The 72,089-nt window shown below is 44.2% G+C and overlaps 1 protein-coding gene across 1 annotated transcript; it reads right to left on the bottom strand.

The window, feature by feature from the left end:
* Positions 1–32,781: 32,781 nt before the first annotated feature.
* On the bottom strand, positions 32,782–34,348 carry LOC137810144 (Leucine-rich repeat (LRR) family protein). The gene has a single exon (XM_068611293.2). The coding sequence runs from the start codon at positions 34,265–34,267 to the stop codon at positions 33,029–33,031; it is 1,239 nt and encodes a 412-aa protein (XP_068467394.1). The 5' UTR covers positions 34,268–34,348; the 3' UTR covers positions 32,782–33,028.
* Positions 34,349–72,089: the final 37,741 nt, after the last annotated feature.

Genomic DNA, 72,089 nt, shown 5'->3' with positions numbered 1-72,089 from the left:
ATTTTCGCCTCCAGCTGAATAGCCTCCTGACCCTTGACGTTTAGTCGCTTGGTGAGGTCCTTCTTCAACTGGTGGAGACAGCTTAGTTCCTGGCTCAAGGCAGTTTCCCAACGAGCAAAGGTTTGAGCCTGGCAAACGAGTTCTTCCTTTGTCTTGGCTTCCATCTCTTCTCACACCTCGGCCTCCAGTTCTTCTTGGGCCTCTAGCCTCGCTCAGCTTGCGAAGGCAAAGGAGTCGACGAGGAAGTCCCCAAGACTCTGCCCCATGCGCTCCTCCAGTGGGTTCTCATCCAAGATTTCCGTCCTCTCTTGGAACCTCTTAAGGGCGTGTTTGAGGGTGGAGGGGAGCTCAGGAGCAGGGGGCGCACGAGCACCCTCGGGAGCGCTCTCCCCACCACCTTCAATGGCAAGCGGTTCGTGGGGAGAGGAAGTGATGGCAAATTCATGAAGCTCTTCTTAGAATCATGTGAAAAATGGTGCGAAAGCCATGGATGTGTATGTGCAAGATCCTCCTAGGAGCTATGGTGATCTTGAAGGTGCATGATATGTATGGAAGTAGGGAGGTTCGGCCAACCCTATGGTAAGTGAGGAAGATGAAGATTAGTGCCTAGAAACTAGGTAGAAGCAAAGCTTGGCACAATGTTGGCAGCATAACTTTACTCACAATAATCTTGAAAAATACAAGAGATGGCCTTCCCTTTTATAGGCTAATGGGCCGTGTAAGCTAAGCTAATTAGACATGAAATGGGAGCAAAATGAAATGCAAATGACAAGGCACTTGGCACATGGCCGGTCATGTGTGCTAAGGTTCTAGAATGTGCACAAGTCTAGGGTAAATCACATATGAGACAACTTTGTGCTTTCTAACACTACCCTAATTACTAAGCCACCTTTAATGGGCCTCCATGTAACATGTATAAGGCCTTCTCTCTTCCATCTGTGGCTGCATCCATTTGGGCGTGAATGTGCTTAGCCATTGACCTTGTAATAGGGCCTAGACGGTCTAGGCCTCCTCCTAGACGCTCCATTTGTAGCCTTCCCTCATCATGTCCTAGACGCTCCCTTCTTGAGTGTAGACGCTCATCACGGTCTAGCCTTGGGTCTTGGCTTCCATGGTGAGGTGTGCTTGGCCCTCCTCCATCATCCCCTCCCCCTTGGAAAGGATTTGTCCTCAAATCCAGCTCGTCATCGTCATTGGTACCTACAAATGGAGAAAGATCAATTACATTAAAAGTGTCATGTACTCCATATTCAAGAGGTAGGTCCAATTTATATGCATTGTTATTGACTCGCTTGAGGACTTGAAAGGGGCCATCACCTCGGGGACTTAGTTTGGACTTCCTTTGAGTTGGAAATCTATCTTTGCGAAGGTGAAGCCATACTAAGTCTCCTTCCTCAAAAATTATTTCTTTCTTCCCTTTATTGTTGTATTTTGTGTACTTCTCATTTTGTTGTTGTATTTGGAGTTTAATCTTCTCATGCATTTTCTTCACAAAGTCGGCTTTGATTACTCCTTCCTTATGCACAAATTCTTGTGGATTAGGAAGAGGCAACAAATCCATAGGTGTGAGAGGATTAAAACCATATACTACTTCAAAAGGAGAAGCATTAGTAGTCTTGTGAACTACTCGATTGTAAGTGTACCGCCCAGGTGGTCGGAAGTGATGACGTGGCAGCTAGCTATTATATAGGCGTGATGAACGGGGCACCTGGCTGGCAGAAGGGAAGGAAGTCGGGGGGCTCGTGTAGTCGCCAATTATTAAGTTGGCGTGCTCCGATCTCTAGCATACCTAAACCGGCGGTCACCAGGTTTGAGATGAAGTCGCCGGATGCGAACCCAGACGACCAAGTGATTAGAGATCGCCGAAAGAAGGACATCGCCGAAGGATCAGGGAAGCTTTTTCTAAGCTTTCGAAGCAGAGGATAAAGTCGTCAGATAGTCATTCCCTAGCTAGCCAGAGGTTGAGGTCGGGGAACAGCTTACCCGAACATGCACGATGAAGCAAGTGAAGTAGATCATGATGGCGGCCGGCGAGACCACAGGGAAGGTGTGTATGATGACATGACTATGGCGCAGATGGTGGAGATCATGCGTGCGCTGCAGGCGAATGTGGAAGCCTCGCGCATAGAGCAGGCAAAGATGCATGAGGACCTAGTCGCCTCTCGGGCCAGGAATGAAGAGCTCAACAAAGTGACTGAGGAATTGTGCCAAGCTCTTCAGGAGCAGAGAGGGCGCCTAGTCGCTGAAGAGGTCGCTCCGTCGTCGCCACCTCGCATTTTTCCCATGCCATTTGCTCAGGCGATCACAGACACGCCTATCCCTGCGAGTGTGGTACCCGTGAAGGCTACTTTCACCGGTGTGGAGGATCCTGAGGCGCATCTCACCACGTTCCACACGCAGATGATGCTGTCAGGAGGCTCGGATGTTGTGTATTGCAAGATGTTTGTGAGCACGCTCCAGGGAACAGCGCTGGAATGGTTTGTGAGCCTGCCTACAGGTCACATAACCAATTTCCAGCAGTTTTCGAAGCTTTTCGTCGAGCAGTACATAGTGAACAAGGCGTCACCTAGGGTGTCTTATGATCTGTTCGACATAAGGCAGTACCAGGGAGAGTCCCTCAGGGACTACTTGAATCGCTTTGGAGCGCAGATGGTCCGCTCGCCAGCCAAGGACGAAGAGATGCTGGTATACGCCTTCAAAAAGGGCGTGCTGCCGGGACCTTTCTGCGAGGCACTGATCAGGGCTCACCCCGCCATGTTTGTTGAGGTTAGGCGACTTGCGGTGGCCCACATCGCCGATGAGAGTGAGGTCGCCGAGAAGAGGGGGAGCGTGGCCCCCGCTAGGCCACGTGCCCAGACCAGGATCCAGCCACAGAGGGTGCTGGAGACAGCGGCGGCTAAGAGGGATCAAAGGACCCGCCATCCTTATGATCCAAGGAAAAACAAGGGCAGGGGCCCAGGGCGCCCTAGGGAGTACAATCGCCCACCAAAGCATAAGTTTGTCATGGGGTTGGCGGACCTGATCGCCATCCCCAATATAGCAGCCAGGCTCAAGGCACCCGAGAAAGTGGGTGACAAGGTGTTGGGACCAAAGCCAGACGCCTGGTGCGAATTTTACCAGGGTTTTGGTCACACCGTGGATTCATGTTTGGCATTGGGATGCCAGCTCGACGACCTGGTCAAGAGCGGGTTTCTAAATGATTACCTGCTGGACAGAAGGACGGGGGGGCGTCGAGCTCCCAGCCGGCGGGTGGTGACGCTCAGCAGCACGAAATGCCCACTCACGAAGAGATCCACACCATCGCGGGAGGTTTCTCGGGTGGTGGATGCACCGCGTCACAGAGGAAGAAGTATGCGAGGTCTGTGATGACAGTGGACATGTTCGAGGACCACTCGCCAGATGTGGACATCACGTTCACAAGGGAAGATCTCAGGGACGTTGTGCCTCATGACAACGATCCAATAGTCATCTCGCTTGTTACGGCGGGAAGGAAGGTCCACAGGGTTCTGGTGGACCAAGGAAGCTCGGCAGATGTGATGTTCTGGCCGACTTTCACACAGCTGCAGTTGCCCCTTGACCAGCTGAGGCCCTATGGAGGGTGCTTGTATGGTTTCGCTGGCGATCAGGTGGAGGTCAGTGGGTACATAGAGTTAAGAACTACATTCACGGATGAGGCGGGCTCGAGGACGGAGAAAATCAAGTACCTCGTCGTGAATGCTCCCTCAGCATATAACATTCTGTTGGGAAGACCAACGCTCAACAGAATAGGAGCTGTGCCTTCAACCAGGCACATGAAGGTGAAGTTGCCATCGATGGAAGGGGTGGTGATCACCATCAAATCTGACCAGAAGGAGGCGAAGAAATGCTATGAGAATAGCCTCAAGAATAAGAGGTCAGTGAGTTACATCACAATGACGCCGCCTCCCGGTGATCGCCAGGGAAGCTAGACCCAAACCCGTCGAGGAGTGGCTCGAAAGGGAGATTGGGGGAAAGGTATTCAAGTTGGGAAGATCCTTGGAGGCTGAGCTCCAAGACCAGATCGCCAAGGTGATAGAGCGGCATCTGGATGCTTTTGCATGGTCTGCTTCAGACATGCCGGGAATCGACCCCGACTTCTTGTGCCACCATCTAGCAATGGACAACCAGGTCAGACCAGTGCGACAGAGAAGAAGGAAGTTCAACGAGGAGAGAAGGCAGGCGATCAGGGATGAAACACAGAAGCTCCTCGCCGCAGGCCATATCAGGGAAGTCCAGTACCCTGAGTGGCTGGCCAATGTCGTACTGGTGAAGAAAAGCAATGGGAAGTGGCGCATGTGCGTCGATTTCACTGACCTAAACAAGGCTTGCCCAAAGGATTCGTATCCTTTGCCAAGCATAGACGCCCTGGTTGACAGTGTTGCAGGGTGCAAGTTGCTGAGCTTCCTGGACGCTTTCTCGGGGTACAACCAGATAAAGATGCATCCCATGGATGAAGAGAAGACCGCCTTTATGACCGAGAGATCGTGCTACTGCTACAAGGTGATGCCCTTTGGGCTGAAGAACGCGGGGGCCACGTACCAAAGGTTGATGGATAGGGTACTTGCACCAATGCTGGGGAGGAATGTGCAAGCGTACGTGGATGATATGGTTGTGACCTCGCCGAAGAAGAGCAAGCACGTTGCGGACTTGGAGGAGTTGTTCACCACAATCGCCAAGTTCAGGTTAAAGCTGAACCCCGAGAAGTGCATTTTTGGCGTGGAGGCAGGGAAGTTCTTGGGATTTCTCTTAACCGAAAGGGGAATAGAGGCCAATCCTGATAAGTGTGCTGCCATCTTGGCGATGAGGAGCCCGGCTACCGTGAAGGAGGTGCAGCAACTTACAGGTCGAATGGCCGCCCTGTCTCGTTTCGTATCGGCTAGCGGAGACAAAGGCCACCCATACTTTCAGTGTTTAAGGCGAAACAACAAGTTTGCCTGGACGAAGGAGTGTGAAGAGGCCTTCGTCAAGCTTAAAGAGTACCTGGCGAGCCCGCCGGTTTTGTGCAAACCATTGGTGGGAACCCCTCTCAGGTTGTACTTTGTTGTGACTGAGAGGGCGGTGAGTGCGGTGCTCGCCCAAGACCAAGACCAGGCTCAAAAGCCTATTTACTTCGTCAGCAAGGAGCTGCAGGGCCCGGAGGTGAGATATCAGGCCTTGGAGAAAGCGGCGATGGCTGTGGTATTTTCGGCGAGGAGGTTGCGCCACTATTTCCACAGTTTTACCATACTGGTGATGACCGACTTGCCCATCCAGAAAGTCCTGAAGAAGCCTGATGTAGTTGGGAGGATGGTGAAGTGGGCGGTGGAGCTGTCGGAGTTCGATATCAAGTACGAGCCTCGAGGTCCGATCAAGGGGCATATTTTCGCTGATTTTGTGGTCGAGCTCTCGTCAGAAGCAGCGCGAGTTAAGGGGGATGATTTCCGTTGGGTGCTCTCGGTGGACGGATCGTCGAACTAGCAGGGTAGCGGTACTGGAGTCATCCTGGAAGGGCCCAACGGTGTGCTGATTGAGCAGTCCCTGAGGTTTGCCTTCAAAGCCAGCAACAATCAAGCAGAATATGAGGCCCTGATCGCCGGAATCTTACTGGCCAAGGAGATGGGAGCTAGGGTGCTGATGGCTAAGAGTGACTCGCTGTTGGTCACGAGACAAGTAACAGGCGAGTTCCAGGCCAAGGATCCACAAATGGCGGCTTACCTGGAGTATGTGCAGGAGTTGAAGAGTTCCTTTGTCTCCTTTGAAGTGGTGCATGTGCCCAAAGAGCAGAATGCTCGAGCTGACTTGCTAGCTAAGCTCGCCAGTTCAGGCAAGGGGGGTAGGCAGAGGACGGTGATCCAAGAAACTTTGAAGACGCCTAGAGCATTTGCGGCAGACCACCTGGTTCTTCAAATAAGCAAATCGACGGAGAAAGTAGCGAGGAGTCACGGGTCTTTGACTCAGGAAACCTTGAGATCGCCAAGAATAAGAGCATGTCGGGGGGAGAAGGTGAACATGATGTAGGTCTGCGCTACCCATGAGCCAGACACTTGGATAACACAGTACAAGCGATGCCTGGCAGATGGCCTTCTCCCGCTGGATCCGACGGAGGCCAGGAAGATAAAGAAGAACTCCAGCAAGTTCACAATGATTGATGGCGAGTTGTATAGGTTTGGGTTTACACACCCACTCCTGGAATGTGTGCAAGGAGAGAAATGTACAAGAATTATGGCCGAGCTCCATGAAGGGATATGCGGAAGTCACGTCGGGGGTCGAGCTCTGGCCGCAAGAACCCTCCGTGCAGGTTACTACTGGCCAACAATGAGGGAAGACTGCAAGAAGTATGCACAGTGTTGCAAGCAATGTCAGCAGCACGTCGATTGGCACAAAGCGCCTCCCGAAGAGTTAAAGTCGATTTACAGCCCTTGGCCGTTTCATACGTGGGGAATCGACATTCTGGGACCTTTCCCATTGGCGATCAGGAAGATTAAGTACTTGGTGGTGGCAATTGAATATTTCACCAAGTGGATCGAAGCAGAACCAGTGGCCCAGATCACCGCGCACAAGATCGAGAGTTTTGTGTGGAAGAACATCGTGTGCCGGTTTGGTGTGCCTAAGCGCCTGGTGTCAGACAACGGGACTCAGTTTGCAAGTCACCTGCTGAAGAAGTTGTGCGAAGAGGTGGGAATTAACAGGTATTTGCATCCGTCGAGCACCCTCAGACAAATGGCCAAGTAGAGTCCGCCAATCGGGTATTGCTAAGAGGCTTGAAGAGAAGGCTAGAGAAAGCCAAGGGATCGTGGGCTGAGGAGGTACCCCGTATAGTTTGGGCGTACCACACCACCGAGCAGTCAGGAACCCATGAGACCCCGTTTAGCTTGGTCTATGGATGCGACGCAATGATTCCAGTAGAAATCCAGGAGAGCTCGCCGAGATTCCAGAACTTTGTAGCGGAAGACTCGAATGAGGAAAGAAGGTTGAATCTGGATTTGCTGGATGAAGTCAGGGAGGAGGCGAGAGTAAAAGCCGAGGCAGTGAAAAGAAGGATTGAACGAGGGTATAACTCGAAGGTGATGCCAAGGCAGTTTAAAGAAGGCGACCTGGTGATGAGGAAGGCCCACCAGTACGAGATGGAGAACAAGTTGTCACCTAAGTGGACGGGACCGTTCAGAATAACCGAGGCGCTCGGGAACGGCGCCTACCGCTTAGAAACATTGGAAGGAGGGGCGATTCCTCGCACTTGGAACACCACGCACCTCAAGTTATATTACAGTTGAAGCTTTGTAAGTAAAAACAAACACGAAGAGTTTGCAAGCTTTCTGTTAAAACAGTATGAAGGGGGCACTCTTTTTTCCCTAAGGAGGGTTTTTAATGAGGCCACCCAATAAAGAAGAGTTTTCGAAGTTTAAAGTGTTTTAGATTGCATGCTTATTGTTACGAAAGTTTTAGAAAAAAGACCTTGTCACTCGTATGTGATTTAAGGCAAGTTTGAAGATATGCTGCATGCTTTCTAAAAAGTTTTTAAGTCCCCATCGCTTTTCGGCAATTGGCGACATCAGTTAAAGTTAAAAGTCCTCATCGTCTTTCGGCGATGGGAGGCACCAGCAACGTTTAAAAGACCTCAACGCTCTCGCGCGTCCTGAGGCGAGAAAGATATTAAAAGACCTCCTCGCCGTCGAGCGAGTGCAGGCGAGAAAGAGATAAAGTCCTCAGTGCATCCAGGGGGGAGGAGATGTACTGATGGAGGAGGGCTAAGCACATCTAGCCATGGGAGCCAAAGCCCACACCATGAAGAGAGTCTAGACCAAGGAGAGCGTCTAGCTCCAAGGAATGAGCGTCTAGACCGTGAAGAAGGGAAACGTCTACCCATGGAGCGTCTAGGTGTGGCACTAGACCGTCTAGGTCCTCTCACAAGATCAATGGCTAAGCATGTACAAGCACAAGTGGGTGAAGCCACGGATGGAAGAGAGAAAGCCTTGTATATGTTGCATCAAGGCCCAATAGGGGTACTTAGTAGATAGGGTAGTGTAGAAAGCACATTTGAAAGAAACCTTCTAGAACTTGGCTAGGTGTGACCGGTCATGGCACATGGTCTAGCTTTGCATTTCATTTGGTTTACATTTCATTATGTTTTAGCTTAGGATTTACGTCCCAAATAGCCTTTAAATAGGGAGGCTATCTCATGTATTTTGCAAGTTTATTGTGAGTAAAGTTATGCTGCCAATTTGTGCTCAACTTTGCTTCTCCCTAGAATCCTAGGCTCTAAACTTCAATTCCTTCATCTTTTCCCTTGAGCTGGCCGAACCACTCAATACCCATACTTAACATGCACCTACAAGATCAACACCACTCTTAGGAGGATCTTGCTCACTCTCATTCATTGCTTCCGCCCCATACTCTACATTGATTCAAGAAGAACTTCATGAAAATGCCATCATTTGGTATCATGAGCTTTGGTTCTTCAAGATGAGTAGCTCCTTGTCTTTTCAATTTTAGTTCTTCTTTATTTCATATTGTCTTTTACTTTCCTTATTTGTCTTGCTGTTTTTTTACATTTTAATTTGTTCTTGGTGTGCTTTGTGGAAGATCCAACCGAAGCACTCTTGTTCATTTGATCTTGAACAAGTTCTTGTGCAATTTGTGATAGGATTCCATACACCTTTGTGTTGCTATTTTCTTTTAGGCTTTGAGTCTTTATTGCTTTCTTTATTTTTGGTTCATATTATGCTTTGAGTCTTTAATTTTCTGAATCTATACATGTTTTGTCAAGTCATGTTCATCCATATTGTCAACAATTCATAGTAGTCCTTTTATTTGGCTTAATTGTTTCTTGATTTTGGGTCTCTTTATTTGCTTGAATCTGCTGTTCTTTGCTCCTTTGGTGCCTTTTAATTTTTAGTTTGAGTTCATATTGTGTTTAGATCATACACAATTCTATTTCACAAATTTCCATTGTGTCTAAACTTTGGTATCTTGCTGTTTTTGTTTCCAGTTTTCAGATTCCCCTGTTTTCACCTTCTTTGTTTTGGCTGTTTTAACCCAGAAAAATATTTCCACCCATAGGAAATTTTGATTCTCTGGAAAATGCAAGTTTAAAGTGTTATAGAAAGGACAAAAAAAGAATTAGGTCAAAAGAAGCAACAGAAAAAAAATGATAAATCTTTTAAGATCAGAGTGCAAATCTGAAGCGCTCCAGCTGGCCTAACCGAACACCAATTTTGCAAAATTTATTAAAAACAAATGGTGCATCCTTTTTGAGTGAATCCAAAGCCAGATTTTAGATAAGATCCTGAATATCTTGCATAACAAATTTCAGAGCCAAATTCCAAAAATACAGATCAGCATAAATCGGGGAACAAACACGTTTTCTGGCCCACAACATTTTCCAGTGGTGCTGTTTTTTTTATTTGGTCATCTAATCTAGTGCTTTTCTTTAGGAATTCTTTTGTGTGCCAACCTTTAATTGAGTACCTTTATTTGTTTGCTTTACTTTCTTGACTCTCTTTCTAGTTGTCACAATCTAAATCCTTTTGGTGATACTGTTTTATTCAATTAAATTTATTTCTTGCTTTTGTTCTTTGACCTCTAATTTGGGTGCTGGAATTTAATTCTTCTTTGGTGCTTATGTGAATGGGAACTTGATTTGGTTAAGGTTTAGCCCTTTGCTAGGTGCTGGAAATTGGAGAATTAAAGGCCATCATTCTAAGGAGAAGACAAGGCCAAAGCCGAAACAAGCATTCTTGAGAAAACACTACAAACACTTGGAAGATCAACAAGCAAAGACAACAAGGAAGTGCACTAATCAAAAAAGGATCAACAAAGGGAGTTCTCTTATTTCCTTTGCAACTTGGTTTATTGTTAATTACCTTGTTAATTACGTTTTAGACGGTGAGTGTGTCTTCAAGGGCTCAAAGTGTCCAAGAAGCCTCACCTAGGGCCGAATAGTATAGCATTCTTGATTAGTAATTGTTACTTGTTTGTAATTGCTTTTCTTTTGCTTTCATAGCTACGTTTTGCATGTTTAATTTTGTTTAATTTGTGTGCTAAACCGACTAGCTTTGTTGCATAGTTAGCTTACATTGTTTTCTTGCATTTATTTCTCAACTTATTTGTGTTCTAAGTGTTTCACTAAGAGAAAGTCTTGTGTGAAGATATTGGAGGATAGTTTTTGGCAAGGAAAAGGCTTGGTACTTAAGTAGTCCTTTGTGACTCACCTCCCTTACCTGGAAAACTACCTTCTCTAACTTTCCTAAACTTTCTCAAAGTAAAACACCTATATACACAAAGTTTTAGCCATGTCTTCTTCTTCTCACTCTCCAAAGTCTATAGAAAGTGAAGTAAAATCTTTGAAAACTCTTTTAAAAGAAGTATCCCAAGCGGTACAATTAATCTCTTTTAGACAATTGGAAAATGAAAACAAAATCAATGAGTTGGCTAAAGCTCAAGAAGAGAAATCACAAAAATCACAAAAATAAAAAAAAACTCATGCATCCCATTCTCAAAGTATTGAGTCTCTAGGGGAAGGAAGCCGTAGAATCAATGATTATTACCAACCACCCCCTAGAAAAACTAGGCAAAGGGAACAAGAGGTGCCAAGGGAAACTAGAGTAGACCTACCTCATTTTCATGGCAAGGAAAATGTAGAAGTATATCTAGATTGGGAGATGAAGGTAGAGCACCTCTTTGCTTGCCATAGGGTAAGTGAGGAACGAAAAGTACCCTTAGCCACCCTTAGTTTCCAAGGGAACGCCATGTATTGGTGGACCTCTCTCGAAAGAGATAGACGTCTTCATAGGGAACCTTCCATTACATATTGGAATGACCTTAGGGGAGCCCTAAGACGTCGACATATACCTTCCTACTACCATAGGGAGTTGATGGACAAGCTCCAAAGACTCCAACAAAAGAACATGAGTGTGGAAGAGTATAGGCAAAAAATGGAGCTCTACATGATGAGAGCATCCATTAGAGAAGAGGAGGAAACCACCATAGCTAGGTTCCTTAGCGGCCTATCACTTGAGATAAGAGATAGAGTAGAGCTCTTACCTTATCAAGACTTGAATGATTTGGTTCAACTTTGCATTAAAGTTGAGCAACAAAACTTGCGCAAAAACTCAAGTCAAAAGGTGAGCCCCTATTCTAGCTTTTATCCCAAGAAAGAGTTTAGAAGGGAGGGTAGTACATCCAAGGAAAAACCAAAAGAGCCTACCAAGCCCTTCACCAAATAAACCTCAACCCCACCCATTCGAGCTAGAGATGTTAAGTGTTTTAAGTGCTATGGTAGGGGGCATGTGCAAGCACAATGTCCAAACCAAAGGACTTTGTTTCTTAAAGGTGTAGATGAGTACACTAGTGGCGAGGATGAGCCTAGTGAGAGAGAGGAAGGGGGAGAGGATGAGAGGGTAGCTCCACTAGAGGGAGAATTGCTTATGATTAGGAGAACCCTCAACAATCACCCTAGCACATCCATTGAAACACAAAGAGAGAACATATTTCATACAAGATGCAATGTTTTAGAAAACATATGCTCTCTCATTGTGGATAGTGGTTCTAGTTGTAATTGTTGTAGTGCTAGGATGGTTGAAAAGCTTAAGCTACAAGTGGTTCCCCACCCAAAACCTTACAAACTTCAATGGCTTAATGAAAATGGGGAACTACATGTAGACAAGCAAGTGGAAATCAAGTTTTCCATAGGGAACTACAAGGACAAAGTTTTATGTGATGTAGTGCCTATGGAAGCTTGTCATATTTTATTAGGGAGACCATGGCAATTTGATAAGAAAACCTTGCATGATGGTCTCACTAACGAAATTTCCTTCACCCATAAGTATAAAAAGTTTGTACTTAGTCCTTTACCACATTCTCAAGTGGTAAAAGACCAAATACAAATGAAGCAAAAGAGGGATGAGGAAAACAAAAAAAAAAAGAGCGCTAGAAAAAGAGAAAATCCTTAGGGATAGGAAGGCGTGGGAGAAGAGTGTTCCTTCTCACAAGGTTGGTCAACAAGCAAAGCCTCTTGAAAACGTCTTTGAAATTTGCTTCTTGTTGAACAACCAAGCCTTGTCTTGTGTAAAGGAGCACTTACATGCACTGCCACAAGTAGTGAACTTATGACTTTACCTCCTCAAATCGAAAATCTTTTGAGTGAATTTGAAGATCTATTCTCACAAGAAGGACCCATTGGGCTTCCTCCTCTAAGGGGAATAGAACATCAAATTGACTTTATCTCGGGGGCAAGCCTACCAAATAGGCCTGCTTATAGAACCAACCCCAAGGAAACTAAGGAGATAGAATCACAAGTTCAAGACTTGTTGGAGAAGGGTTGGGTTCAAAAGAGCCTAAGCCCTTGTGCTGTACCTGTCTTGTTGGTGCCAAAAAAAGATGGAAAATGGCGCATGTGTTGTGATTGTCGAGCAATCAACAACATCACCATCAAGTATAGGCATCCAATTCCAAGGCTTGATGATATGCTTGATGAATTGCATGGGTCAACTCTATTCTCCAAAATTGACCTTAAAAGTGGATATCACCAAATTCGAATCAAGGAGGGTGATGAGTGGAAAACCGCTTTTAAGACCAAATTTGGATTATACGAGTGGTTGGTGATGCCTTTTGGGCTTACTAATGCCCCAAGTACATTCATGAGGCTTATGAATCACACCTTGAGGGATTGTATAGGTAAATATGTAGTAGTTTACTTTGATGATATTTTAGTATATAGTAAAACCCTAGAAGACCATCTAAGTCACCTTAGGGAAGTTCTTCTAGTTCTTAGGAAAAGTAGTCTTTTTGCAAATAGGGATAAGTGTACCTTTTGTGTAGATAGTGTAGTCTTTTTAGGCTTCATAGTAAACAATAAGGGGGTGCATGTAGATCCCGAGAAAATCAAAGCCATCCGAGAGTGGCCAACTCCACAAAATGTAAGTGATGTAAGGAGTTTTCATGGGTTAGCTAGCTTCTATAGAAGGTTTGTGCCTAATTTTTCTAGCCTAGCATCTCCTTTGAATGAACTTGTTAAAAAAGATGTTGCATTTTGTTGGAATGAAAAGCATGAGCAAGCCTTTCAAAGGCTAAAAGCTCAACTCACCAATGCACCCATCCTATCTCTTCCAAATTTTTCCAAAACCTTTGAGATAGAATGTGATGCATCGGGGGTAGGCATAGGTGCGGTTTTGTTGCAAGGTGGACACCCCATTGCTTATTTTAGTGAAAAACTCCATGGTGCCACCCTCAACTACCCCACCTATGACAAAGAGCTCTATGCTCTTGTGCGAGCCCTAAAGACTTGGGAACACTACCTTGTGTCTAAAGAATTTGTCATACATAGTGATCACGAGTCTTTAAAATATTTAAAGGGCCAACACAAGCTCAACAAGAGACATGCTAAATGGATGGAATTTCTTGAACAATTTCCATATGGTAATCAAATACAAGAAAGGGAGCACCAATATAGTGGCCGATGCTCTTTCAAGACGGCATACACTCCTTTCAAAATTGGGTACCCAAATTCTTGGATTTGACCACATAAGAGAGCTTTACCAAGATGATCAAGAACTCTCATCCATCTATGCCCAATGTCTACATAGAGCGCAAGGAGGTTATTATGTGTCCGAGGGATATCTTTTTAAAGAGGGAAAACTTTGCATTCCCCAAGGAACACATAGGAAACTCCTTGTCAAAGAATCACATGAGGGGGGACTCATGGGCCACTTTGGAGTTGATAAAACTCTAGATCTTTTAAAAGCAAAATTTTGTTGGCCACACATGAGGAAAGATGTCCAACGACATTGTTCTAGATGCATCTCATGTTTAAAAGCAAAGTCTAGAACAATGCCGCATGGACTCTATACCCCTTTGCCGATTGCAAATGCTCCTTGGGAAGACATTAGCATGGATTTCATTTTAGGACTTCCTAGGACTGCAAGAGGCCATGACTCAATCTTTGTGGTAGTGGACCGTTTTAGCAAAATGTCCCATTTTATTCCATGCCACAAAGTAGATGATGCTCAAAATATTTCTAAACTCTTCTTTAGAGAAGTGGTGAGACTCCATGGTCTCCCTAGAAGTATAGTGTCGGATAGAGATCCCAAGTTTATCAGCCACTTTTGGAAAACTCTTTGGGGTAAACTTGGCACAAGACTACAATTTTCAACTTCTTGTCATCCTCAAACGGATGGACAAACCGAAGTAGTCAATAGATCTCTTGGAACTATGCTTAGGGCTATCATGAAGGGCAGCCACAAATCTTGGGATGAGTACCTTCCCCATATTGAGTTTGCTTACAATAGAGTAGTTCACAAGACTACTAATGCTTCTCCTTTTGAGGTAGTATATGGCTTTAATCCTCTCACACCCATGGATTTGATACCTCTTCCTAATCCACAAGATTTTGTGCATAAGGAAGGCGTAATCAAAGCTGATTTTGTAAAGAAAATGCATGAGAAGATTAAACTCCAAATACAACAACAAAATGAAAAGTACACAAAATACAACAATAAAGGGAAGAGAGAAATAATTTTTGAGGAAGGAGACTTAGTTTGGCTTCACCTTCGCAAAGATAGATTTCCAACTCAAAGGAAGTCCAAACTAAGTCCCCGAGGAGATGGACCTTTCCAAGTTCTCAAGCGAGTCAACAACAATGCATATAAATTGGACCTACCTCTTGAATATGGAGTACATGACACTTTTAATGTAATTGATCTTTCTCCATTTGTAGGTACCAATGACGATGACGAGCTGGATTTGAGGACAAATCCTTTCCAAGGGAGAGGGGATGATGGAGAAGGGCCAAGCACATCTAGCCATGGGAGCCAAAGCCCACACCATGAAGAGCGTCTAGACCAAGGAGAGCGTCTAGCTCCAAGGAATGAGCGTCTAGACCGTGAAGAAGGGAAGCGTCTACCCATGGAGCGTCTAGGTGTGGCACTAGACCGTCTAGGTCCTCTCACAAGATCAATGGCTAAGCATGTACAAGCACAAGTGGATGAAGCCACGGATGGAAGAGAGAAAGCCTTGTATATGTTGCATCAAGGCCCAATAGGGGTACTTAGTAGATAGGGTAGTGTAGAAAGCACATTTGAAAGAAACCTTCTAGAACTTGGCTAGGTGTGACCGGTCATGGCACATGGTCTAGCTTTGCATTTCATTTGGTTTACATTTCATTATGTTTTAGCTTAGGATTTACGTCCCAAATAGCCTATAAATAGGGAGGCTATCTCATGTATTTTGCAAGTTTATTGTGAGTAAAGTTATGCTGCCAATTTGTGCTCAACTTTGCTTCTCCCTAGAATCCTAGGCTCTAAACTTCAATTCCTTCATCTTTTCCCTTGAGCTGGCCGAACCACTCAATACCCATACTTAACATGCACCTACAAGATCAACACCACTCTTAGGAGGATCTTGCTCACTCTCATTCATTGCTTCCGCCCCATACTCTACATTGATTCAAGAAGAACTTCATGAAAATGCCATCATGTACACCCTGGGCAAGTTGAGGCACTAGATAAAGACCTTCTCGCCGTCGAGCGAGTTCAGGCACTAGATAAAGACCTTCTCGCCGTCGAGCGAGTTCAGGCAAGATAAAGACCTTCTCGCCGTCGAGCGAGTTCAGGCAAGATAAAATCCTTCTCGTCTTGAACGAGTTCAGGTACGGTGTGGAGGGTGGAAGAAGTTTAAAGGATGGCTAAGGTAGGTTCGAAGAGAACGCCTAGCTGTCCGGCTTATTGTTCTGAAACTCAAGGAGGTAAAGAAGGATCCGAAAGGCGCCTCTACCCCCCAGATGAGGGAACAATAGCCAAGTTACGAAGGCAAAAGGGGGCTTACATCGCCGGGACCCTCTGGCGATCAGAAGAAATTCAGGCGATGGCAAGTGTAAGGGCCCATTTTGATGGAGCAGATCAGGTGAACTATATCTTAAAATATCAGTTGGATTGAAACTTGCCGTTTAGTAAGTAGTTTCACGCTGAAGTTCGTTGTCTTAAGTTCACAAGTTATTAAAATTTCATCGTTGGAAAGTTGATAGTTCGCTCGAGTTTGAAGCAGTAAGTGAACGATTGAGCCCGCAGGATCGCTAAGTTAATTTCCTTAAGCGGTTTCTACTACGAAAAGCAGAGTAAACAGAGAGACCATATGCGGAAGCGGAAAAGTTTATAATAAGGGTGGTATCAGTTCGAAATGCATAAGAGGAAAAGAAAAGTTATTACAGGTAAAGTTTGTACAAAAGGAAACAAGCATGGGGTCCCAGTGAATAAGTAATGGAGGGAGACGACTAATCTTCAGAAGGAACGATCTTCCCATCCACCACTTCATTACATATTGATACCATGGAGAGGTCGAGCTCGGGGTACTGGCAGGCGACGTCGAACCCAGCGGCGAGGACTTGGGCGGAGCTTAGTTCGAGCTCTTCGTTTTGTTGTTTGAGCCCCTCGGTTTGCTGTTCCAGCTCGTCAGCTCGTTTCTTCAGTTCTTCAGTTTTCCCACGAGCTTGAACGAGGTCTTCAGCAACCTTTTTGCTTTCCTCCCGCGCCTGGGCCAGCTTTGCAACAGTTCTCTTGTTCTCCTCTCTAGCTTCGGCGAGCTTAGCCACGACATCATCCCTCTTCTTTTCGACCTTTCCAAGGAGAACTTCCCGATCAACCGACCTTTTTTCAAGGTTCTCTACCTTGGCTGCATCCGCTTTTATTGATGCCTCCAAGTCAGCCACCTTGAGCCGGTAGGGAACCAGCTTACTCTCCAGCTCGATCTTCTCTTGAGCTAGGAGGTGCAGTTTCTGGCGTAGATCGGAGGTCTCCTTGCGTGCAACCCTTAGCTCGGCACTCATGGCGTCCTCCACCCTTGAGTGGTCGATCTCCGCCATCATCAGGTTACAAGACAGCTTCTCCGCCTCGATTCTTATCAGGCGATTCTCCTCTTGGAGTGTAGAGATATCGTCCTGAAGTTTTTTGTTGGAACTCTCCACAGCTTTTGTTATGATTGAGGGGAGAAAGCACCAGTTTTTTGTTGGAACTCTACCATCATTTTGAGTTTAGCTGTGAAGGGCCCCCAGATTTCTTTGACCACGGGGGAAAGGCTTGCAGCTGCTGTCGGTGGAGGTGCTGAAGGAGACTGGTGCTGACTCTCACCGCCACCCTCTTGAATTGGTTGATGAGGTTGGGCTTCCTAGCGTGGTGGTGATGTGGGGGACTCAGTAATGAGTATTGGCGAGTTGTGAGCGCCTTCATCCCCACCTGGTGCAGCTTCAGCGATTGAGGCAGTTGAAGGAGGACCCTCTCCAGCAGATACGAATGGCGTGGAGGCGCTCGGAGGGTTCTCCATGAAGTTGGGCTCGTTGCCTTCAACCGCAAGAAGTGCAGCTGCCAAGGGTATTGCTTGGACTGGCGGTGTTGGAGCTGGGGGAGAGGGCGGTGTTGGTGTTGGGAGAGCAGGTGGTGAGGAAGGTGCCACCCTTCTCCTTTTGGTAATGAGGCCGTCATCAGTGGCCTCATCATCCTCATCCTCGTCTTCTTGAACCACTTGAGGAGTTTTCCTCTTTGGTTTCTTTAAGACGAGCTTCTTTCGTTGAGGGGCGGGCAGTGCCTCTGGAGGAGCTGGGCCTTGAGGGGCCGATCTGCCCTGGGCAGCGACGATCTCCACCACCGAGTTTGGCACGGTTTGAGAACCCGACGCCAATTTGTGGGTTCGGGCGAGCGCCCTCAGTTCAGCCAATTTGCCTCTGCCCAACATGAGATCTGCACAGTGCAAAAATATACAAGTAAGCGCGAAGGCAAAAGTAAAATATACGAGTACGGGTGCGAATGATACAAACAAATGGTGCAGGAAATAAAAACCAGGTCTAGTGCGCAACAAGCAGGACGCCCAATAATAGATAACAGAGATGCAGCACAAGACGAAAACCTAAATGTCGAGGTAAGTGCTAACCTATGTGAGCTTTGAGTTGGCCCTCGAGGAACTCGAAGGAGATTATTGCAGAGGTGGGAAAGGTGATGTTAGCGGCTGCCACACTTTTCCAAAAGAGGCATAGATCCTTGTCCAACTCGCCCATGTTGTCAGGACTTCTTGGCCTTCTGAAGCTTTCTTTGGAGTCCTTATTTCCCTTGTTTACCCAGTACAAGGGAAAGCCATCGAGCAGCGAAGGGTCTTGATCATTTTGGCGCAGTTGGACGAACTTTCCCTTCCAATCTTTGTAAGATTGCTGGAAGATAGAGAGGATCGATCTCCCAGCAATTCCGTTTAAGCTCACCCAGGGGCGGTCTCCAGGATTCTTAGCCTCGAACAAGAAAAGGAAAATGTCTACCGAGGCCGGTAGTCCCAAGTGCGCGCACATGATTTGAAATACCCGCACGAATGCCCAGCTGTTGGGATGGAGCTGGGCAGCAGCGATGTTGAGCTCGGTTAATAGTTCCCGTTCGAAACAGGTGAAGGGAAGCCTGAGTTTCACCTTCTTGAAGAGGGTAGTGTAAACGAAACAGAACAACTCGCCGTTGTTCCCCTTGTCATCCGCGCAGATTGGCACGTCAAGAGGGCAAGGCAGCACTGTTAGTTTGTTGTCATGCTCCTTGTGGAACGAGAGGTTGGGTTCGTCCCCTTTCTTCAACCGTAGCACCGCCAACGCAGAGTTCACTGAAGAGGTCTCCTTCAGTAAAGTTGGGGTGGCCCACGGGTAGAGTTTCTTGTAATCTGGTGTGGGAATGGAGGCTCCTCCGGCGACTAGTGGAGTTGCCTGAGCGAGGTTGGGACGAGAGGTTGCAGGCCTCTCAGCCTGGGAAGAAGGAGCACCAGATGCGCATCGTAGGTTATGCGCTTGGGATGGAGGGTTTCGTGATGAAGGAGGAGGATTCGCGGTGGTTTTTGTACGAGCCATCGCGGGAACTGCAAAGGAAAAAGAAAAAAGGATGAATAAGGGTTGTAGAGATCGACTCGATTGTGGACGCAGAATGAAGAACGAACGAACGAGAGTTCGTTGTGATGAATGTGATGGAAGACGAAGCCCTAAGTTACGAGAAGGAAGAAGAAGAGGAAAACAACCCACAGCGTATGCACTAGACAGATAATGGATGATGCGAATCGGTTAAAATGCAGCCAATATCAACAGAGGAAGTAAAAGAGGTACCTTTCGATGATCAGATGAGCGTTGAAGGGAGTTGGGGATTGAGAGAGTCGAAGAGCGTTGTGGGTTTGCAGAGAAAACTCAGAGCGTTTTGAGAAGGCAGAGAGATGATGAAACAGTAAAAATGAAAGGGTTTAAGGGTTTTTCAAACGTTTTTGGAAGCGCAAACGACAGCTAAAGATGACCGTTGATGAAGCCACGTGTCGAGCGATTGGAAAAAGGTGTTTGGTGGAGCGTCAGAGAAACAGAGGGTACGAGCGTTTGGAATTCTGTGCCAGCGCCACGCAGATCGGCAGTGACGTGACCTCTTAGTCTTTTCGCTGGACAAGTCTTCGCTTAAGACTGGGGGGCTTGTGTACCGCCCAGGTGGTCGGAAGTGATGACGTGGCAGCAAGCTATTATATAGGCGTGTTGAACGGGGCACCTGGCTGGCAGAAGGGAAGGAAGTCGGGGGGCTCGTGTAGTTGCCAGTTATTAAGTTGGCGTGCTCCGATCTCTAGCTACCTAAACCGGCGGTCACCAGGTTTGAGATGAAGTCGCCAGATGCAAACCCAGACGACCAAGTGATTAGAGATCGCCGAAAGAAGGACATCGCCGAAGGATCAGGGAAGCTTGTTCCAAGCTTTCGAAGCAGAGGATAAAGTCGTCAGATAGTCATTCCCTAGCTAGCCAGAGGTTGAGGTCAGGGAACAGCTTACCCGAACATGCACGATGAAGCAAGTGAAGTAGATCATGATGGCGGTCGGCGAGACCACAGGGAAGGTGTGTATGATGACACCCGTACTCGCCACACATAAGAGATCGCGCTCCAAGGCAGCTATACACCGAGTTACTCCTCGCGTGGATAACTTAGTCGAATAAAGCCTGAAGAGTAAAAGGTGACGCCCAAGTCAAGGATGCTCCAGATGGTGACACGTGTACAACTGGATGCAGCCACGTGTCCAGATGTGTAACTTTCAGGAGAGAGAAAGTGCACAGGTATATAAGAGATTCTAACGAACTTCTGAGGTACGCGCGTTTTAGAATACTTCTTTACGCTTGCGAGAACTTGAGTACGCTGAGAGAGAATTTTGCACGGTTCCTGAAGTTCTTAGTTTTCTCTTAGTATTTTGGTGGTTCAGTCGCTGACTTGGGCGTCGGAGCGTGATCGGCCGCAGCGGCGCCGTTCTGTCTTTTTGCAGGTTCTTGAGGTGAATCAAAGCGAAGGACGGAAGCTAACACGGCGCAAAGTCGATCCAGACTTGACGAGGCAAGGCTCTTGCGTCCCGGTCAACAGGCAGGATCAGTAAGCAAACTCAATGTGGGGAAGATACTCATCCCAAGATTTATGGTTGCCCTTTATGATAGCCCTAAGCATAGTCCCAAGAGATCGATTGACTCCTTCGGTTTTGATGTGATTCCAATAGTATAGAAGAGAAAGATTCTTGATCTTATTAGGAATCAACTTGAGTTGGACAATAGTTAGGCACTTTTCTTAGAATTGGATCAATGTTCTAAGTCAAGAACTCACCAAAACTAGCACCAAATCCAAAACTCATATGGAAGTTCCAATTATTATCAAATTGAACCAAAAAGAATGGAACAAAAGATAAGCAAACTGAAATTAGAAGTGCTGGAAATTAAACACACCGAACCAAATCAAACAAAGGAAGAAAAGCTTGCTGGAAAATGGAAATGACCGAACCAAAAAAGGCAAGAACAATCATACTAGACAAGGAAAATAAGGCACAAAGCTAGAGAAGAGAACACTTATGGAGATGGAAGATAAGGTAATTGATCACGCCACTTGGAGTATGGCTGCTCCAAGATTAGTGTGTTGCCGCCACTTGAGGACACCATGGATCCATCAAGATAAGACTAGAGAAGAAGGCTCAAAAGCTCTCCAATGCTCACTCAAAATTTGAGTATAGTTTCTTTACTCTCAATTCCAATCTCAATTTTACAAAGGGAGCACCTCTATTTATAGCCTAAGGTGCTGAAATGCAAGCTACACAAATTCAAAATTCCCTCCTAAAAAGTTTCTAGAACCGGCGCCAAATACAAAGTATGAGGAAGGTATGACCTCTTCCTTCACTTTGGCACCTCCTATTCTACTCCTACACCTATCTACTAACGCACCCCCCCCCTCCTAAAGCTCCTAACTAAAGCCTAAAAGATGTTATAACAATAGAGGTTTCTAATGTTTCCCTCTAAGCACCTTCAACCAAAGAAATTACAAAACGAGAAAATAATTGTCCCCTAGCTCCTAAAGCTTTGAACATGCTTCTTGTAAGCCTTTGAGGTGGGCTTTGACCTCCATGGGCATCCTCCATTTGCGCCTCTACCTCTTCTTGATCTTGTTGATTGGCCTCCATGTCCACTTGAGCTTGATCTCCATCAGGTTTGGCCATCCATTTGAGGATGACAAGATGTTGAAAATTGTAGTCTTGTTCCAAGTTTTCCCCAAAGAGTTTTCCAAAAATGGCTTATAAACTTGGGATCTCTATCGGATACTATACTTCTAGGGAGACCATGAAGTCTCACCACTTCTCTAAAGAAGAGTCTAGAAATATTTTGAGCATCATCTATCTTGTGGCAAGGAATAAAATGGGACATTTTGCTAAAATGGTCCACTACCACAAAAATAGAGTCATGGCCTCTTGCAGTCTTAGGAAGTCCTAAAATGAAATCCATGCTAATGTCTTCCCAAGGAGCATTTGCAATCGGCAAAGGGGTGTAGAGTCCATGAGGCATTGTTCTAGACTTTGCTTTTAAACATGATATGCATCTAGAACAATGTTTTTGGACATCTTTCCTCATGTGTGGCCAACAAAATTTTGCTTTTAAAAGGTCTAAGGTGTTGTCAACCCCAAAATGGCCCATGAGTCCCCCCTCATGTGATTCCTTGACAAGGAGTTTCCTATGTGTGCCTTGGGGAATGCAAAGTTTTCCCTCTTTAAAAAGATATCCCTCAGACACATAGTAACCTCCTTGCGCTCTATGTTGACATTGGGCATAGATGGATGAGAGTTCTTGATCTTCTTGATAAAGCTCTCTTATGTGATCAAATCCAAGAATTTGGGCACCCAATTTTGAAAAGAGTGTATGCCGCCTTGAAAGAGCATCGACCACAACATTGGTGCTTCCTTTCTTGTATTTGATTATGTACCGCCCAGGTAGTCGGAAGTGATGACGTGGCAGCAAGCTATAATATAGGCGTGTTGAACGGGACACCTGGCTGGCAGAAGGGAAGGAAGTCGGGGGGCTCGTGTAGTCGCCAGTCATTAAGTTGGCGTGCTCCGATCTCTAGCATACCTAAACCGGCGGTCACCAGGTTTGTGATGTAGTCGCCGGATGCGAACCCAGACGACCAAGTGATCAGATATCGCCGAAGGATCAGGAAAGCTTGTTCCAGGCTTTCGAAGGAGAGGATGAAGTCGTCAGATGGTCATTCCCTAGCTAGCCAGAGGTTGAGGTCGGGGAACGACTTACCCGGGCATGTACGATGAAGCAAGTGAAGTAGATCATGATGGTGGCGGGCGAGACCACAGGGAAGGTGTGTATGATGACACCCGTACTCGCCACGCATAAGAGATCATGCTCCAAGGCAGTTATATGCTGAGTTGCTTCCTGCATAAGTAACTTAGCCGAAAGCCTGAAGAGTAAGAGGTGACGCCCAAGTCAAGGATGCTCCAGATGGTGACACGTGTACAGTTGGATACGAGCCACGTGTCTAGATGTGTAACTGTCAGGAGAGAGAAAATGCACAGGTATATAAGGAATCCTAACGAACTTCTGAGGTACGCGCGTTTTAGAATACTTCTTTACGCTTGCGAGAACTTGAGTACGCTGAGAGAGAATTTTGCACGGTTCCTGAAGTTCTTAGTTTCTCTTAGTATTTTGGTGGTTCAGTCGCTGACTTGGGCGTCGGAGCGTGATCGGCCGCAGCGGCGCCGTTCTGTCTTTTGCAGGTTCTTGAGGTGAATCAAGGCGAAGGACGGAAGCTAACACGGCGCAAAGTCGATCCAGATTTGACGAGGCAAGGCTCTTGCGTCCCGGTCAACACGCAGGATCAGATTACATAAGGAAATTGTTCAAGAAATTCCATCCATTTAGCATGTCGTTTGTTGATCTTGTGTTGGCCTTTAAATATTTTAAAGACTCGTGATCACTGTGGATGACAAATTCTTTGGACACAAGATAGTGTTCCCAAGTCTTTAGGGCTCGCACAAGTGCATGGAGCTCTTTGTCATAGGTGGGATAGTTGAGGGTGGCACCATGGAGTTTTTCACTAAAATATGCAATGTGGTGTCCACCTTGCAACAATACCGCACCTATGCCTACCCCCGATGGATCACATTCTATCTCAAAAGTTTTGGAAAAATTTGGAAGAGATAGAATTGGTGCATTGGTGAGTTGAGCTTTTAGCCTTTGGAAGGCTTGCTCATGCTTTTCATTCCAACAAAATGCAACATCTTTTTTAACAAGTTCATTCAAAGGAGAAGCTAGACTAGAAAAATTAGGCACAAACCTTCTATAGAAGCTAGCTAACCCATGAAAACTCCTTACATCACTTACATTTTGTGGAGTGGGCCACTCTCGGATGGCTTTGATTTTCTCGGGGTCTACATGCACCCCCCTTTTGTTGACAATAAAACCTAAGAAAACTACACTATCTACACAAAAGGTACACTTATCCCTATTGGCAAAAAGGCTATTTTTCCTAAGCACTAGAAGAACTTCCCTAAGGTGACTTAGATGGTCTTCTAGGGTTTTACTATACACTAGGATATCATCAAAATAAACTACTACATATTTACCTATGCAATCTCTCAAGGTGTGATTCATAAGCCTCATGAATGTACTTGGGGCATTAGTGAACCCAAAGGGCATCACCAACCATTCATATAATCCAAATTTAGTCTTAAAAGCGGTTTTCCACTCATCATCCTCTTTTATTCGAATTTGGTGATATCCACTTTTAAGGTCAATTTTGGAGAATATTGTTGACCCATGTAATTCATCAAGCCTTGGGATTGGATGCCTATACTTGATGGTGATGTTGTTGATTGCTCGACAATCACAACACATGTGCCATTTTCCATCCTTTTTGGGCACCAACAAGAAGACAGGTACAGCATAAGGGCTTAGGCTCTGATACCAAATGATGGCAAATTCATGAAGCTCTTCTTAGAATCATGTGAAAAATGGTGCGGAAGCCATGGATGTGTATGTGCAAGATCCTCCTAGGAGCTATGGTGATCTTGAAGGTGCATGATATGTATGGAAGTAGGGAGGTTCGGCCAGCCCTATGGTAAGTGAGGAAGATGAAGATTAGAGCCTAGAAAGGTAGAAGCAAAGGTTGGCACAATGTTGGCAGCATAACTTTACTCACAATAATCTTGAAAAATACAAGAGATGGCCTTCCCTTTTATAGGCTAATGGGCCGTGAAAGCTAAGCTAATTACACATGAAATGGGAGCAAAATGAAATGCAAATGACAAGGCACATGGCACATGGCCGGTCATGTGTGCTAAGGTTCTAGAATGTGCACAAGTCTAGGGTAAATCACATATGAGACAACTTTGTGCTTTCTAACACTACCCTAATTACTAAGCCACCCCTCATGGGCCTCCATGTAACATGTATAAGGTCTTCTCTCTTCCATCCGTGGCTGCATCAGTTTGGGCGTGAATGTGCTTAGCCATTGAACTTGTAATAGGGCCTAGACGGTCTAGGCCTCCTCCTAGACGCTCCATGTGTAGCCTTCCCTCATCATGTCCTAGACGCTCCCTTCTTGAGTCTAGACGCTTAGCACGGTCTAGCCTTGGGTCTTGGCTTCCATGGTGAGGTGTGCTTGGCCCTCCTCCATCAGGAAGCACTAGGGGGTTGATCCCGGTACGATGAAGGAGGGGCTTCGGTGGATGAGTGCGAGGTCACCGCAGCAGTAACCCTTCACCTCTTGAAGACGATGCCTTCCCCGATATCTTTCTCGAGAGGGGTTGGTAGGGGCGAGGCTTGGGCGGTGGCGAGGGGGATCGCAGGATAGGAGCAGAAGGGATTGATGCCCCAACACCACTCGTTGCCCCTTGGCGGCGAACTAGGGCATCAACCAACCTAGCCCTCTTCTCTTCGTTTAGCACCATGCCTGCACCAAGGTCAGAATGCAAGGGGTCTATTCCGTCCGGTTGACCAGGACGTCTTCGTGCGCGACCTCAACCGTCAGCTAGGGACTCCTTCCCACTGGTTGCCTGTGAATTCCTGCAAAAAAGAGGACAAAGAGGCGCTCTAGCGGCCGTGTGCACTCCGACGCTCAAGTCAGCCAGCAAGAAACACCAAAAACTGTCCACCTACGTGTCTGAGCACCGCGTATGGCACTCTGAAGGTGGTAAAAGAACTGTGTATATGTGTGTGTTGTCTCTTTCAGGCAAAAATATTTCCCAGTCACTTGTACGTAACCTTGAAGCACGAGCAAGCAACTAGAGAGTTCTCTGGTAAATTTGCCCAAAAGTTCCAACCCTTTTTCCAACATTCTCTGCGCTATTTAAACTACCCAAGCATTTAAAGCGCCTTAAAGCGCTTTTAATCACAAACGTAACGCACTCATTAAAGCGCTTAATTAGAAAACGTAGCGCATTTAAGACGTTGAAACGCTCGGGAGCCATTATAGTACCTGAATGCTCGAAAGGGAAACTGTATTGAATAACCTTTAATTACCTGGCACCTGACTAAAGGGTGTTTCTATTCTGGCATGGCTGTCGTACACGTGGAGGGCCTCACGACGCCATGGCCCCATCCGGGGATGCTTCTGCCCATCTGGGGACGTTTCTACGTGTGAGTCCTCCTGCTGAGAGTGCTACTGCGCTAGTGGTGACTTTTTGGGTGCCAACTCATGCCCCCAAGTATCTAGTCACTTACTTTGAGAGCGTATCTGCCTTCCTTTTGTACTCTGCACCCGGTTGCCCTGGGCGTGACTTTCCTCTTAAGTCGTATCTGCCCTACGGGCGTCTCTGGGCGGCAGAAGCATTTCACGAGTCAGGCTGCCCTTCACTAGTACTATTACTATGGCCTTGAAGCCACCTTTTCTTTCTCTTTATCGCTGCCCCGTGCTATTGGGACCTGAGGCCTTCCCACAGCGTCGCTCCCTCCATGGTCTTTCCCACCCATGGGTATCGGGGGACCACACCGTGATTGCCTTACTTTAGCACTATTTGATCTAGCGACGCCCTGATTGGGCGACGCCTTCACCTAGGCGACGCCTTGCCTTGGCAACGCTTCTGCTTGGCTGTTTGAACTGGGGACGCCCTGGTGGGGCGACGCCTTCACTAGGCGACGCCTCCTCTTGGCATTTCTCCACCTCGGCGACGCCTTGCGTTGACTTTGACTCTTCAGCAGTTGACTTTGACCTTGACTTAGTCAACGCCCGGATACGGGACGGTACAGGGTCAACAAAGTAGTATAGGATGCACAAGTAAACATATAAGCATGGAAGGTCAGAATGGAAGGGGTCAGCAAAGCAGTATAGGATGCACGAGTAAACATATAAGCATGGAGGGTCAGAGTATGCAAGCATAAGTTTATACAGCAAAGTGAGAAGGAGGTGAGCGGGTAGCGATATAGCCCTTGAGATCAGAAGGGCTGAACTCGTGCTTGATCAATTGGGCAGTGTTGAACACCGTCCCCAGGCTTGCGAGGACTTGGCAGAGCTCGTGATCATGAGGAGTCAGTTCCTCAAGAGTCCTCGGCTTCTTGAACTCTAGTTTCTTCACCCAGTAGAGTGGGAATCCATCCAGAAGGGTGCGGTTGTAGTCGGTACAACATACCCTGAAGAACTTCCCTTTGAAACCCTTATACGATTGCTGAAACAAGGTGAGGAGAACTCTCCCTGCCACCCCGTTAAAGCTTACCCGAAGCTTTTTCCCTAGACTCTTTGCCTCAATAAAATAGAGGAAGATGTCCACAGAGGGGGTGTGCCCGAAGTGGTTGTAGAGGATCGCAAATGCCGTCATGAAGGCCAAGCAGTTGGGATGCAGTTGTGCAGGGGCCACGTTAATCTCCGTCAGTAGAGCCCGCTCAAACCCCGTGAGTGAAAAACGAAGCTTGATCCGCTTGAAGATGGTGGCGTAAAGAAAGAAGAAGGGTTTCCCATCGTTTGCGCGTTCATCAGCGCACACGGGTTCACCCACAACGCAGGGTTGGACGGATACATACGCATCGCACTCCTGCTCAAACACACGAAGCATATAAGCGACCTCATCCTCCCTATGTTTCATCACATCCTTACTGGAGGTGAGAGCAGATGTCTCAACGAAGAGGTTCTCAGAGGCCCAGGGGTAGAAGGCTCTATAGTCTACTTTGGGACGAGGGTTGGATGTTGTTTTCGTTCGAGCTATCTCGGAGAAAGCTAAAAAATAAGAAAAAGAAAGGAGAAAACAAAGTTTTAAAAGAGGATAATGGCGTAGCCCAGCAAAAAACCAGAAAAACCACACACTCGAGGAAAACCAAGAAAAACAGAGGAACGTGGAAAAAGCAGAGAAAGCATAAAATGCAAGGAATTTAAACAGGCCCAGGCAGTTATCAAAGTGTGGAATCAAAGAACGAGGACGGTCAATGGGTAAAAATCATACCTTTTGTTGGTGAGAGTTGAAAGCTCTGGTTTTTCGCAAGAGGGAGGTGAGAGCGTTTGGAGAAGAAGAAGATGAAGCGTGCAAGGTATTTATGAGAATAATGGAACAGTGATTGAAAGCGCGTGTTTTCGAAAACTTAACGTAAACTAAGAAGCACAAGCGGCGTTAAGTCCTGGTCGTTGATCAAGACACGTGTGCGTAGATTAGAATGGGCACAGAGAAGCGTCACTTTGGTGCACTGTTCACGTCCTATCACGTAGAGCCACGTAGGTCGCCTGGGGAGAGGACTTAGTCTCTTCGCTGAACAAGTTACAGCTCGAGACTGGGGGGCTTGTGTACTGACCAGTCCTCGGGCGTAGTTGACCGCTAGTAATGATGGGGCCACGTAAGTTGGGTCCCACGAGCGGCGTGGGCCAGTGTCTCGCGAGGCACGTGGGCCAAGGTGCCGAAGAGTGGTCAGAGACTGATCACCAGGATGTGGGCGATGAGAGATCGGACATCGGTGACTCGAACATGAGAGCTGGGCCACGAGAGGTGGACCCCAGACCACACACCAGTTACCAGTTAGGGAGAAGCCTAGATCACGAGGGGTCCATGCGTGTGGTGTGGATAACGCGTTCAGGCGTAACACGAGTAAAGAGCCACTGGAAGAGATACGATCTATGAGGGTCACGTTCCAGGGGCGAGCTGCATGCATGGCACGTGAACAGCTAGGGCATTCCCAGGATGGATGGCCCAGAGATTAGGTGCACAAGTTGGTACCCAAGTGGTCATCCCGTCAGAGGTTGCACTCCAATAAGGGAGCCTTATGCGCTAGATTGCCCTAAGAGTGGGTGATAACGATGCTAAGGCACACCCTCAGTAAACCTAATTAAGTTTAGTGGAAACAGAGGAAACCCTAGAGTATATAAAGGGTAGTATCAAACCTGATCCGGTCGGTCATCGGTAGTCGACGACGTCAGCAACAGATAACCACGTGGACCACTCGTAGGGTGACACGTGGATCAGGTGGCAGAGAAATCAGGGAGGAGATCACCAAGAACGGTGATCGGTGGTCAGTAACCGAGTGGCCACCGACAGATCAATTCCAAGATAAACACCTGGGGGGAGAACGCGAGAAGCAATAGAGCACCGATCAGTCATCGGGTGCATGGTCATCGGGGTTTCGTGTTACACGCAGTTAAACTGGGACTGAGATTCCCAGCGAGAGCGTTACGCATGGACCTCGCATGATCATATCTCAGAGAAAGAGGAGCTGCTCGCCGGTAGAATCGTGCATGAGAGTGGCCTGAGGGAGTTAGTAAACCGGTCAGTGATTGGTGACTTTCTTAACCCATTACGTGCATGACATCGTGAAGGGGAAATCGTTTATGCAGAGAGCAATGCTTGGTGAGTGTGCCTAGTCCAGCCACACCTGGCGTTCTCCTGGGAGTGTGCGATTCACCCAGATGGAAGAAACGCGCTAAGTTACTCCGCAATGGAATAACTTAGGCGCACAAAGAGATGCGCTAGAGCCCTTCAGGTAGTGGCACGTGTACGGTTAGATGTGAGTTGCATGCCTCCACGTGTCACCATCTGAGAGAGGCGCGACCAAGATAAAAGTGCACCCCGCGTCGTGAAAGGTACACACACCCACGTTTTTACTCATTGGGGTACGTTTTCGCACAATAGCGTAACAGAATTCTGACACACGCAGAGGATAGCGTAACAGAATTCTGTTAGGCACAGACACAGAGAGAGAGAAAAAAGAGAATCAGAGAGAGAGATTCAGTGAGATTTTTTGTTGGTGGTTCTGTGACCTAACTTGAGCGTCGGAGTGCAAACGGCCGCTAGAGGCGCCGTCTGTGTGTTTTGCAGGTTGCGTTTGAAGTTCCCGGAGAAGGTTCTAAGAGCATTCTTGCGGATAGCACAGTTGCATAGGCGGGGTAAGGAAGCGACAAAGCAATCCCTCCACGCTTGAGTTGGCGACAGGATCAAAACCTAATAAGGTACGCGATTTTGATACGCACAGTTTTACGCAGCTATACGCTAACACACAGATACACACATAGCTTTTTACAACTTACCTTTGGTGTTTCCTAGCCCTACACTAACTTGACCGTCAGAGTGCAAACAACCTCTAGGGCGCCCTTTGTCTCTGTGATTTCAGGTGTTTGATCGAAGAAGGCACGAACGAAAGTAGGGATAATTTGGCGTGTGATCATCGTAGGCACGCGAAGATAATCGAGTCAACCGGCAGGAACAGGTAGGAAGGTGACTATTGTGAAAAACTTGAAAAATGAAGGTTTACTATTTTTAATCTCTAATTTTTTAATGTTTTTCCTTTAAATATTTCATTAAAATTTGATTAGTCTTTGTTCCCGCCGGTTGACTGGGAACGTCTTCGTGCGTGGCTTCTACTCGCGAGCTAGGGCACCTTCGTCTTTAACTCGGATCTCCGCCTTCCTCCGCCGTGAGCACCTGAAAAGAAGTGAACAAAGGGGCGCCCTCGCGGCCGTTTGCACTCCGACGATCAAGTCAGCAAGCGAGAAACATCAAAAGAACACACCTCTGTATCGGAGCACCGTGAATGGATGCTCTGAAGGTGGTCGTATGATTGAGTAACTAATTTCTCTCTAATTGCCTGTGCGTACAGTGGGTCCGTGAGAAAGCAACTAGAGTGTGTGTGAAAAACTGAGTCTGATCCCTTTCTCAAACGTCTAAAGCCCCTTTTTAAACGCTTAAAGCATTTAAAGAGTCTTAAAGCGCATTGAAAGCGTTTAAAACATTTAAAGCGTTTAAAGCATTTAAGGCGTTTCAAGTGCTTTAAAGCGTTCAAAACGTAAACTGAGTAAAAACGTACCTTTGTAAACTTTCAGAGAAACTTATACATCTTGATGTTTCAGTGCTTACTGCCATGTGTCCTTCTGGCTTGATCGCTAGTCTATGTGGAGGGCCTTACAGCGTCGTAACCCAACTTAGGGATATTCCATCGTGTAAGTCCTCCTTCCTCGAAGTGCATCTGGCGCGAGGGGTGACTTTCTGGGTGCCAACTCATGCCCCCCAGCCTCTAGTCACTCGCCTTGAGAGTGTATCTACCTTGCTCTCGTACTACTGACATGGTTCGCCCCCGGGCGTGGCCCTCTCATGGGTCGTATCTGTCCCAGGGGTCTCCCAGAGGAGGCGTGGGTACTTCACGAGTCGGGTTACCCCCTACTGGTACTAGAACTACGGCCTTGAAGCCACCTCTCTCTTCTCTTCATTATTGTTCTGAGGTACCAGGGCCTCTTATGGTGTCGCCCCTCCACGGTCTTTCCCACCCGCGGGTATTGGGGGGTGACACCGTCGACGTCTAAACTTGGCGACGCCTCATCCTGGCGACGCCTCATCCTGGAGATGCTTCAACCTGGCGACGCCTCCACCAGACGACGCCTCATACTGGCGACGCTTCAACCTGGCGACGCCTCAAGCGGTCAACCCGTTGACTTTCCTTCTTGGGGCCCCCTTTGATGGGTCCCACCATATGTTTGACTTTGACCTTGACTTTGGCTTCGGTCAACACCCGGGGACGGGACGGTAAAGTCTTGGTTTTTGAAATTTTGATGCTATATTTGCTTAATGATATTTTTTCTTATTTGATCAATGATGGTTTTTGATTGTTCAAAGCTACCAAAAAATATTTGAGAAATGATTAAGAGGTTTCTTTGGCAGCTTAAAGGGCTAGAACATGGTTGGCGAAAATAATTAAATGATATTAAACAATTTTGCTTTTGTTCTTTCTTTGTTTCTCATTTGCCTCACTTGTAAAAAAAAAGGACATGTGTTTCCAAAAGAGTATGCAACTAAGCCTAATCACGAATTGAACTAAAGCTTTCATTTCTTATGCATTATGGATGAACATGGTTTTAGTGACAAGAATTTTCAAGTAGGAAATGATGTAATAGGTATAATGAATTGTTCATCTTTGCATAAATGGACTACCAAATTTGGGCTTATGGTTCACGGAGTGATCGTGTGGAGGATTACGTGCACTTTGATGAAAAATTCTTGTACTTCAAATTTTATTATAAATATACACAATAAATAAAATATGCTATATTTTTAAATAAATGTTCAATCTATAAAATTAAAAATTACATAAACAGTTTTTATTTTAAATACAGTTTTTTTCTAAATATATTAAAATAAAAAACAGAAACTTAAATAATTATTTATAAAAAATAAAAAAAATACTGAAATAATTATAATAAAAAATAAAAGAAACAGAAACTTAATAATTATAAAAAATAAAAATAAAAAATAGTTTTTATTTTAAAATCCAGTTTTTTTTAAAAATATAATAAATAAAATAAAAAAATGGTTCAGGGTCAGTTTTTCTGAAAGTTGGTAAGCTTTTCTAAAACGGTGCCTTTTAAAGAATGGTTTTTTAAAGAATGGTTCACCTGTGTGCTTCAAGGTAACTTTACCAAGTAAATTTTCTTCTCCGAACCGAAGACCTGTGTCCCTTCTTCTTTTTCTCCGGTAGACTCCCTCTTCTTCGGTGATGGAACTTCTTTCTGTGTTCCTCACTTTTCTTCTTCCACTGCTCTTCTCACCTTCGTTGCTGGTAAATTTACATTTTTCGTGTTTCTCACTTTTTTTCTTCGATCGATTCATACCATAATTCACACCCAAAAACGATTCATGTTCCGATTTGAATCAGCAACGCTAAGTTTTGACTAGAATCGCTTTAACTACCATGTAATGGAGTACTTGAGAATGTCCAACAACAATGACATTTGAAAATTTACTAAGGATAGAGGATCATGTGACTTTCCTAGTATGTTACATATGCAGTGAGAATAAAAATAACTGTCAACTTTATTGCAAAACCATAACAAACATGGATCGGATCTAATCCAATGTAATAATCTATTAATCTATTTTTTTTCATCAGAGAAATATTATTAGATTGTATAAATATTCATGTGTGAATACTTATTTTTCTTTATTTTCCTATATATCATGAATGTAAGGAAGAAATAGTGGCAAATAAACCTTTTCTCTATCAAACAATAAGTATTCTATCATAAAACATGAAAGAACCACGATTTTCTAAAATAGGGTGAAGAAAAAGTAATGTTCCAGAAGAAAGAGTGGTCTCCTTTGAAGCTAGTATTTCCACAAAAACGAGAGATATGTATGAACTCGCTCACTTCCTGTCAAATGAAACACTTTACAAGGAATACGACGCGTGACACAATAGAATACAGACACATTTAGCACACCACTTTTTATCTACAAGATGACTTCCTAACTCAAATTTGAACTTTTATTTTTCCTATTCATATCAATACAAACACTTTGCTTAAGGGTGGCTTGGTGCAAGAAGAGGAGCAGATACAGGCATTGCTACGGGAATAGCAGCAGGTGGGACAGCCACTGAACCAGCAGAGACATTGCTCCCAACAACACAGCAAAGCTCAGAGCAATCAACTGGGTGTTCAAGTTTGGCACTGCATTCCTTTTGGCTCCTCTGCAGTGGCTTCTCTGGCAAACAGTTCCTTCTGTCATCAAACACTATTCTCTTTGATGTCAAGTTTTGACAGATACCCTCTTCCTCACAGAAGAAGTTGTAAGAGAAAGTGAAGTTTGCCAAGTTTGGCAATTCACAAACCCCCATAGGGACAGTGCCGCTCATCAAGTTGTGTCCCAAGTTTAGTTGCTCCAAGTGAGACAACCCTGCAAGGCTATAAGGAATGGGGCCAACAATGCTGTTGAAACTCACATCCAACACTCTCAGTTTGTAGAGAAACCCCACTTGCTGTGGCAAACAACCTGACAAACTAGTGTTGATTAGCACAAGCTCCTCCAAAGTGTCAGCAAAGTTCACTATGCTTTCTGGGAGACACCCTCCAAATTTATTGTTGGCAAAGACCATGACAGAAGCTAAGTTTTTGCCCAAGTTTGGAGGAATATTACTGCTGAAGCGGTTGTTGTTGAGGAAAATGGCATCAAAGGTTTTGTTGAATAGTTGAGGAGGCAATGGCCCTTCAAATTCATTGTAGCGGAGGTCAAGGTAGGTGAGCATAGGAATGGAAAGCACGACCAAAGGAAACGGACCAACAAACCTGTTGTTGCTAATATCAAGCTCATAGAGTAGAGTGAGGTTGGTTAAGGACATTGGCAAGATGCCACAGAAGCGGTTGTTACTAAGGTGAAGGAGTGCAAGGTCTGACAGAAGGCCTATTTCATTGGGTAGAAACCCTGCTATGTCTCCAAAGTTAAGGTCAATGCCAGCCACAACTCTCACTTTAGGGTCATCAACTGAGGGAGCACAGTACACACCTGTGTAGTTGCACACTGAAGGACCTACCCAATTGGCAGTGAAGTTATTTGGGTCCGAGTAGATCGCTTGCTTCCATGCTTGGAGGCCAAGAAAGGCCATGTTAAGTCTTGGGTTCAAGGGATAATTCTGAGTGTGTTGAGGCTTGCGATGGTTGTGACTATGCTTTGCATTAAGGTTGTTTGCGAAACATGACAAGTGCACAAAAATGAAGAATAACACACTAATGGTAAAGGAATAAGATGCTGAAGTTGAAGCCATTGCTTTGAGAGACTATGGCAATGAATGCAAATGAGTGAATCACTATATATGCTAATAAATAAGAGAAATTTCTCTGGTCTATGCACACACACTCCAATTATAAATTATCATATATATATATATATACATATAAAATAAGTTTGTTAACTTCTTAAAATAGTTATACTGAAAATAATAATATTTTTTCTGATTTGTTCAGTGTATAGAAATTAAACTCAGAACTCTTTTATGTGGCTTTAAGAGGAGAAGGCATAGTCTTTTGTTTAATCATGTTGTCTTGTTCACGTTTGAGATTAGTAGAAAGCAAGATGGTTAGAGAATGGAATAATCAAGAGTTGGAAAACTATGAAACAACTTGTTAAAAGTGACGGTTAACCGTTACTAAAACCTACGAATGAGTTTCTCTACCAATGACGGGTAATAGGTTGTTTCTCTACCAATGAGTTTCTAGATGGCAGGCATAATGGCATTGGTGACAGATACTGTTTGTACTTTCATAAAAAGTCAACAGTGCTTTTGATTCTGTTCGCACTTGACCATGCGCATTACAATGACTTATCTCCTTCCAGGTAATTTTCGTAGTAGTTTTAGTGGAGTTGGAGAGGGACAGCAAGAGAAGAAACTCTCCAAGTAGAGGAGCAAATGAGAATAGAGGTTTCTTTAAACCAAAGGGATGACAAGGAATTTTGTGTTAATTGAAGATTAGTCTCAAATTAATATGCAAAGTCCTCTGTGGCAACTACCCCTGCTTCAAGATTGTCTCCAACTCTTGCACAAACAAATCATCATTACTTTCAATAGTTTATCATGGACTAAAACATTAACTTAACATTCTTAAATCCTTGGGATAAATTTCATGTATAGCAGCTATTCAAATAAGTAATCTTAGTTCCTACTTCTTTACTGTTACCAATGATTCTAAGTGTAATTGCACTTAAAATAAGAAAGAAAAATTTCTGTGTTTTATAGCTCATACATAAATCTAATTTTAGCTTGTCTTTTTTTCTTCTAAAGAGATTTTTTTCTGAATATGCCCTTAATTAAAAACTAAACTAACATTAATGTTGTACTCCTTCTGCGTCATTCCTTAACCCTGATTAATTTCAATCTATTGACTTGTTAATTTGATGATTTTAACATAGACTGTTCTAAGCATGAATGATCCTCACATTTTACCTACTGGTTTAAAAAGCATTCAACGATGAGAATAGAGTAGTTGTGTTCATCAACAGGTTCTTTATTGTTGTTTATTATTTATCTCTGAATAAAAAAATTTACTTGAGCTTTCTGGTAATAATATGCCTCGGAAGTAAAGTTTCCTCTATATGTGAACAATTTTTAATTGAAAAAGGTAATAATAAGTTAAATGTGTATTTTTGTATAATGTGTATATAAGAATGAGAAAGTGTTGTTACTCTAGTCAACATTGTGGCAAAACAACCTGCTCGTTTTGGCCCTACCCACCATTGGCTCGTTAAAAGAGGGGTGGGACGGGGTGGGCTGGCTTACCAAGGCTGTGTAGGCTCAAAATAGTAACACGTCCGTCATAGGGCGAGTTGACACCACTTTTCAATTTTATTTTATTTTTATAATTTTTTGTTTTGTTTTAGATAATGGCAGGTTAGGCGGGTTGGGCCAATACGGGCTAGGCGGGTTGGGCGAATACAGGTTGGCGACTTCCAAAAGTTAACCCACCCACCCAACCTTAATGATGGCGGGCCAGCAGCCTGACCAATTTTGTCATCTCTAGTTACCACATGACTTTTTCTAAAACATGAATATGAATTGAATAATTTAATACTCCTAACCCTGATCATTCTCATTTTAACTTTCAGAAAGAAAATCTAAGATGTAAATAATGGGGAAGATCATTCTTTTTGGAGCAAAATTTGTTTATTTCTTTTTTTTTCAAATTCAATCTTATCTTTATAATATTTAATAATATTTAAAATTGATAAAGTTAAATTATGAATTCAGTTTACATGTTCACTAAGAACATAATTTAGTTCTTGTACATGTATAAGGCCTAGATAGTACTTGCTATTGGTTGGACAATTGATGCTCGTCCCTTGATCGCTCTCCTTCTCTTCCCTTCTTGTACTTGTTCCTTAGCTCTCAATTGAGAGTGGACATGCAAAAGGTTCTTTGACGATCAAATAAGTGCTTTGTATGAGAGTGAGTAATATATTGAGAAAAACGCACTGTATTCTTGTATATGTTTATTTATAGTGTTTATAATGGGCTATCTCATTTATGGATCGTATTTAATGTGTATCTTTACTAAAATGGCATTACCTGATTTGTCACATATCTTTTTATTTTACATTGGTGCATTAACTCTATGCGGTCAGGCTTTCAGAAGAGTCTAGATGAGACTGTTTGGTGTCTTGAGGTTGAAAGAGACAATTTTGATCATTAATTACTGCAGTGTCAGGGTACATTGGACGTGCACTTGTCAACAAAATTTCTTTCAACTTCCAAGGGCATAAGATTATACTAAAACCTCTATCTCCAAAAGAAGTTAATGAGGATCAAATAAAAATAAAAACAAAAAGTGAAAATGAAAAGGGTGGGGAAAATAACAAAATCAAAACGACTCTCTTCATCTCACCACATGCGGTCAAAATAGTAATGTTGGCCCGCTCGAAAATAAAAATTGCCTATCCTAGGTATTATCCTTCCTTATATTTTCCATCCACTAATAGCTCTAAATACTTGAAATATTTGTTAGAGAAATTTGGGGATGATTTTCAAAATCCTATTAAAGGTTTACGCCTTATAAGCGACATTATACATCAAATTCACTTTCTCCCTAAACATTCTCTACAAACACAACATGTATATAGAACTAATATACAAGAACTTCAAAATCTCAATGCACACAAGTTTGATTCAATTCACACCTTTCAAAACCTTCCTATCTTTTATATGAACAAATTAACTATGTTATCCATAGGAGTTCTAATTTGAGGACAAATTCTTTCCAACCTGGAAGGCCTGATATATGACTGAACATTACAAGAAGTTCACCACAAACCCAAAGGACTATTCAAGGCTAGGTAAAACATTTCAAATGGAGACACAAGATGATGTGAGTTGATTTTAGGATTGTTCATATGTTTTGTGACACTTTACATAAATTTGGATTTTAAGACAATTATATGTGATAACCTAAGGAAAATTCCCACTGGACATTAACTTAACCAAGTGGTTATGATGGAAACCATCCAGCCACATACATCCACATAATGATGATGAAGAAGAAGCATTGGATTTGAGGACAAATCCTTTTCAAGAGGGAGGGGATGATGGAAGAGGCCCAAGCCCAAATACAAGTTCAAGCTTCAGCTCAAGCCCAACAAATAGAAGATCTGGGCCAAATAAGCATCATTGGATGTCTAGTTTTGTAATTACTTTTGAGTATTTTTAGTAGAACATAAAGGGAGGTGTATATATAGATATAAGAGGTGCAAATGTATAAAGCTAAGTCACACCTTCCATGTGACATAAAAAGAAGGTGTAGGTGTAGATTTAAGAGGTGCAAAAAAAAAGAAGAAACCAAGTCACACTTCCCTTGTGACTAGGAATTGGCTCCAAATTCAAATGTTCCCTCCACTTTCTTTTGAATTTCCAGCCCTGTAAACACTATAAATAAGAGGGTTTGGCTCATGTATTTGCAAGATTAATATACTTAGTGAATTGCTGGCAAATTGTGCCAATTTCACTTCTTGCCCAAAAACCTCTTAGGTTAGGCTATTGATCTTCAAATCTCCCCCTTACCAAAGAGAGTTGGCCTCACCACTCTCAATCCCTACCTTTCATGCACCTTCAAGGTCACCATAACTCCTAGGAGGACCTTGTTTCGCTTACACTGCATGAAGCTTCCGCCAATCACCAACAATTCTACAAATCATGAAGGCACTTCTCAATCAGGTTAAGTAGATGTGAAGGTTCATTTCTATAAGGCCAAGAGAAAACAAATTATATGGTGAGAATGATGACAAGAATGGTGCGGAATTGAGCAAACCATAAAAGAATAAAAGAATGGACCAAATTGTAAAACAAAGAAAGAAAACTAAAAACAAGAATAGGAAAACCGAATTAACACAAACATAATAGGAATGGAAAAATGGAAGAGATGATGAAAGAAGAACTTAGGAATGGTGAAGTTATGGTTGAATCACGCCACTTGATTGGATGGAATCACCAAGATGAGTGAAAGGAGGTCGCCACTTGAGAGCTTCATATCTAACAAGATAAGACCAATTTAGGAGGAGATCACTCACTCACAACTCACACAAAAAATGTGCAGAGTAACTTTTCTCTATTTCATTCAACTTGTAAAATACACCAGGTAGGCCTCCTATTTATAGGTGAAGGAGCATTGGAGAACAAGCTAAAGGGGTAAGATGAGAAAAAGGAAAAAATGGGCAGCCTTAGTTGATGGCATTTTCATGTGTTCTTCTTGAATCAAAGTAGAAAATAAGGTGCGGAAGCAATGGGTGAGATGATCAAGACCCTCCTAGGAGTTGTGTTGGCCTTGTAGGTGCATGATGAGTATGGTGTTTGAGTGGTTCGGCGAGCTCAAGGGAAAAAGGTGAAAGGATTGAAGTTTAGAGCCTAGATTTCTAGGAGAAGTAAAGCTTGTGCACAAAATTGGCAGCATAACCTTACTCAATTAAACTTGAAAATACAAGGTGTAGGCTCCTCCTTTTATAGGCTAAGGAGGACCATAATGCAACCCTAATGCTAGCCAAATGAAATGTAAATGTGAAGCACATGGGTGCACATGGCACATGGGTGCACATGGGGAGGGGTGTGTCTAGTTTTTATGCTCACCCCCTCCATAGTCTTTCTAGAATGTTTCACACAAATATGCTTTCTACACTACTCTAATTACTAAGCACCCCTAATGGGCCTTTATGTAACAATTACAAAAGTCTTCTCTTCCCAAAACCGTAGCTTTGACCCATGTGTATGTGAAGCTAGACGGTCTAGAAGGAATCCTCATCATGGCCTAGACGCTCCTTATGTAGCCGCTCCTCATCATGGCCTAGACGCTCCTCTTCATGGGCTAGACGCTCCTTTTTGAGTCTAGACGCTCCTCATTATAGGCTAGACCGTCTAGTCTTGGAGGCTTGGCTTTCATCGTGTGGTGAGCTTGGGCCCTCCTCCATCATCCCCTCCCTCTTGAAAAGGATTTGTCCTCAAATCCAAAGCTTTTGCTTTTGAGGGGGCTTGTTGTGGATGGATGGTGTCCATCATCTCCTCCTTCGGGAAAAGATCTATCCTCAGATTTGCTAACTTGATCTCGGATAGCAGCCTCTTGCTTCGTCAAGGTGTGTCCTCCCGGATCAAATATCAACCTATGAGAATCTTGAAACAAAGCAAAGGAGTTAGAGTGAGTATTTGGAGAACAATTAATTGTGTGAAGTTGCCATCTTTGTTTTTCTCTTGTTTTGGTCAACTTCTCACAATGCTTCCCTTTTGATGGTTGTAGGTGCCTTCTAATCCTCTTATGTTTTCTAAAATTTCCAAAAGTAGTTACTTTTTCCTTAGGCATAATCCCTTTAGGAAATGGTGACAACTTTAAAAAGGCAAGAGGACTATGTTCACATACAACTTCAAATGGAGAGATATGAGTAATCTTGTGGACTACTCCATTGTATGCATGCATAAAAAGAAAAGGATTCTTATCCCAAGAATTGTGGGTGTCCCTCATGATTTCGTGAAGCATAGAAGGGAGAGCTATGTTTTCAAATTTTGGAGCTCTATCCCTTATTTTTGAAAATAAATCATGGAGACTTGTCACTTTTCTTAAGAAGAGTTTATCCACTTCCATGAAGAAAGAATCAAGACCTTTTGTTGTCCTAGGAAGCTCTAATATGAAATTTAGGTTTATGTCTTCCCAAGGATCATTTGCAAAAGGTGAAGGAGTATAGAGTTCATGAGACATCGCCTTAGATGTATTTTTAAAACACGGAATGTATCTAGGGTAATGTCTTTGAACATCTTTTCTCATGGGTGACAATAATTTTCCTTTTAAAAGCTCTAGAGTTTTATCAACTCTAATTTGACCCATGAGTTCTCCTTCATGAAGAATTTCTCTTTTATGTGTGAAGGTAGTCTCGTTGATACAACCTTTGTTCATGGAAATTTCAATTCGTTGCAAAGGTTGTCTCCATAAGACATGACAAGTTTCTTTAGGCACTACTTCACATAAAAAATTGTCTTTGTAGATGCCTATAGATGACTTGACCTTCACTTGGTGATATCTTGGCATGTATGTAAAATAATCTACTATATTTTTATCTATGCAAGCCTTTTTTAAGGATTCTTCTTTTTTTTCTAGACTTGCAAGTGTTCCTTTACAAAAGGTAAGGCTAGGTTGTTCAACAAAAGGTATATTTTCAAATGTATTTTCAACTTTTCCTTCTTGTTGAATGACCTTGTGGGAAGGAACACTCTTCTCCCACGCCTTTTGTTTCCCAAGGGTTTTCTCTTGCTTTTCTATTTTTACATTTTCTTCACTCTCACTAGCTTCTTTTTCTTGGCTACTATTCTCATCTTTGTCCCTTAAGATCATAGATCTTTCATTGAAACATTGAGATGCTAATTGATCATTGCCAAGGTATTCTAAACATGGAATTTCTCTAGCTTGAGTGTGAGAGATATGCTTGGTTAGGTTTTCTTGTCTCTCTTTCCTAGCTCTCCTAGGGAATTGTTGATGATATTCATTTTTCCTAAGACTTTCTTCCCCAAGATAATCATGATGTTTAGAGCTAGATGCATGAGAATGTAATTTTTTTGAAAATTGAGACTTCTCATTCTTTGCTTTAGTCAATTCATTAGTTTTGATCTCATTCTCCAATTGTTTAGATGAAATTGATTGAATATCCTTAGTAAGTTGTTTCAAAAGAGATTTCAAGGATTTCACCTCACTTTTAAGAGATTTAGAGGAGTGAGAAGACATGACTAAAGCTTTGTGTGTAGAAGTATTTTACCTTGAGAAAAATTTAGGGAAGTCAAAGAAGGTAGTCTTCCAGGTAAGGGAGGTGAGTCACAGTGGACTACTTAAATACCAAGCCTTTGCCTTAGCCAAAAACTATCCCTCAATGTCTTCACACAAAGCTTTCTCTTAGTAAACCACTTGAAACACAATTAAGTTGAGAAATCAGATTTTAATGCAAGAAAACAATGCATGCTAACTAATCAACAAAGCTAGACGGTTCAAATTTAATCAAAACTAACCATGCAAACGTCACTACTAAAGCAATAGAAAAACAATTACAAACAAGTAACAATTACTAATCAAGAATGCTATACTGTTCGGCCCTAGGTGAGGCTTCTTGGACACTTTGAGCCCTTGAAGACACACTCACCGTCTAAACGTAATTAACAAGGTAATTAACAATAAACCAAGTTGCAAAGGAAATAAGAGAACTCCCTTTGTTGATCCTCTTTTGATTAGTGCACTTCCTTGTTGTCTTTGATTGTTGATCTTCCAAGTGTTTGTAGTGTTTATTTCAAGAATGTTTGTTTCGGCTTTGACTTTGTCTCCTCCTTAGAATGTTGGCTTTAATTCTCCAATTTCCAGCACCTATTCACAAGGGCTAAACCTTAAACCAAGTCAAATTCCATGCACATAAGCACCAAGGGAGAAAATAAATTCCAGCACCCAAAAAGAGAGGTCAAGGAACAAGAGCAAGAAACAAATTTAATTGAAAGAAAACAGTACCACCAAAAGGATTTATAATATGACAACTTAGAAAGAGATTCAAGAAATTAAAGCAAACAATTAAAGGTACTCAATAAAAGTTGGCACACAAAAAGAATTCCTAAAGAAAAGCACTAGATTAGATGACCAAATAAAAAAAAACAGCACCACTGGAAAATGTTGTGGGCCAGAAAACGTGTTTGTTCCCCGATTTATGCTGATCTGTATTTTTGGAATTTGGCTCTGAAATTTGTTATGCAAGATATTCAGGATCTTATCTAAAATCTGGATTTGGATTCACTCAAAACGGATGCACCATTTATTTTTAATAAATTTTCAAAATTGGTGTTCGGTTAGGCCAGCTGGAGCGCTCAAGATTTGCACTCTGATTTTGTTAAGATTTATCATTTTTTTTCTGTTGCTTCTTTTGACCTAATTCTTTTTTTGTCTTTTCTATAACACTTTAAACTTGCATTTTCCAGAAAATCAGAATTTTTCTATGGGTGGAAATATTTTTCTGGGTTAAAACAGCCAAAACAGAGAAGGTGTAAACAGGGGAATCTGAAAACTGGAAACAAAAACAACAAGATACCAAAGTTTAGACACAATGGAAATTTGTGAAATAGAATTGTGTATGATCTAAACACAATATGAACTCAAACTAAAAATTAAAAAGGCACCAAAGGATCAAAGAACAGCAGATTCAAACAATTTAAAGAGACCCAAAAGCAAGAAACAATCAAGCCAATAATAGGACTACTAAGAATTGTTGACAAATATGGATTCACATGACTTGACACAACATTTATAGATTCAGAAAATAAAGACTTAAAGCATAAAATGAAGCAAAATTAAGAAAGCAATAAGGACTCAAATTCCTAAAAGAAAACAACCACTCAATGGTGTAAGGAATCCTATCACAAGCTGCACAGAATTTGTTCAAGATCAATTGAACAATTGTGCTTTGGTTGGATCTTCCATAAGCACACCAAGAACAATTAAAAAGTAAAAAAACAGCAAGACAAGTATGGAATTTAAATGACAATATGAAATAAAGAAGAACTGAAAATTTAAAAGACCAAGCTACTCATCTTGAAGAACCAAAAGCTCATGATACCAAATGATGGCATTTTCATGTGTTCTTCTTGAATCAAAGTAGAAAATAAGGTGCGGAAGCAATGGGTGAGATGATCAAGACCCTCCTAGGAGTTGTGTTGGCCTTGTAGGTGCATCATGAGTATGGTGTTTGAGTGGTTCGGCCAGCTCAAGGGAAAAAGGTGAAAGGATTGAAGTTTAGAGCCTAGATTTCTAGGAGAAGTAAAGCTTGTGCACAAAATAGGCAGCATAACCTTACTCAATTAAACTTGAAAATACAAGGTGTAGGCTCCTCCTTTTATAGGCTAAGGAGGACCATAATGCAACCCTAATGCTAGCCAAATGAAATGTAAATGTGAAGCACATGGGTGCACATGGCACATGGGTGCACATGGGGAGGGGTGTGTCTACTTTTTATGCTCACCCCCTCCATAGTCTTTCTAGAATGTTTCACACAAATATGCTTTCTACACTACTCTAATTACTAAGCACCCCTAATGGGCCTTTATGTAACAATTAAAAGTCTTCTCTTCCCAAAACCGTAGCTTTGACCCATGTGTGATGGAGGAGGGCCAAGCACACCTACCCAAGGAAGCCACGGCACAAGCCAAGGAGAGCGTCTAGACCAAGACCAAGACCAAGTTGAGCGTCTAGGACGTGAAAGTAAGCGTCTAGGACGTGAAGGTGAGCGTCTAGGCCGTGAAGGAGGGAGGCTAGCCATGGAGCTAGACCGTCTAGGACCCCTTACAAGATCTATGGCCAAACATATTCAAACACAAGCAAATGAGGCCACGGATGGAAGAGAGAAGGCTTTGTATATGTTTGCATAAAGGCCCATTGGGGGTACTTAGTAGATAGGATAGTGTAGGAAGCATTTTTGTTGGAAACCTTCTAGAATCTAGGGTTGTGTATGGCCGGTCATTGCACCTTAGAATTTAGATTTAATTTTGGTTTTATTTTCTTTAGAAATGTGGCTTAACATTTACGTCCACATAGCCTATAAATAGGAAGGCTATCTCATTGTATTTGACAAGTTTAATTGAGTATTGTTATGCTGCCCATTTTGTGCACTAGCTTTACTTCTCCTAGAAATCTAGGCTATAAACTTCACTCCTTTCACCTTTCTTCATAGAGCTGGCCAAACCTCTCTAACCCATACTCATCATGCACCTTCAAAGCCATCACAACTCCTAGGAGGGCTTTGTTTCACTCACCCATTGCTTCCGCATCACTTTTACTACTTTGATTCAAGAAGAACACATGAAATGCCATCAATGTGTATGTGAAGCTAGACGGTCTAGAAGGAATCCTCATCATGGCCTAGACGCTCCTTATGTAGCCGCTCCTCATCATGGCCTAGACGCTCCTCTTCATGGGCTAGACGCTCCTTTTTGAGTCTAGACGCTCCTCATTATAGGCTAGACCGTCTAGTCTTGGAGGCTTGGCTTTCATCGTGTGGTGAGCTTGGGCCCTCCTCCATCATTAGTGATGAAAGAGGCCCAAACACCAATTCAAATGCAAGCCCACCAAAGTGTAGAATCGGGCCAACCACTAGAGTCATGGCTAAGAAGCTTCAAGAAGATTGGGATGTTGCTACTGATGGCAGAGAAACCTTCTTATACATGTTCAAGATGCCATAAACTCTAGTGTAGAGTAGAATTTATTTTCTGTCAAAATTAGAATAGGAATTTTACTTAATTGTAATTAGGTTGAATTTAGGCATCTAAAAACCAACCTAGGTTAGATTAGGGTTTCTAGAAACACCTAATCTAACCATGACCGGTCATTTAGACCTAATTGAAGTACATGGAGCACACCTAGTCACACTTCCCATGTGAGCTACAATTAGGTGCCAAGATTCAAACCTTTAGCTTTCGAATTTCCCTATATTTGATTTGGCCAAATCCGGTCCTCCTTTGCTATAAAAGGAGGAGCCTACCTCATGTATTTTCAAGATTAATCTTAAAGTGAATTGTTGCCAATTTTGGGCCAATCTCACTCCTAGTCTCCTACCTCTCTAGGATAGACAATTTGATGGAAGAGGGCCAAGCACAACCGCATATAAAAAGGCAAGAGCCAAGACATGAGCATCCAAATCCAAACCAAGAGCGTCTAGGCCAAAGGAAGGAGCGTCTAGGCCAAAGTGAAGAGCGTCTAACACAAGGTGGAGAGCGTCTAGAAGGAAGGGTAAACCGTTTAGGAAATATTACTAGGTCCATGACCAAGCTACGGATGTGAGACTTGGGCCAAGCTATGGATGGGAGAGAAAGCAACTTGCATATCCTACATGAAGGCCCATTAAGGATAGCTTAGTAATAGTTGTGGTGTAAATAGCGTAAACTTGTTTCCATGTGATTTACCTTAGATTTGCACACGTTCTAGAATGTTTCTCCACATGGCCGGCCATGTGCTCCATGTACTCCATGTGATGTAATTTGCATTTCATTTTGATTAGCATTAGGGTTGCATTATGGTCCTCCTTAGCCTATAAAAGGAGGAGCCTACACCTTGTATTTTCAAGACTATTTTGAGTAATGAAATGCTGCCCAAGTGCCATTCAAATTACTCCCTTGCCAAATTCTCTCTAGAATTAGGTTTTGTACCGTCCTGCCCCCGGGCGTTGACCAAAGTCAAAGTCAACGTCGGGGCCAAGGTCAACATACGGTGAGACCATGCGAAGGGGTCAAAGAAAGGAAGTCAACAGAGTGACTACACAAGGCGTCGCCAAAGAAGGGCGTCGCCTTAACATGGCGTCGCCAAGATAAGGCGTCGCCTAAACAAGGTGCCGCCAGGGAAAGGCGTCGCCAAACAAGCCACCAGAAGTGTTACTCCCCGATACCCATGGGTAGGAAAGACCATGGAGGGAGTGACGCCATGGAGGCTTCGGGCCTGCCTAGCGCAGAAACAATGATGAAGGGAAGAGAAAGGTGGCTTTAAGGCCATATTACTAGCGCCAGTGGAGAGCAATCTGACTCGCGAAGTGCCCATGTCACCCCAGGGAGACCCTTGGGATAGATACGACTCATGAGAGGGTCACGCCCAGGGGTAACTAGGTGCAGGGTACGAGAGGAAGGTAGATACGCTCTCAGAGCGAGTGACTAGAGGTTTTGATGGAAGAGGCCCAAGCACAAGCCCACATGCAAGCCCACCAAAGGGTAGATTTGGGCCAACCATAGAGTTATGGCCAAGAGGATCCAAGAAGACGTTCTTTTACATGTTCAAATGCCATAAACTCTAGTGTAGAGTAGACTTTAATTTCTTGTCAAAATTAGCATAGGAACTTTATTTGTAATTTTCTTAAAATTAATTTTGGCACCTAAAACACCAACCTAGGTAAACTTAGAGTTTCTAAAAAAACCTCTAAATTTACCAAGGCCGGACTAGAAAGCCCATGGAGGGGGTGAGCATAAAAACTAGACACACCCCTCCCCATGTGCTAATTTGTGCACCCATGTGCCATGTGCACCCATGTGCTTCACATTTACATTTCATTTGGCTAGCATTAGGGTTGCATTATGGTCCTCCTTAGCCTATAAAAGGAGGAGCCTACACCTTGTATTTTCAAGTTTATTGTGAGTAAAGTTATGCTGCCAATTTGTGCTCAACTTTGCTTCTCCCTAGAATCCTAGGCTCTAAACTTCAATTCTTTCATCTTTTCCCTTGAGCTGGCCGAACCACTCAATACCCATACTTATCATGCACCTACAAGATCAACACCACTCTTAGGAGGATCTTGCTCACTCTCATTCATTGCTTCCGCCCCATACTCTACTTTGATTCAAGAAGAACTTCATGAAAATGCCATCATTTGGTATCATGAGCTATGGTTCTTCAAGATGAGTTGCTTTTGGTCTTTCATTTTTAGTTCTTCTTTACTTTCATGTTGTTCATCTTATTTTCCATAATTGTCTTGCTGTTTTTTACATTTTAATTTGTTTGGTGTGCTTTGTGGAAGATCCAACCGAAGCACTCTTGTTCAATTGATCTTGAACAAGTTCTTGTGCAAATTGTGATAGGATTCCATACACCTTTGAGTTGCCATTTTCTTTTAGGCTTTTGAGTCTTTATTGCTTTCATTATTTGGTTCATATTATGCTTTTGAGTCTTTAATTTCTGAATCTTATATGTTTTGTCAAGTCATGTTCATCCACATTGTCTACAATTCTTAGTAGTCCTTTATTTGGCTTGATTGTTTCTTGATTTTGGGTATCTTTAATTGCTTTGAATCTGCTGTTCTTTGATCTTTTGGTGCCTTTTTAATTTTAGTTTGAGTTCATATTGTGTTTAGATCCTACACAATTCTATTTCACAAATTTCCATTGTGTCTAAACTTTGGTATCTTGCTGGTTTTGTTTCCAGTTTTCAGAATCCCCTGTTTCAGATTTTCTGTGCTGACTGTTTTGATCCAGAAAAATATTTCCCCTAATAGGAAAATTTTGATTCTCTGGAATTTGCAAGTTTGAAGTGTTATAGAAAGGACAAAAAAAGAATTAGTCCAAAAGAAGCAACAGAAAAAAAATGATAAATCTTTTAAAATCAGTGTGCAAACCTGAGGCGCTACAGCTGGCGTAACTGAACACCAAAATTGCAAAATTTATTAAAAAAAATTGGTGCATGCGTTTTGAGTTATTCCAAAGCCAGGATTTAGCTAAGATCTTGAATATCTTGCATATCATATTTCAGAATCATATCTTAAAAACACAGCTCAGCATAAATTGGGGAAAACACGTTTCTGGCCCACAACATTTTTCTAGTGGTGCTGTTTTTTTTATTTGGTCATCTAATTCTAGTGCCATTCTTAGGATTCTTTTGTGTGACTACCTTTATTTTGGTACCTTTTATTTGCTTGCTTAATATTTCTTGGACCTCTTTCTAGTTGTCATAATCTAACTCCTTTTGGTGGTACTGTTTTATTCAATTAAATTGTTTCTTGCTTTTGTTCTTTGACCTCTAATTTGGTGCTGGAATTTATTTCTCCTTTGGTGCTTAATTGAATGGAAACTTGACTTGGGTAAGGTCTAGTCTTTTGATAGGTGCTGGAATTGGAGAATTAAAACCTTCATTCTAAGGGGGAAACAAAGCCAAGGCCGAAACAAGCTTTCTTGAAAAACACTACAAACACTTGGAGGGCCAACAAGCAAAGACAACAAGGAAGTGCATTTAGCAAAAAGAGGATCAACAAAGGGAGTTTTCTTAATTTCCTTGCAACTTAATTTGTGTTAATTACCTCTTAATTACGATTTAGACGGTGAGTGTGTCTTCAAGGGCTCAAAGTGTCCAAGAAGCCTCACCTAGGGCCGACTAGTATAGAATTCTTAATTAGCAATTGTTAATTGTTTGTAATTGTTTTTCTATTGCTTAGTTAGTGACGCTTTGCATGGTTATTTTGTTAAGTTTGTGTTAAACCGACTAGCTTTGTTGATTAGTAGCTTGCATTGTTTTCTTTCATTGAAAATTTGATTTCTCAACTTAATTGTGTTCTAAGTGGTTTACTAAGAGTAAGTTTTGTGTGAAGACATTGAGGGATAGTTTTTGGCTAAGGCAAAGGCTTGGTATTTAAGTAGTCCTTTATGACTCACCTCCCTTACCTGGAAAACTACCTTCTTTGACTTTCCTAAGTTTTCTCAAGGTAAAATACTTGTATACACAAAGCTTTAGCCATGTCTTCTTCTTCTCATTCTACAAAGTCTATTGGAAGTGAATTAAAATCTTTAAAAACTCTTTTGAAAGAAGTTTCACAAACTGTGCAATCAATTGCTTATAGACAATTGGAGAGTGAGACTAAACTTAATGTTTTGACTAAAGCAAAGAATGAGAAGTCTCAATTTTCAAAAAAATTACATTCTCATGCATCTAGCTCTAAACATCATGATTATCTTGAGGAAGAAAGTCTTAGGAAAAATGAATATCATCAACAATTCCCTAGGAGAGCTAGGAAAGAGAGACAAGAAAACCTAACCAAGCATATCTCTCACACTCAAGCTAGAGAAATTCCATGTTTAGAATACCTTGGCAATGATCAATTAGCATCTCAATGTTTAAATGAAAGATCTATGATCTTAAGGGACAAAGATGAGGATAGTAGCCAAGAAAAAGAAGCTAGTGAGAGTGAAGAAAATGTAAAAATAGAAAAGCAAGAGAAAACCCTTGGGAAACAAAAGGCGTGGGAGAAGAGTGTTCCTTCCCACAAGGTCATTCAACAAGAAGGAAAAGTTGAAAATACATTTGAAAATATACCTCTTGTTGAACAACCTAGCCTTACCTTTTGTAAAGGAACACTTGCACACACACCTTCATAGCTTCCGCACCATTTTCTTACATGATTTAAGAAGACCTTCATGAAAATGCCATCAGAGCATGCATACAATAGAGTAGTCCACAAGACTACTAATATTTCTACATTTGAAGTTGTATGTGAACATAGTCCTCTTTCTCTTTTTGCGTTGTTACCACTTCCTAAAGGAAGTATGCCTAAGGAACAAGTAACCACTATTGAAAATTTTACAAAGCATGAGAGGATTAGAGAACACATGCAACCATCAAAAGAGAAATATTGTAAAAAGTTGCCAAAAACAAAAGAAAAACAAAAATGGCAACTTCATAAAATTGATTTGTATAAAACTGCTTCAACTAACTCATTTGCTTTATTTGATAATTCCCCTAGGTGGACGTTTGATCCGGGAGGGCAAGCATAGTTGAAGAAGCAAGAGGCTGCTATCCGAGATCAAATCTCTAGATCTGAGGATAGATCTTCCCAAGGAGAAGGAGATGATGGACACCATCTAGCCACATCCATTCCCCTAGCCATGAAGAAGAAGAAGCAATGGATTTGAAGACAAATCCTTTTCAAAAGGGAGGGAATGATTGAAGAGGCCCAAGCACAAGCCCACATGCAAGCCCACCAAAGGGTAGATTTGTGCCAACCATAGAGTTATGGCCAAGAGGATCCAAGAAGACGTTCTTTTACATGTTCAAATGCCATAAACTCTAGTGTAGAGTAGAATTTAATTTCTTGTCAAAATTAGCATAGGAACTTTATTTGTAATTTTCTTAGAATTAATTTTGGCACCTAAAACACCAACCTAGGTAAACTTAGAGTTTCTAAAAAAACCTCTAAATTTACCAAGGCCGGTCTAGAAAGCCCATGGAGGGGGTGAGCATAAAAACTAGACACACCCCTCCCCATGTGCTCATTTGTGCACCCATGTGCCATGTGCACCCATGTGCCATGTGCACCCATGTGCTTCACATTTACATTTCATTTGGCTAGCATTAGGGTTGCATTATGGTCCTCCTTAGCCTATAAAAGGAGGAGCCTACACCTTGTATTTTCAAGTTTATTGTGAGTAAAGTTATGCTGCCATTTTGTGCCAAGCTTTGCTTCTCCCTAGAACTCTAGGCTCTAAACTTCACATCCTTCACCTTACCTTGGGCTGGCCGAACCTCCCAATATTCATACACATCATGCACCTTCAAGATCACCATAGCTCTTAGGAGGATCTTGCACACACACATCCATTGCTTCCGCACCATCTCTTACATGATTCAAGAAGACCTTCATGAAATTTGCCATCACCTTTTGCGAATCCATAATTCGCAACCGCCCCAGGACATTCGCTGAAATAAGGCGTCGCGCGGTGGAGCATATTGCCTCTGAGGGGGAGGTGTGCGAGAAGCGCACGAGCGTCACACCCTCACGCCCGAGGGCACAGACACGGGCTCAACCCGTTAGGGTCAACGAGACCACGACGAGAAGGAAGAAACCAAAGGGGAGACGCCCCTATGAGGCAAGAAAACCCCAGCCCAGGGGTCAAGCAGGAGGAGATCGCCCGACCAGGGAAAGGGCCAGACCAGCGAGGTACGACTTTGTGGTGGAATTGAAGGACCTTATCGTCGTGTCCAATATTGCTGAAAGGTTGAGGCGACTGGCGAAGACCGACAAGGTGCTAGGGCCTTGCAAGGACTCTTGGTGTGAATTCCACGAAGCTTTCGGTCACCACATCAACAACTGCCTGTCGTTGGGATACTAGCTAGACGAGTTGGTAAGAAGCGGGTTTTTGAAGGATTACATCTCTGAGCCCGCCACGACAGTGGCCCTGCCAGCACCAGTGGAAGAACAAGCGCATGAGATGCCCGTCCTTGGCGAAGTCCACACCATTGCTGGTGGCTTTTCTGGAGGAGGACCCACTGCCTCCCAACGGAGGAAATATGCGAGGGGAGTCAACTCAATTGAAGAAAGAATCTTAGGCGACTCGTGGGAGTCGGACCTCGTGTTCACGAGGACGGACCTACAAGATGTTGTGCCACACGACAATGACCCCGTGGTCATTTCGGTTGTCATGGCTGGGAGGAAGGTGCACAGGGTTCTAGTCGACCAGGGAAGTTCTGCAGATGTTATGTTCTGGTTGACATTCAACAAACTACGGTTGTCTCTTGACCTTTTGAGACCCTACACAGGTTGCTTATATGGGTTTGCTGACAACCATGTGGAAGTACGTGACTACTTGGAATTGAGGACGACATTCACAGATGGAACGGCCTCACGTACATAAAATATTAGGTACTTAGTTGTAAACGCCAACTCAGCCTACAACATCCTGTTGAGCCGACCGGCATTGAATAGACTGAACGCGTAGCCTCCACGCGCCACATGAAGATGAAGCTGCCGGATCTCAGTGGCAAAGTCATCGTCATCAAATCAGATCAGGAAGAAGCGCGGAAATGTTATGAAAACAGCTTGAAAACAAAGAGAGGTGTGTTCATGGTGTTCGAACACCCACCAAGTTCGGGCACGGCGATGGAGGTAGAACCCTTGAACGAGGCGACGCCAACGGAGTCAACGCCTGGCGAGGCCGCATCCGTAATGGTGACGCTTGAAGCAAACGCACGCACGACGGAGAGGCATGACGACACATCGCCGGTAGAAGAGGCGACACCTGGAAAGAACTACCGGGCGACGCCCCTTAAGGAAGATAGCAGGGACCAGCCGGCGGCCAACGCGGTGGAGAGACAGATTGGCGGCAAAAGGTTCAAGCTGGGGCGTTTGTTGAGCCAAGAAGAACAGGATGAAGTGGCGGAGGTGATTTTGCGTCACTTAGATGCTTTCGCATGGTCCGCCTCAGACATGCCGGGCATCGACCCTGACTTTTTATGCCACCATCTTAGCATGGATGCCACGGTCCACCCGGTGCGACAGAGAAGGAGAAAGTTTAATGAAGAAAGGTGGCTCGTGGTGAGGGAAGAGACGCAGAAGTTGTTGAGCGCCGGACACATACAGGAAATCCAATACCCCGAGTGGTTGGCCAATGTAGTCCTTGTGAAGAAGGCAAATGGGAAATGGAGGATGTGTGTGGACTTCACGGACCTGAACAAGGTGATGGAGGAGGGCCCAAGCTCACCACACGATGAAAGCCAAGCCTCCAAGACTAGACGGTCTAGCCTATGATGAGGAGCGTCTAGACTCAAAAAGGAGCGTCTAGCCCATGAAGAGGAGCGTCTAGGCCATGATGAGGAGCGGCTACATAAGGAGCGTCTAGGCCATGATGAGGATTCGTTCTAGACCGTCTAGCTTCACATACACATGGGTCAAAGCTACGGTTTTGGGAAGAGAAGACCTTTGTAATTGTTACATAAAGGCCCATTAGGGGTGCTTAGTAATTAGAGTAGTGTAGAAAGCATATTTGTGTGAACATTCTAGAAAGACCATGGAGGGGGGGTGAGCATAAAAACTAGACACACCCCTCCCCATGTGCTCATTTGTGCACCCATGTGCCATGTGCACCCATGTGCTTCACATTTACATTTCATTTGGCTAGCATTAGGGTTGCATTATGGTCCTCCTTAGCCTATAAAAGGAGGAGCCTACACCTTGTATTTTCAAGTTTATTGTGAGTAAAGTTATGCTGCCCATTTGTGCTCAACTTTGCTTCTCCCTAGAATCCTAGGCTTTAAACTTCAATTCCTTCATCTTTTCCCTTGAGCTGGCCGAACCACTCAATACCCCTACTTATCATGCACCTACAAGATCAACACCACTCTTAGGAGGATCTTGCTCACTCTCATACATTGCTTCCGCCCCATACTCTACATTGATTCAAGAAGAACTTCATGAAAATGCCATCATTTGGTATCATGAGCTTTGGTTCTTCAAGATGAGTAGCTCCTTGTCTTTTAAATTTTAGTTCTTCTTTATTTCATATTGTCATTTACTTTCCTTACTTGTCTTGCTGTTTTTTACATTTTAATTTGTTCTTGGTGTGCTTTGTGGAAGATCCAACCGAAGCACTCTTGTTCATTTGATCTTGAACAAGTTCTTGTGCAATTTGTGATAGGATTCCATACACCTTTGTGTTGCTATTTTGTTTTAGGCTTTTGAGTCTTTATTGCTTTCCTTATTTGGTTCATATTATGCTTTGAGTCTTTAATTTTCTGAATCTATACATGTTTTGTCAAGTCATGTTCATCCATATTGTCAACAATTCATAGTAGTCCTTTTATTTGGCTTATTTGTTTCTTGATTTTGGGTCTCTTTATTTTGCTTGAATCTGCTGTTCTTTGCTCCTTTGGTGCCTTTTTAATTTTTAGTTTGAGTTCATATTGTGTTTAGATCCTACACAATTCTATTTCACAAATTTCCATTGTGTCTAAACTTTGGTATCTTGCTGTTTTTGTTTCCAGTTTTCAGATTCCCCTGTTTTCACCTTCTCTGTTTTGGCTGTTTTAACCCAGAAAAATATTTCCACCCATAGGAAATTTCTGATTTTCTGGAAAATGCAAGTTTAAAGTGTTATAGAAAAGACAAAAAAAGAATTAGGTCAAAAGAAGCAACAGAAAAAAAATGATAAATCTTTTAAGATCAGAGTGCAAATCTGAAGCGCTCCAGCTGGCCTAACCGAACACCAATTTTGCAAAATTTATTAAAAAACAATGGTGCATCCGTTTTGAATGAATCCAAAGCCAGATTTTAGATAAGATCCTGAATATCTTGCATAACAAATTTCAGAGCCAAATTCCAAAAATACAGATCAGCATAAATCGGGGAACAAACACGTTTTCTGGCCCACAACATTTTCCAGTGGTGCTGTTTTTTTTTGGTCATCTAATCTAGTGCTTTTCTTTAGGAATTCTTTTTGTGTGCCAACCTTTAATTGAGTACCTTTATTTGTTTGCTTTAATTACTTGACTCTCTTTCTAGTTGTCACAATCTAAATCCTTTTGGTGGTACTGTTTTTTTTTCAATTAAATTTGTTTCTTGCTTTTGTTCTTTGACCTCTAATTTGGGTGCTGGAATTTAATTCTTCTTTGGTGCTTATGTGAATGGGAACTTGATTTGGTTAAGGTTTAGCCCTTTGCTAGGTGCTGGAAATTGGAGGATTAAAGGCCATCATTCTAAGGAGAAGACAAGGCCAAAGCCGAAACAAGCATTTTTGAAAACACTACAAACACTAGGAAGATCAACAAGCAAAGACAACAAAGAAGTGCACTAACCAAAAAGAGGATCAACAAAGGGAGTTCTCTTATTTCCTTTGCAACTTGGTTTATTGTTAATTACCTTGTTAATTACGTTTAGACGGTGAGTGTGTCTTCAAGGGCTCAAAGTGTCCAAGAAGCCTCACCTAGGGCCGAATAGTATAGCATTCTTGATTAGTAATTGTTACTTGTTTGTAATTGCTTTTCTTTTGCTTTCATAGCTACGTTTTGCATGTTTAGTTTTGTTAATTGTTGGTGATTGTCTTTCTTTTTGCTTAGTAGTAACGCTTTGCATGCTTATTTTGTGTTAAACCGACTAGCTTTGTTAAATTAGTTAGCATATATTGTTTTCTTGCATTGAAAAAAAAAATTGATTTCTCAACTTATTTGTGTTCTAAGTGTTTCACTAAGAGAAAGTCTTGTGTGAAGATATTGGAGGATAGTTTTTGGCAAGGAAAAGGCTTGGTATTTAAGTAGTCCTTTGTGACTCACCTCCCTTACCTGGAAAACTACCTTCTTTAACTTTCCTAAACTTTCTCAAAGTAAAACACCTATATACACAAAGCTTTAGCCATGTCTTCTTCTTCTTATTCTACAAAGTCTATTGGAAGTGAATTAAAATCTTTAAAAACTCTTTTGAAAGAAGTTTCACAAACTGTGCAATCAATTGCATATAGACAATTGGAGAGTGAGACTAAACTTAATGTTTTGACTAAAGCAAAGGATGAGAAGTCTCACATTCTAAAAAAATTACCTTCTCATGCATATATCTCTAAAGATCATGATTCTTTTGGGGAGGGAAGCATTAGAGTAAATGATTATTATCAAGCACCCCCTAGAAGACATAGAGGAGATAGAAAAGAACAAGAAAACCCAAGAGAGGTTAGGGTAGACCAATCCCATTTCCATGGAAAAGAAAATATAGAAGCTTGCCTAGATTGGGAAATAAGGGTAGAAAAATTGTTTGCTTCCCATAAAGAAAGAAAGGAAAGAAAAATACAAAAGAAGAGAGGGGAAGTCGAAAGGGAAGCTAAAGAAAAAGAAGAAAAAGAAAAGCATGAGAAGACCCTTGAAGAACAAAAGGCGTGGGAGAAGAGTGTTCCTTCCCACAAGGTCATTCAACAAGAAGGAAATGTTGAAAATACATTTGAAAATATACCTCTTGTTGAACAACCTAGCCTTACCTTTTGTAAAGGAACACTTGCAAGCCTAAGTGAAAAAGAAGAGTCTTTAAAAGAAGCTTGCATAGATAAAAATGAAATAGATTATTTCTCATATGTGCTAGGATATCACCAAGTGAATGTCAAGTTTTTTATAAGCATCTACAAAAACAATTTTTTATTTGAAGTAGTGCCTAAAGAAACTTGTCATGTCTTATTGAGACAACCATTGCAAAGTGTACAAATCCTTATAAACAATGGTTGTCACAACGAGACTATCCTTACACATAAGAGAAAAAGTCTTCATGAAAGAGAACTCATGGGACAAATTAGAGTTGATAAAACTCTAGAGCTTTTAAAAGGAAAACTTTTGTCCCCCATGAGAAAAGAAGTTCAAAGACATTACCTTAGGTACAATTCTTGTTTTCAAAATACGCCCAAGGCAATGTCTCATAAACTCTATACTCCTTCACCTTTTGCAAATGATCCTTGGGAAGATATAAATTTCCTATTAAAACTCCCTAGGACAACAAAAGGTTGTGATTCAATCTTCATGGTTATGGATAAACTCTTCTCTAGAGAAGTGATACATCTTCATGGTTTATCTTCAAGCATAGTGTTGAATAGAGTTCCAAATTTCGCAAACCATGATTTGAGGATTTCCTTTGGAAAACTTGCAACTAAATTGCACACTTTAAATTCTTATCATCCTCAAACGCATGGTCAAAATATATTTGAAAATCTAGCTCTTTCTACTATGCCTAGAATAAACATGAAGTGCACACACAACTCTAGAGGTGAGCAAACATACCATAAAGTAGTTCACAAAACTACTTATATTTCTACTTTTAAAGTTATGTGTGGGTTCAATCATCTTTCTCCTTTTAAGTTGTTACCATCTTCTATAGGATTTATGCCTAAAGAGAAAGTAACCACAAATGAACCTTTTAAAATACATAAGATGATTAGAGACCACACACAACCATTAAAAGAGAAACTTTGTCCAAGGTTGCCAAAACCAAAAGAAAAGCAAGAATGGCAACCTAGTAAAATTAATTTGCAAACTAACACCTATGCCTTATTTGATTATTTCTATAGGCGGACGTTTGATCCAGGAGGACAAGCTTTGGCGAAGCAAAAGGTTACTATCCGAGATCAAGTCTGTAGATCTGAGGATAGATCTTTTCCCGAAGGAGGAGATGATGGACAACATCCAGCCACAACCATCCCCCTAGTTGAAGAAAAAGCTTTGGATTTGAGGACAAATCCTTTTCAAGAGGGAGGGGATGATGGAGGAGGGCCCAAGCTCACCACACGATGAAAGCCAAGCCTCCAAGACTAGACGGTCTAGCCTATGATGAGGAGCGTCTAGACTCAAAAAGGAGCGTATAGCCCATGAAGAGGAGCGTCTAGGCCATGATGAGGAGCGGCTACATAAGGAGCGTCTAGGCCATGATGAGGATTCGTTCTAGACCGTCTAGCTTCACATACACATGGGTCAAAGCTACGGTTTTGGGAAGAGAAGACCTTTGTAATTGTTACATAAAGGCCCATTAGGGGTGCTTAGTAATTAGAGTAGTGTAGAAAGCATATTTGTGTGAACATTCTAGAAAGACCATGGAGGGGGGGGTGAGCATAAAAACTAGACACACCCCTCCCCATGTGCTCATTTGTGCACCCATGTGCCATGTGCACCCATGTGCTTCACATTTACATTTCATTTGGCTAGCATTAGGGTTGCATTATGGTCCTCCTTAGCCTATAAAAGGAGGAGCCTACACCTTGTATTTTCAAGTTTATTGTGAGTAAAGTTATGCTGCCCATTTGTGCTCAACTTTGCTTCTCCCTAGAATCCTAGGCTTTAAACTTCAATTCCTTCATCTTTTCCCTTGAGCTGGCCGAACCACTCAATACCCCTACTTATCATGCACCTACAAGATCAACACCACTCTTAGGAGGATCTTGCTCACTCTCTCATACATTGCTTCCGCCCCATACTCTACATTGATTCAAGAAGAACTTCATGAAAATGCCATCACAAGGCATGCCCAAAGGACTCGTATCCACTACCCAGCATTGACGCCCTGGTGGATAGTGCCTCGGGCTGCGAGATGCTAAGTTTCTTGGACGCTTTTTTGGGGTATAATCAGATCAAGATGCACTAAAGGGAGGAAGGTAAAACAACGTTCATGACGGAGACGTGTAGCTACTGCTACAAAGTAATATCGTTTGGGTTAAAGAATGCGGGCGCCACTTATCAGAGGCTAATGGACAAAGTCCTGGCGCCCATGTTGGGAAGGAACGTGCAAGCCTATGTAGACGACATGGTGGTAACTTCGCGCGATAAAAGGCGACATACAACGGACCTGGAAGAGTTGTTTGCCACCATCTCAAAATATCGCCTCAAGCTGAACCCCGAGAAGTGTGTCTTTGGGGTTGAGGCAGGGAAGTTTCTAGGCTTCATGCTCACAGAAAGAGGAATTGAGGCAAACCCAGACAAGTGCGCGGCCATCATCGCCATGAGGAGCCCGACATCAGTGAAGGAAGTGCAACAACTGACAGGGCGAATGGCAACGCTATCAAGGTTTGTTTCTGCAAGAGGAGAGAAGGGACACCCCTATTTCCAGTGCCTCAAAAGAAATAGTCGCTTTGCATGGACCGACGAGTGTGAAGCAGCTTTCATCAATCTAAAAGAGTACTTGGCGACGCCACCCGTCCTTTGCAAACCTGTAGCAGGAGTGCCCCTCCGACTATACTTTGCGGTAACAGAACGGGCTATCAGTTCTGTGCTAGTCCAGGAACAGGACCAAGTATAGAAGCCCATCTATATCGTGAGCAAGGCTTTACAAGGCCCAGAGACGAGGTATCAGTCACTGGAAAAGGCGGCATTGGCCGTGGTATTTTCGGCTAGGAGGCTCCGCCACTACTTCCATAGTTTTACAGTAGTGGTGATGACGAACCTCCCCATACAAAAGGTATTGCAGAAACCTGACGTAGCTGGAAGGATGGTTCGCTGGGCAGTGGAGTTGTCGGAGTTTGACATCCAGTACGAGCCCAGAGGATCTATCAAAGGACAGGTATATGTGGATTTTGTGGCAGAGCTTTCGCCCGGAGGCGAACAAGAGGGGGAGTCGGGATCGCAGTGGTTGCTCTCGGTCGATGGCTCCTCCAATCAGCAGGGAAGTGGTGCAGGGATAGTCTTGGAGGGACCTAATGGTGTGCTGATTGAGCAAGCTCTACGTTTCACTTTTAAAGCGAGCAATAATCAGGCTGAGTACGAGGCCCTGATCGCAGGGATGCTCCTGGCTAAGGAGATGGGGGCGCGAAACCTCTTGGTGAAAAGTGATTCCCAGCTAATCACAGGGCAAGTCTCGAGAAAATTCCAAGCCAAGGACCCACAAATGGCGGCGTATTTAAGGTACGTCCTGCTGCTAAAGGGAGCATTTAGCGCTCTCGAGCTAATACATGTCCCACGAGAGCAGAATGCCAGAGCTGACCTGCTTGCCAAGCTGGCCAGCTCAGGCAAGGGGGGCAGACAGAGGACAGTAATTCAAGAGACGCTCAAAGCTCCGCTAAAATTCGTGGAAGATAACAGGGTGGATGTCCTCCATATTAGTACAGCGAGAGGGAGACCAAGGAGTTATCGTTCCTTGACTCAAGATACAATAAAGACACCCCATATCAGCACATACGCAGACGCACCCGAGGGAGGAAAGCATACGCAGATATATGCTTTAGCCGAAGGAGACACCTGGATGACGCCATACAGACGATACTTGGCGGATGGGATTCTCCCAGCGGAGCTAGGGGAGGGCAAGAAGATTAAGAGGAATGCTGCAAGATATACCCTGGTAGACGGAGTATTGTTCAGACACGGGTTCACACACCCTATCCTGACGTGCGTAAGCGACGACGAGTGCGTCAGGATAATGGCGGAGCTCCACGAAGGTATCTGTGGGAGCCTCGTGGGGGGAAGGTCTTTAGCTTCTAAAGTGGTACGCGCAGGTTTCTACTGGCCAACAGTGAAAGAGGATTGCGTGCGGCACGCCCAGCATTGCAAGCAGTGTCAGAAGCACGCTGATTGGCACAAGGCGCCGCCAGAGGAGCTGAGATCCATACATAGTCCATGGCCTTTTCATATGTGGGGAATCGACATCCTAGGTCCGTTGAAGTACCTAATCGTCGCCATTGAATACTTCACTAAGTGGATAGAGGCGGAGCCCGTGGCCCAGATCACCGCACACAAGGTGCAGCACTTTGTTTGGAAGAACATCATGTGTCGCTTCGGCGTGCCTAGGCGGCTGGTATCCGACAATGGCACCCAGTTCGCAAGCCAACAGGTGAGAAACCTGTGCACAGAGGTAGGCATCAAGCAGGTGTTCGCATCAGTCGAACACCCCCAAACTAATGGACAAGTAGAGTCAGCGAATAGAGTTTTGCTGAGAGGACTAAAGAGAAGGCTAGAAAAAGCCAAAGGGGCGTGGGCAGAAGAAGTGCCAAGGATTGTGTGGGCATACCACACCATGCCCCAATCTTCCACCATGGAGACGCCTTTCAACCTAGTATATGGGTTAGACGCGATGATCCCAGTTGAGATTCACGAGAGCTCGCCACGTTACCAGAATTTTGTGGCTGAAGAATCCAACGAAGAGAGGCGAGTGAATCTGGACTTGTTGGACGAAGCCAGGGAAGAAGCAAGAATAAAGGCCGAGGCAGTGAAGAGAAGAGTGGAGCGACAATATAGCTCCAAGGTGAAGGGGACACTCTTTTTCCCTCTCGGGGGTTTTTTAATGAGGTCACCCAAGTAAAAAAGAAGTTTGAGAAAAACTTTGCCTTAGTTTTTTCTCTTCCCTCTCGAAGTGTAAGATCAAAGGGTAAAGAGATAAAAGACAAAGACTCAAAGCAGCGTCAGGCGTCGCCAAGATAAAGCATCGCCAAGACAAGGCGCCACAAAGATAAAGCACCACCAAGATCAGGCGTCGCCAAGATTAGGCGTCGCCAAGAAGGGGCTCACCAAATGACATGCCGACAAAGAAAACGCCACCAAGACGAGGCGTCGCCAAAATGTACGCATCGCCAAATGGGAGTATCACTAGCCCCGGTCATGGTGTTTTCAAACACCCTGAGGACGATCCGGCGCTGCTGTAATAGGCCTCTCCTCAGGCGTGGGCACCAAGCACTGAAGAGATAAGGGACCGGTTGCCTTGGTGTTTGAGACGCTCCATGGACGATACGGCACTGTCATACAGGCCTCTCCATGGGCACGGGCACCAAAGCGCGACTTTGTCCCTAGTGTTAGACATGCAAAGGGGCACCCAGAACAGGTCTCCCTTCAAGCGTGGACACTCAGTACAGGTAAAATAAACCCTCCCAAACACAACGGAGGGAGTGTCGGAGGTAACGCACACAGCATGGCAGAGGAAGCAGAAACAGACGAGAGTATGCGAAAATAAAAGGAGCGGCGCTTACAAAAAACCAAAATATGGCGCAAGAGTTAAGGTTACAGATAAAGTTTGTGATAAAGACAGATTAGACAAATGGGGCAATCATGTACACGCCCTATGCTCGTATGAAAAGTGAAATCAGGCCACCTTTCAGTGGTCTTCGGAGTCTGAATGGGAGGATGATGAAGCCCCGTTCTCGGTCCGTAGCGCCTGGGCAAGCTGCGACCTTTGTTGTCGATTTATCTTCAAACCTGTACCAAAGGAGACAAACATGGTGAAGACACCGCAAGATTAGTCATGCAAAAATCCAGGAAAGGTGAAGGATGAAAGGTTTTAAGGTAACCCTCGTATATATATATTTCTCCAAGGCCTCCGCGTTGTACTCCAGACTAATCAAGGCGGCAGCGTCAAAGCCCCCCGCCCCGGCCAAGATCTTACAAGCCACCTAGTCGCTCGAAGGTAGCCTCTTAAGAGGCCTGGACTTCAAGGCTCTCGTCTCCCTCACCCAGTGCAGTGGAAAGCCGTCCAGGGCGGAAGGCACGAGATCAGAACAACAAACCTTAAAGAACTTTCCCTTCCACCCTGTGAAGGAGTGCTGGAAGGGAGTCAGGAGGACCCTGCCGGGAACATTGCTGAGGGTCACCCAAAGGTTGTTCCTTTGCCTCTTCACCTCAAAGAAGTGAAGAAAGATGTCCACCGAGGGTGCGCACCCCAGAAAGCCAAAGAGTATGTCGAAGGCTTTGACGAAAGCCCAGCTGTTAGGGTACAGCTGGGCCGGGGCAGCATTAATCTCCGTCAGCAGTTCCCTCTCGAACCTAGAGAAGGGCAGGCGCACGCTGACGCTTTTGAAAACCACCTGGTAGAAGTAGAAAAAGGGGACCCCATCGTTGGCCCGTTCGTCTCCACACACCGTTTCCCCTAAGGTGCATGGGAGCACGGCGATATCGTCATCATGCCTCTTCGCGAAGGCACGATGATCGTAGGAACACGGGTCCCCCACGTGTTCCCTTAGGGCCCTGGCGGAAAGTAGGCTAGAGCACTCATCGAGGAGCTCGCGCGAGGCCTATGCATAAAGGTCCTTGGGGTTGACTCTAGGGGGAGGAGGATGGATAGACATGTCGGCACAGGATGTCAGTGAAGGAGCTAGAAGATCGAAGGAGAACGACGCGGTAGAAATGCGGAAGAAAAGCGCCAACAAGAAAGAACGCAGGAGGAACTCTTTGGAAGGAAGAGGAATGGTGCAAAGAAGGAGCGAAAACACAGAGATGATGAGTGCAGGTACAAGATTTCGAAGATCTAAATATTACAGTTGAAGCACCAAAGGGCACGAAAAGGAGCACCGTGCGATCAAGCCACGTGTCAAGAGATGGGAGGACGACCCTAGCGTCACTGGTTCTCATTCAGAAAACGTTGTGTCGACAGAATTCCCAAGGGTACGATGCGCCGTCGAAGAAGAGAGCATCTTGTCAAAAGCTCAGAAAGTGTCAAGATCAAATCGAGCAAGGGAACGTCCCATCAGCCATATGGGAAATGCCACGTGGATGGTGTGGGCGAGGCCTTAGGCTTTTCGCTAAAGCAAGTGTCCCGCCCTCAGGCGTTGACCAGAGTCAAAGTCAAAGTCAACGCCATGGCCAAAGTCAACAGATTGACCGGACCAGGCATCACCAAGACATGGCGTCGCTAGCATAAGACGCTGAAGGCGTCGCCAGTATAAGGCACTGATGGCGTCGCCTCCCCGATACCCACAGGTAGGAAAGACTGTGGAGGGAGACGAAATCGCCAGAAGCCAAACAAGTCATCAGTGGCGTTGCCTCCCCGATACCCACAGGTAGGAAAGACTGTGGACGGGGGCGAAACCGCCAGAAGCCAAACGAGTCACTAGAAGTGTTACTCCCCGATACCCATGGGGATGAAAGACCATGGAGGGAGCGACCCCATGGGGGGCTTCGAGCCTGCCCAGTGCTTGGCGTTTCTAGACACCCTGAGGACGATACGGCGCTGCGGTAGTAGGCCTCTCGTCAGGCGTGGGCGCCAAGCACCAAGAGTTAAGGGACAGATTGCCTTGGTGTTTAAGACACCCCATGGACGATACGGCGCTGTTAGACAGGCCTCTCCATGGGCGTGGGAACTGAAGCGCCACTTTGTCCCAAGTGTTTAGGCCCAGAGCAGGTCTCGACTTTTGCATTTGAGCGATGGCGTAGCAGCCAGTGCCTTCACGAGGCAGAACCCTCGCAAATACGAAGGCTGAACAGGTTTCGAGACGGAAGTTAGAAGTGAGGGGTAAAAGAAAGAGAAGAGAGGGTTACATGCTACCTAAGCGCCATAGGTACAAGCTCGCCCAGTATAGCGAAAGAAACAGATAGAAGTACAGGCGAAGCAGTTGAAGCATACAAGAATGAAGAACAAAGGTAAAGATAGCAGTCAAACAACACTTAATCCCTCAGAAGCATGCAATCGTTAAAGTGAAGATCAAAGTCAAGGATAAATGTCAGTTAATACACCATTGTTCCAACAAAATACAAATGGTTCAAAATATTTACAAAGTTATCAAGAACAAAGAAAAAACGTAAAGAGCAAAGATGGAAGCTGAGGGTTTGCGGTTCAGTCGCCCAGTTCAAGAGGCACCACTTTCTCGTCGACGACGTGGTGGGTAGGGTCACAGTTTGAAACATTGATTCCCGGGTTCTCGTAAGACGCCTGAACCAGAGCCTCCTGGAAGCCCTCGTCGAACACGCCCGCCATCTCTCCGGTAAGCTCTTGGACCTCCCTCTCCAGCTCGGTGATCCTAGAGTCCTTGGACGCCAGCTGTTTGTCCAAGAACTCCTTCCCCACCCGGAGCTTATTGGCTTCAGCTTGGAGAAGGTCAAAGGCCTCGACCTTCGCCCCCAGGGCGCCTTCACTCTCAGCCAGCTTCTGCCTCCAAACAACATTCAGTTCTTCAAGCTTTTTTCTGCTGCATTTCGGAGGCACGAGCCACCTCTTGGAGACCGATATTCTGGATTTCATGGGAGGTAAGGTGGGCTAGCAGGTCTGCATACACTTGCTCAACCTCATACGCGTATGCTTCAGCCCCCTCCTTACCCTCGTGGGCCAGCTTCAACGAAGCTTGGTGGGCCTCCTCCCTAAGCCCCCAAGTTTGCTTCTCCTGTTTTAGCGCCCCCACCTCCTGCTTCAGTTTTCGGAGGGCCTCCTTCCCCTTGGCAACACTTTGGGCTGGGAGCACCATTCGAGTGCTACCGCCAGGAACGCCCCCAGGTAGTAAGGCATGCTTCCTCCCCTATTGGGGTTTTCTGGCGACATCCCTTCAGAGAATCCCTGCGCCAATTGCCTGTAGACGGGGTGGGGAATCAGTATTTCGCGGGGAGAAGGAGCGGGAGCCGGCGCGGGAGGAACAGAACCCGAAGGCGCAACCACTTCAGACAGGGGTAGCGGCGGAGGAACCGAATTGGCCCCTTCATCTTGTTCCTCTTGGACTGCTTGGGGCGAAGGTGACATGGCGCTTGGAGGGTCATCCCTTAGAGAGTCCCCGCCACCGGGAGATGCGGTTGGCCGGGTAGGGACCTTTGCAAGTCTCCTCTTTTTAAAGACCAGGGCGCCACCTGAATCTTCACTATCAGAAGTTATCTCCAGCACCCTTTTTCCTTTTTCAGGGCGCGCTGGAGCATGTGTTGATGCCGCGGCTAGTGGGACCGCAACAATGGGAGGAGGAGAGGTAGGAGTTTGGCAGGTTTGGGGAGAAGATGGTGGAGTCAGTAGGGAAGTGACGAGAGCTGAGGGAGTAGTGGGCGGCACGTCAAGGGCGACGGAATCCCCATCTCCCTTGGTAGATTTTGCCTTCTTCAAGAACTTGGCAAGTGCGAGACGTCTTTAAGAAGCCATTACCGAACCTGGGACAACCAAGCAAAGACTAATTCAGATAAGGCAGAATGGGAGCAGCAGTCAAGCACACGCAGACAATCACGGTGATTCAAGCAATGCAAAGTAAGGTCATATAACCGCAACGGTTCTGTACCGTCCCGTATCCGGGCGTTGACAAAGTCAAGGTCAAAGTCAATATAAGGCGTCGCCCAGGTGGGGCAACGCCAAGTGCAACCATCGCCAAGGCGGGGCGTCCCCAAGCATACGTGTCGCCAAGATGAGATGTCGCCCAGTAGGCGTTTCCAAGGTAGGGCGTCGCCAAGGTAAAATGACACAAGAGCAAGGCAACCATAGTGTTGCTCCCCGATACCCGTGGGTAGGAAAGACCATGGAGGGGATGACGCCGTGGGAAAGCCTTAGAGCCTCGACGACCAGGGGTAGCAATAAAGAAAAGAGAAAGGTGGCTTCAAGGCCATAGTACTAGCGCCAGTAGAGGGAAATCCGACTCGTGAAGTGCCCATGACGCCCTAGAGAGGCCCTTGGGATGGATACGGCTCATGAGAGGGTCAAGCCAAGGGGCAGCCAGGTGCAGGGTACGAGAGGAGGATAGATACGCTCTCAAAGTGAGTGACTAGAGGTTTGGGGGCATGAGTTGGCACCCAAAAAGTCACCCCTTGCGCAGTTGTACTCCCAGGTAGGAGGACGCACGTGAGGAAATATCCCCAAGTGGGGTCATGGTGCTGTGAGGCCCTCCACGTGTAATAGCGGCCAAGTCAGAATAGCAACATCAGTTTGTCAGGTACAAGGTAATTAAAGCTATTTAATAGAGTTTACGTTTCGAGCGTTTAAGGTACTATTAATGCTCCAAGAGGTTTAAACGTCTTAAAGGCGCTGAACGTTTCATAATTAAAGGCGCTTTAAATGTTGGAGTAGTTTAAATAGCGCCTCGAATGTTGGGAACGGGGTTGGGTCTTTTGGCAGATTTTCCCAGAGTATACTCTAGTTGCTTGCTCGAGTCTTGAGGCTACGTACAAGGGACTAGAGAGAGATTATTTTCCAGAAGGAGAGAATAGACACTAGAGAGAGTTTCTTTTGGCCACCTTCAGAGTGCCATTCACGGTGCTCCGATACGGAGGTGCAGAGTTTTTGGTGTTTCTTGCTGGCTGACTTGAGCGTCGGAGTGCAAACGGCCGCTAGGGCGCCCTTTTGTCCTTCTTTGCAGGAACCCACAGGTAACTAGTGGGAAGGAGTCCCAAGCTGACGGGTAAGGTTGTGCACAAAGACGTCCCAAGTCAACCGGCCGGAACAGGTTCATACAATGCAGTTACATTCAAATGAGACCAAGCAGAGTATAAGCAAGTTCTAGTGGGAGAAATCAAAAGCAAGTACCAAAATAGGTGGAGAGACCGTGATGGAAACCAAGTAGAGGATGCTCTAGGCCATGAAGCCCAAGCCCAACAAGGGGCCCAAGCCCATCAAGGGGTCCAAGCCCAACAAGGGGCCCAAGCCCAACGAATTACTAGGAGCATGGCAAGAGCTTTGGGACAAGAGTATAATAAAATGGCTCTTCTTATTTCTTTTGTAGAATAGGGGTGTGAATGTAATAAAAAGGTGTAAGTAGTAAGGGAGTCTAGGGGGAGTGTAGATAGGAGCCTAGGGGGTGCCAAACCGAATTTCATTGCATTTGTGTGCCATTTAGCTTGCATTTTCAGCACCTCTAGGCTATAAATAAAGGTGCTTAGCTTGTACAATTCAGATTGGTATTTTATAGTAGAGAGACTATACTCAATTTGGGAGAGAATTTGTGAGTTTTTGAGTCTTCCTCTTCTTTGCCTTATCTTGTGAGCTATGGTGAGCTTCAAGTGGTGGCACTCCATCACTTATCTTGGTTCAAGGTTCCAAGTGGCGTGAATGGCTTCTTCCAATCCTCAAAATCCAGCAAGCATCTTCATATAAGTGTCTTCTTTCCTTTCTTCAATTTTTCCATTCGGTAGTTTCATTTCCTAATGTTCTTCCTTCATTTTCTACCATTTACATTATGTTTTCCAGCTTTGTTCTTTGTTTCTTTTTCGGTTCAGTAGCTAGTTTCTTAATTCTGTCCAGTTTTAATTCTTGTTCTTCCTTCCTTTTGTTTTGATTCAATTTGACAATACATGGACTTCAATATGAGTCTTGGTTGGTGCTTAGTTTTGGTGAGTTCTTGAATTTAGAACATTGATCCAATTCTAAAGTAAAGTGCCTTTCAAATCCAGCTCAAGTTGTTCCTAAGAATGTCAGGAATCATGTGTTCTTGTAGTTACATTCACATCATGTGGTATCTAGAGTCTAGGCTTGTTTTTGCTTAATTCTTGAGTTGTATTGCACTTTACTTTCAAGAGCTCTATAATTCAAGTTGTTTACCATTCTGTTTTAGGATTTATTTTGAGTTTTCTTGCTGTTTTCTTTTGTTACACCATGTGTTTGTGAAAAGGACTCTAGCACTCATTGTTCATATGAGTATGGCTGCTCTTTTGGAATGGCATTCTCCTTCTAGAGCTGACCTTAAGCTTCCTTTCACTTGTGGTTATATCTTGTTATATGTCTTTTAATTTTGTAATCATGTCAAGTTTTGTCTTAGTCATGTTATTCCATAATTGTCATTACTTCTAGTAGTACTTTTATTGCTTTAATTGTTTCTTGCTTTGGTTTACTTTCTGTTTTTTGAGTTTATTGCTTGATCCTTTGTGCATTTTCCTTTTTAGATTTGAGTTCATGCTTGTATTTTCATTCTATACAAGTTCTTTTACACAATTTCCATTATGTCTTTGCTAGTTCATCATACTGTTTTTCATTCCTAAATAGGCTCCTCTTTTTTCTTACAAACGTGCTACTGTTTTCAATTTACTGCAATTAATTGGCTCATAGGAAATTTCTGAAAATTTGGATTTACATACTTCAAAGTGTTACAAAATCATAGAAAAAAGAATCACTCAAAAATTCCAAGTACACAAAAAATGATAAATAAAATACGAAAAGTGTACAATACTGCCGAAAAGAATACGGTAATTGGGCAGCAATTTTGAAAAAATTATTTCTCTCAATTGGCTTACTTTTTTTACCTCATTCCAGTGCCATTTTTGAGTTAAGACATTGAAGTCTCTATGGTTAATTTTTCACATTCCAGTTCGCTTTCAATCGGTACAGTTAAATCTGTAAACATAGCACAGTTTGCTTTAAAAAAAAATAAAAATAAATTCCAGTAGCTGTTTTCTGTTTTCTTTAATCTACTCTAACACTTTTCTTTAAGACTCTTTTTGTGTACCTTCTTTATTCATTGAGTTCCTTATTTTTCTTGATTGTCTTTCATTCATATTCTTTCTAGTTTGTCATACATTACTCTCTGTTTTTGGTTTAGCTTTTATTGTTTACACCTTTTTCTTGCTTGTCTTTTTGTTCTTCTTAAAAGTTGTGTGGAGACTTGTTCTTAAGTAAGTTGGTTTGCTGTAACATATTTCACTTGAAGCTACTCCATTTCACAAGCAAGGCTTGGTTGAGGACAGAATATTTTCTTGGAGTGGTTTGAGTGCTTTCTTGGGCATTTTTCCAGCAACCTATATCTCACTGTTTTTAATTGTTTAACAAGTTTCTTTCACTGTTTTGTTTTCTGTTTTTGTGTATTTTCTGCTCATGGCTCATTTCTCTAGTGGAGAGTCCTCCAAACCGTGCTCACCACAAAAGGCAGCCCTTTATGAGGACTTAAAGAATGTCAAGCAATCCAATGCTCACTATCTTGAGGTGATAAGGAAGATGGAAGCACGGCTCCAAAGTTTGGAGTTAAACCGAGAGGAAATGCATCAAAACCGTGAGCAAAGAACTCCTCCTCCTAGTCGGCATTCTTCAAGGCACTCCCATGGTTATTATGAAGACAATCCAAGGCCAAGACATCATCACCATGAAGAGAGGCGCCAACATGTGGCTGGCCCTTGTTCTCCAAATGTAAAACTTCCTAGTTTTAGTGGTGATAGTGATCCCAATGTATACTTAGGATGGGAGGCTAAGGTGGACCAAATTTTTGATGTAAATGGGGTTAGGGATGAGCATAGGGTTAAGTTAGCTTCTTTAGAATTTTTGGACTATGCCATGCAATGGTGGCATCAATACCTCATGGACATTGACCTACACAAGAGGCCGCCCGTGGTCTCTTGGAACGATTTGAAAGCATGTTTACGCGCTAGATTCGTACCCCCACACTTTAGGAAAGACCTTATGTTGAAACTCCAACGGTTTCATCAAGGTGCGCTAAGTGTGGATGATTACTTTAAACAACTAGACACGCTTTTAATTCGAGTTAATATGGATGAGAGTGAGGAGGCTAAGATAGCTAGGTTTGTGAGTGGACTTCGAAGGGATATTCAAGACGTGGTAGAGTTACAAGAATATTCTTCTTTGGAAAATGTGGTGCACCTTGCTAGCAAAATTGAAAATCAACTTGCAAGGAAAAATGCTTTCAAAAATACTTCTAAAGATAACTACAACCACTCTTCTTGGAAAAATAAAAACTCTTTTTCAAACATCCCTTCTAAGGACTCTACTTTCAAACCTAGAGAGTCTAAGCCTTCCACTTCCAATGCTAGGCCTAAATCACCACAAAAATCGTCTAGTAAGAAGTGTTTTAAATGTTTAAGCTATGGACATATTGCTTCTAATTGCCCTACTAAAGGAACTATGTATATGCATGATGGGGTAGATAGTAGTGAGCATAGGTCCGAATCTTCTAGACATTCCTCACCTTCTAGATCCCCAAGTGAGAGTGAAAGTGAAAGCCCACATGAGGGTGACCTATTAGTAATAAGACGCATGCTTGGACAAGTGTTAAAACGTTGAACTCGTTGGCGATGAGGTTGGCGGTGTCAAAGACCACCCCGAGCCCAGCCAAGGCCTTGCACACCTCCCTGTCAGCGGGAGCGAGTTCATCCAAGGCCAGGGGCTTGGTCGATATGGGTTTTTCCGACAAGTACAAAGGGAAGCCCTCCAGTGCAGTGGGATCGAATTTGGTTGCACGCACCTTGAAGAACTTCCCCTTCCACCCCTTGAATGAATTTTTGAAGAGGGTGAGGATGATGCGCCCGGCGACGCCAGAAAAGCTCATCCAGACGCTTTTGCCCTGTTTCTTTACCTCAAAAAAGTGAAGAAAGACATCCACAAAGGAAGGGATGCCCAGATACCCACAAAGAATTTGAAAACCCCTCACGAAGGCCCAGCTGTTGGGATGAAGCTGGGCAGGGGCGGTGTTGATTTCAGTAAGCAACTCCCATTCGAAGGGAGTAAAGGGGAGACGCAGGCCCACTCGCTTGAATACCATTTACGAAGAAGAAGGGACTTCCCCCGATAGCCCTTGCGTCCACACAAATGGGTTCCCCCGGCTTCACACGACATACTAAGACGTGGGAATCGTGGATTTTGTGGAAGGCGTTGAAATTGTAGACCGTGGGGTCTCCCCTGTGGGCTTCTACGTCTTTGACGGAGGTCAATGTAGAGCACTCCGCAAGGAGGTCATCGGAGGCCCATCGATACTCCTCTTTGTAAGGGGACCTGGGGGCGGAGGATCGGCAGTGGCTTTGTCTCGCGCCATCGGATCAAAAGCTGAAGAGTGAAGAAAAAAGAAAGGGTTCAGCGAAAGGGGGTTTGAAGAAGAAAAAAGGGGAAAAAGAGAAACCCTAGGCAAACCCTACCCACGCGAGAAAAGGAAGAATAAGGGGAAACAAAGAGGCACAAGAACAACGCGAGAATACAAGAAAGTAAACAGTCCCAGGCAGTTCATTCATGCATCACAGTAATGCAGTAAAGAGGGAGAGTCAGCAGGGGTGGAAAAAACCGTACCTTTGAGTATCGGAGTAGGTGAGGAGAGGAGGTGCGAAGGAGAAAACAGAGATCGCAGAGAGAGAACTCGAAGAAGATGAACAGTGCGAGAATGCAAAGAGTGTGGATGAAACAGTGGCTTCGAGCGCGGGGTTTTGGGTAACTTAAACGTTACGAGGAGCGCAAGAGGCAACAAATGGTGACCGTTTGATGATGCCACGTGTCGCAGGATTAGGCGCTGGCTGGGAGCGCAAGAGGCTTTTGAATGATGACCGCGTGATGGGCCACGTGGCGAGCGATTAAGTGTGACCCAAAAGGCGCTACTTTTCCCGATTCAGAGGATGTCCCATCAGCCATTAAGAACATTTCAACTGCTGAGGGAAGGTCACGTCAATGATTCGGAGAATGTCCAATCAGCAAGAATGACACATCACCGGGGTGCCACGTGGATGGCGTGGGTGAGGCCTTAGTCTTTTCGCTGAAGACAAGTCATCAGCTCAAGACTGGGGGGCTTGTGTACCGTCCCGCCCCCGGGCATTGACCAAAGTCAAAGTCAACGTCGGGGCCAAGGTCAACATACGGTGAGACCATGCGAAGGGGTCAAAGAAAGGAAGTCAACAGAGTGACTACACAAGGCGTCGCCAAGACAAGGCTTTGCCAAGACAAGGCGTCGCCAAAGAAAGGCGTCGCCTTAACATGGCGTCGCCAAGATAAGGCGTCGCCTAAACAAGGTGCCGCCAGGGAAAGGCGTCGCCAAACAAGCCACCAGAAGTGTTACTCCCCGATACCCATGGGTAGGAAAGACCATGGAGGGAGTGACGCCATGGAGGCTTCGGGCCCGCCTAGCACAGAAACAATGATGAAGGGAAGAGAAAGGTGGCTTCAAGGCCATAGTACTAGCGCCAGTGGAGAGCAATCTGACTCGTGAAGTGCCCATGTCACCCCAGGGAGACCCTTGGGATAGATACGACTCATGAGAGGGTCATGCCCAGGGGTAACCAGGTGCAGGGTACGAGAGGAAGGTAGATACGCTCTCAGAGTGAGGGACTAGAGGTTTGGGGGCAGGAGTTGGCACCCAAAACGTCACCCCTTGCGCCAGATGCACTCCAAGGAAGGAGGACTCACACGACGAAATACCCCTAAGTTGGGTCACGGTGCTGTGAGGCCCTCCACGTGTAATAACGGCCAAGTCAAGAGGACACGCGACAGGAAGAACAGAAACATCAATGAATTCCAAATGG

Source organism: Phaseolus vulgaris, chromosome 11 (assembly GCF_051622355.1).
Source record: "Phaseolus vulgaris cultivar YP4 chromosome 11, ASM5162235v1, whole genome shotgun sequence".
NCBI lineage: Eukaryota > Viridiplantae > Streptophyta > Magnoliopsida > Fabales > Fabaceae > Phaseolus > Phaseolus vulgaris.
The sequence above is the reverse complement of the archived record's forward strand: the minus strand, read 5'-3'. Positions and strand labels throughout refer to the sequence as shown.

Bases quoted from the DNA above. Each gene is read 5' to 3' on its own strand.
- LOC137810144 (XM_068611293.2), bottom strand. From the start codon at position 34,267: ATGGCTTCAACTTCAGCATCTTATTCCTTTACCATTAGTGTGTTATTC.